This window comes from Chelonia mydas, chromosome 10, assembly GCF_015237465.2.
Source record: "Chelonia mydas isolate rCheMyd1 chromosome 10, rCheMyd1.pri.v2, whole genome shotgun sequence".
NCBI lineage: Eukaryota > Metazoa > Chordata > Testudines > Cheloniidae > Chelonia > Chelonia mydas.
Genome location: NC_051250.2, coordinates 72,077,065 through 72,149,153, shown reverse-complemented (window position 1 = coordinate 72,149,153; position 72,089 = coordinate 72,077,065).

Here is a 72,089-nt window from a genome sequence, read left to right as displayed (position 1 = left end):
GATCAGCCATGGGTGTTAAATTGCAGTGTAGACAGACCCAACATTAACCCTTTTGTAAGCACAGAATGCGGTAAAGCATGGGGGGAAATTGGATGGCTCAAGGAACTGGTGATTCAGCCAGAATCCCTGCCCAAATCTAAGCCCTTCGGTGCCAGTCTAGCCTGGCTCAGCTGCAGTCCAACGTTACCCCTTTCATAAGCACAGAAATCCAGTTGTTTGTTTTAAAAATTACATTTAAATACATCTTGTTTCATGCCTGACTGTCAGCCACTTTGCTCCATCTAGAGATTAAAGAGGACAATAAAAAACGATTAGAAGGAGAAGAACTGAAGAGGGGAAGCAGGGAAATTTTCCATCCTTAAGTTCGGTGCAGGCTTACATGGATGAAGAAGCCTCCAGCTCACATTGCCAGCTCTTTCTCCGGGATTTCGGAAAGGTTTTTTTTTTTTTTCCTGTTTATAGCATCCCAGTTCTGTAACGCAATGAACAACCCTTCCCCTTTAGAACAGATTTGTCTGTAGATGTAAAGGCCTCTCTTAAAGCGACCCTTACCATGTCCATTTGTATTTGAAATTTTGTTGTTGGCCAAATGACTAGGCTACCTGCATGTTTCAACACTGCACCCTCTGGACCACTACAGTGACTCCTTGAGTTTAAACAAAAGCTAATGGAAATCCATATGCCCAAAGGAGTATAGTAAAACCATATATTTTGAAATTGATGAAGCTAAATGAGATATGGGGAACCCCGAGAGGAGAACACAATAATAATAAGGAAATAATCGATTTTCACAGAAAGTGAGCGTTTTGGGTGAACTGAGGAGAAAAAGAAAACCCTCAAGGGCCTTTATTACTTTCAAAAGCCTACAGGATTTTGTTGAAAAATAAGAGGCCGTTTCAGATGCCATTCAGCAGAGCCAACCATAGCTGCATTTTCATGCAAAATGCATGATGTAAAAAGTAGGAGTCTTATGATTAAGAGCGGTATATATCTGCTTACTAATTAAGCCAAATTACTTATCTGCCTCACACAGAAAGCGAAATAATTGTTGACTAACACAACAGTTCATAGCACTCAAAAGAAAATGCTGTGTGTTCAACATGACATTAATTTCTGGTGTTATTTCTTGTAGGGATGAGACTCTTCCAAACTAGCAGATTTCCGCTCAAGAGGACTCACATCTATTACTCAGCCCTCAGCATTTAAGCACCTGACCCCTCCTCTGTCCAACTTGGATTCAAATCTGGATCTGAACTTTACAGAAATATGGGGTGTTTGGGTCCAGAGCGTAAGTTTGGGCCCATCTCTTATTTCCATGAGAAACCAATTTTAACCCCATGACTACATTTAGTTTGTGTTTCTTTGGATGAGCTCATATGCAGATCAAGTATCACATGTGGTGGACAATGTTGGACAAAATCTAAATTGGAACTGGCCCAATGAATGCCCAAAGAAATCACCTATCTGTCATTCAAAAGAAATTAAAAGGAGGAACCACAATGGACCCAATTGATAGGCAGCATATGCACAATGCAAGATACCAGTTCATTGCTCATCCTTGGATGTGCTGCTCAGCTTTCCATTTTTAGACTCTATGTGAAGTGACAGACTGGAGCTTACAGCCAAACAGGCTAGGCACCATCAGGAAGCCCTGCCATAGTCTGAGCTAATAAAACAGGAAAAGGAAACTGAATAATGGAGAGGGGACCAGAAGCCATGCTGGCTGCTACACAATCAGGCCTCCGGGTGATAAGCCTGATCTGTTCCCTAGAGACTTTGTTCTTCTGACTGTAAGGTGGGTTGTTCTGGCTCAAGGCTCTGAGTTAAGGACCTTCTGAGCTGTCTTAAGTGTCTCTTCCCCTCACCTGGGAGAAAGCCAGCTTCCCTCCTAGAACTTTAAAGAAATTTAAAGAAACTAGGATTCTTCAGGCCAGGGTCGGTTGTGAGGCCTTCTAAAAGGGGACACTTGTTTGTTAGTTTGGTGTTGGCCTCTCTCTTCTCAGATCCTGTACACCCCAAATTAGGAAAACATCCCCATTCAGGAGAGCAATTTAGCATGTGCTTAGCTTTTAGCAAGTGCTTAAGTCACATTGATGTCAATTGGATTTAAGCAGATTGTTATTGCTTCCCTGAATAAAAGGGAGTTTAAGATTGTGCTTAAGTGCTCTCCTGAACTGGAATTTGCATTTTACACCTATTCATAATCTCTCTAGTAGGAGAGTTTTGCTTGGAAACAGCATCAGTGTGAGATGGAGTCCTAGGACCCATAGACATGTGGCCTAATTTTCAAAGGTGCTAAGCACCTCTCGTTCCCACTGGAAACTAGGCCAACTGGTCTTTGATGCCCCTTGAGCCTTTACCCATTTATAACCATGTGTGTTGGTTTGTGTTTCTATTATACCATTAAAAACATAAAGCAGAAGCTAGACTGGACATGGAAGAAGAGGCAAGGAGAGGGCACCAGTGTTCTAGTGGACCGGGCAAAAAGCTATGACTCAGGACTCACTTCATCTCTCTGTGCTTCTATGTTCCCATCTATAAATCAGGGATGATAATTACCCAATCATTGGGAAGTGCTAAGGGATGCAAAGTTCCCTATGATTATTTCTCATGGCTAGAGCAGGGATTTTGGAATCAGACTTCCTAACTTCTATTCTCAGTGCCTAGTGACCATGGGAAAGCCACTTCACATCTCTTAGGTTCCATTTACCGATCTAAGATGACCATGGATCTTTGAGGAAGATCCAGTAACTTACTGACCAGTGAAATCCAACATCCATGGTCGACAAGATCTAAACGAAACTAATAAGATGAGATCATGAAACATCTGAGGGAAATATGAGACGATAAAAAATAGGGTTCTTCCAGGATACAAATCTGGTGGCATTTTTCAATGAGAAAACAAAAGAAAACAGACAGGGCATGAAAGGGTGGGTACAGTCTGCTTTTATTTCAAAAGACCTATGTGACATGGTGCCACACACCAATAGAGAGGAGTAGCAAGCACAGCTTAACGGATATGGAAAGTCACCATCCTTGAGAGGATAAAGGCACTGATTGACTTATACCACATTGCAATAGTAAGGGGCCGGGGAGGAGAATGACAGAAATGATTAACATGGGGTTCTGTATTAAGGCTTTTTTGCTGCATATGAATGACTTGCAGGACTTACATGGTATCCAAGTTTGTGCAGGACATTTTCCCGAGTGGAATAGCGAACAATGCAGCTGGAGGTGATCAAATGCAGAAACCTAGTTAGAACAGAAGCATAGACAGCTGCATGGCCCACAAGACAGCAAACAGTTATGAGAAAATCTGAGAGAATGTAATTTACAACAAGGGAGACAGTCTGCAGTATAAATGGTGAGTGGCCAGTAAAGGTATAACAGTAGAGAGGAATATGAAACCATCAGCAGTTGCATATAGCTGCAGTCCAGGACTCTATTTTTTAAATTATCTATCATACCAATTATCCTTCTGATGAATCTGCCTGTAGGCCCTGTAAATTTAGAAGATACCAATTCCACTGTCAGCAGTTAAATTACAGGTCCAATCCCTTCACCCAGGAGACCGTAAATAAAACATTTGCAGCTCAGTGGATGAGCTCCCCTTTTTATATTTTAAAGGGACTATGCCCTGGAGCAATCCCTAAGGGGTTTCTAGAAAGGTAGGAAAACTGAAACAGACTCAAGCGACAACCCATTGTGATTTAAGCATGGGTGGAGAAAGCAGTTTGAATGACGTGAGAGAACTCACACCATCCCCTCAAGTTAGCCCAGAGGCACCCAAACTGGTTGTGTGCATCAGTGGTAGCCCGGCAGAGAGCTTGCTGTTGGTGGACCAAGTTGTCCGCTCACATGGTTTTGGCTCTTCTCTTTGTTCCCAGCTGATGGGAGGAGTGAAGAAATGAAGAGCAAAAGCAGCCCGTGTGATTAGACTTTCCTTTCCAAAAGGACAAAATATTTATTGCTTCTCAGAGCTGGAACAGACCCAAATTCTCCATGTGCATGTCATTTCTGAAAGGGCACTGTATCCAAGGCTGGCCACAAAATTAGTATTGTGAGTGAGTACATTAATGAATTTCACTGCATCTTCTCTTATTTTCTCATTAGTGTCTTTGCCGCAAGTCAGTCTCAGGACAATTTTATGACAGCAGAAGTGATGCTGTATTTACTGTCTAATATGGCTAATTTGAACTCAAGCATGCGTGCAATCTGGTTATAGCTTAAATAAATCTTGGACCAATCAGACACTGCATATTTTGCAACTCAGTATAGCAGAGTTACTTCCCCTGTAGATTGTCCACTGAGATGGCTATAGGGTGGCTCCAGTGAGACTGTACTGAACAATAACCACTGGGGTCAGTAGTAGTCAGTGTTTGCAGGATTGGGGGGTCTATATTTTCATTGTACCATAGGTGTGCCGGGCACTTTATAACAAAGAAGAATGAGGACCTTACAGTCTAAGTTAAGCCTAATAAAGCAAGTGATGAATTTAAAAAGGGGGTGGAGACATGAGAGTTTTGGAGGACATGGGTGAAAACAGCAAAAGATCAGGATATTCCAGTACGGTTACTGTTAGGTAGCTTCCTTCTTAGAGCTAGGATTTTGGGGTGGGTATTTGGTTTGTTTTGGTTAATCTTCTTCCTCCCCCACCAGCTAGGCTTTTATACACACCCATCACAGTGGTATATGAATGCCTTTTAATATGACTCAATTAACTTTTGGGGCAGCGTATAGGCTGGAGGCTCAGATGCAGACCAAGGCTGAAGCAGTCCTGGCTAGGGACAGGCTAAGTGGGGTGGCTAACATCACACACACACCCTGCCAGCCCAACCTTTCTTGAAAACTGAAACCAAACACTGAAACTTTTTCCACTAACTTTTTCTCCTAATTTTCCCTTTTCAGCTGGGGTTGGGAGTGACAGTGCTGTGGGAGAGGCTGCTAGCATGATCTTCCTATCTCTTCTGGGGTAGTTTGAATGAACACACCCCAGAACTTTTTTAATGTCACCCAATCACTGTCCAGTATTGAATGCACCACTGTAATATTCCATGTCCGCTTCCAATTCCTAGCGTGCCTGAAGGTGTCGCTCTCCTCAAGCTTCTTTCACTGCTCTCCTTGGGAGAATATTACACGCCAGCGTTCAAACATTGTCACCCCAGCAAAGAGGGCCTACTGACAACAGCCCCACTCGTAAAGCTGCAAAGCACTTATTCTCTCATGCACACCGCAAAGCCCTGGCTGTTTACTGGAGAAGCTGTGTAGGGAACATGGCCTGGCTGTGAGGACCACTGCGGTATGCAACATACAATCCCTAATCCAAATGAATGTCGTGAGGAACAGACCGACTAAAAACATTTCCATACTTGTTTGTGGGACACACGACAGCTGTGACTTGGATACTTCTTCTCCCTCCCCCAATTATTCTATCAGCAATATCCAATTGCACTCCCTGATGCCTCTGAATTCAATACTCTCAAAAAGATTCAGAGCACATTTCCCTGAGACACTTTCGTAATACAAACCTCCTGAGGCAGCCCAATCTGGCTGCATCATCCATGGTTGAGCATAAGCCAAATAATCCCTGGCAGAGAATTCCTGATGCATTTGTATTTAGTTTTGGCCTAAGCAGTGAAGTTATTTTTGAAAGCTGGCTGAGAAAGCACAACTAAACAGCAAGTCCTGTGATCCAGTGCCCTTGGTGTCTCCCCAGCCCTTAAACTAACACAAAAGCTTTTTAACCCAGAGGGAGGGGTTCAAACAGAATCCACATCCACTATAGTTACACCCCCATCAATACTAGTACACACAATGAGAAACTAGGGAGAAATTTTGCCCTCAGATACATGGTACATGCTTCACTTTAATAGGTGTGCGTGCTGGTAGCTGAGGCAGAGTGTATTAGAAAGAGAAGAGACCAGAGATGCAAAATTCTAATCCAAATACAAACTTCTCTATACTTTGGGAGTGTTTATAAGAAGAGAGAAATGCCTAATGTCTCAAAGGTATTATTAGGCATTTCAGTGTAACAGCATCTTGGTGGTTATCTCATTAATAATACTTAACAGTTCCTAGGATAATAAACACTTCAGCTTTGGGTTATTTTCCTTATTAGGTCTAATTTTTATAATACCAAGCACCACACCAGCTGGGTGCTTTAAATACAGAGATTAAAACAGAAATAAGAGCACAATAGATAGTGAGCAAAAATTAAACAAAATCAAATTGACTGGCCCCTTGCCCTGAAGTTCATTCCACTTTAACATTGCTAATCTCAGGAATTATACTGATTGACTGTCATACACCATAAACAGGAGGGTTAGGATGGGCATCTGTGGGACTCAACAACACACAAATCTCTACAAAACCAGGTCCACAAAGCCAAGAGGTGTGGTGTGAATCTACATTTCCATCAGAGAATCAGGACTGGAAGGGACTTTGAGAGGCCATCTAGTCCAGTCCTCTGCACTCAAGGCAGGACTAAGTATTATCTAGACCATCCCATACAGGGGTTTGTCTAACCTGCTCTTAAAAATCTCCAGAAATGTACATTCCACAGCCTCCCTAGGCAATTTATTCCAGTGCTTAACTAGCCTGACAGGAAGTTTTTCCTAATCTCCAACCTAAACTGCCCTTACTGCAATTTAAGCCCATTGCTCCTTGTCCGATCCTCAGAGGTTAAGGAAAACAATTTTTCTCCCTCCTCCTCGTAACAACCTTTAAAAGCTATTAGTCAAATTCACCGTCTCTGAAGTCAGCAGAGTTGTGTACGCATACTCTGGTGGTAAATTTCACTTCATTTTTATAGGCCATAAAGAGTGCACATTTAAATTTATGGCATAACCAAAGTCCTAAAATTGTTTAAAAAAAGAAAAATACTCTTCCATGTCCCAAGGTTGGCTGAGCTGCAGAGCACTGTCTCTTGCCCATCCCCTTGATAAGTATTGTATGTGGAGTTCACCACACTGTAAGTCAGATCCATTAAGAAAATAAGGGCAAGAACTTAATGTTTCCAGCCTTCAAGAGGAGATAAAGCACTGATTGGTGTCAGGAAACATAAACAGTGCGGAAGCTACAAAGAAGAGGAACAAACCAACTTCTAAAAATGATTTTCTGGTCCTGCCTCATCAGAGCTGAAAATCTTAAGGGGAGGATTTTGGTCTAGTGGGAGAAATCTTCAAGGAACAAGAGGCAGATGCCTTGGAACTCGCCTCAGGCTCATCCAGGGCCTTTGAAGCAGACAGCGCCAATCCTGGGATTCTCCACTGACATGTCTCAAGATGTCAACAGAGCTTCTCGGTGGAATTCTGCCCTTATGTGATGTACTGCACCAGCTTTTATCTTGGTTGTCTATGGCAGCCTCTCTGATATCAGTGATTTTGCTCAAAGAAGGATTGTCACATCAGCTTCAGAGTTAACACGCCCTTGAACACACTCTTTCAGGCTATGCATATTCAACAAGACAACCAAACATTTGTCTATAGTCCCTTGAGTGATGGCCCTGAATCGGCAAGATGAGATCCAAACTTTCCTAGACTTTTTTCGGGAGAGGGCAAGAGAGAGACAGGGAGAAAGGAGCTAGTACAGATCTTGTTCTGTACTTGGAGCTAATTCTGGAGAAAAGCCCTCTCTTCCTGTGATATGGCAACTGAGATTGGCCAAAGGGCTCAGAGGGGGCTGTAGGTAACACATCTTCACTCCAGGGTCTGCTTCAGCTCTGGAATCTGCTTCCCATGTTGGCCCATCAGAGCTTGACTGTATTGATTTTCAAAATGGGTTGCAAAACCTATCAGTTCTGCCAGACTTTCCCTATATGTTTAATCTCTCTATCTAGTCCACACTCAGTCACGTGGCTGAATGAGTAGAAAGGAATTCAGGGGTACAGAGAACATTAGTTTGATTGTATTGGGGAAGAATTAATTATGGACAATGGGTATTTGCATGTAAATTTCCAGACCCAAGAGGTTCTGATTTTCATGTAAATGAATAGATGTTTATCTAAAATAAATCTTTTAGGATTCAGTCATCACTAGCTGCCAACTGCGGAGCCAACTCCTGGAGCAAAATGGACCACCAATGCTGCTCTATGATGCAATCAAAGGAGAACACCACCTAAAATAGCAATATGTAAAGATAGATCAGAGTCTTTGATTCATATTTCTTTTAGGCCAGATGGGACCATTATGATAATCTAGTCTGACCTTCTGCACAACACAGACCATAAAATTTAATCCAATAATTCCAACACAAAGCCCAATAAACCTTGGTTAAACCACATGTCTTTTAGGAAAATATCCAGTCTTCACAGAAGAGTGAGTGATGGGAGAATCTACCACTTCCCTTATCAGGAATATAGCATTTAAACACCTGGGCTCCCGCATTCACGGATGAGGTATGTTCAGAGGAACTAGAACAGATTACCCAATCATGTAAAGCCATGCTGGGAATCTGGGATGAGCATTTTTGCAGCTTGAGGCTGTATTTAAACTCAAACTCCCTAACCTAATATTCTATTAATCTAATAACCAAGCACCCATTATTTGAAAGAGCACCAGAGACAATAGTTTGTTGGCATTACACGTTTTTCTCTTCAGCTGAAGTATCCTTTTAACGAAAAAGAAAAGAAACAAAGCGTTGCATTGATTTTGCATGTAGAATTATCAGGGAGAAACAGCAGTTCCTGGACAATGCAGGGCTTTTAAGCTGTTTTTCCATGAATATTTCTGTCCTCCCTCTCTTCTCACTAGCTCATCCTCTAGGATGTTCAGTTTTTCTTTGCCCAAACTTGTTGACTCCTTTTATCTGGGCTGGCCTGGTGTGGGTTTCCACTGTATTTTGATTAGATTTTGCACAGCCTCGTGGATCATCGGTTGGGAGAGGGAATCTTTCTAAAACATATTAAAATAATATTTTGAAAGTGAATTTGGTGAACGACACTGGTTGACAGCCCTTTGTCTGGATTCATTTAAATTGTGCCTGCTGAAGTATACAGACATCATGTATTGACATTTACATGCAAATACCCATTGTCCATAATTAATTCTTCCCCAATACAATCCAACTAATGTTCTCTGTACCCCGAATTCCTTTCTACTCATTCAACCACTGTGACTGAGTGTGGACTAGATAGAGAGATTAGACATATAGGAAAAGTCTGGCAGAACTGATAGGTTTTGCAACCCATTCTGAAGATCAATACATTCAAGTTCTGATGGGCCAACATGGGAAGCAGATTCCAGAGCTGAAGCAGACCCTGGAGTGAAGATGTGTTACCTACAGCCCCCTCTGAGACCATTGGCCAATCTCAGTTGCCATATCACAGGAAGAGAGAGCTTTCTCCATATGAGAGGCAGCGCACAGACAACAACAGAACAAGCTTCCACTACACTATTCTGGTAACGTGCCCTGATCCAGATCAGAAGGAAGGTACCTGCCTATAGAGTGAAGCAAATGCAAAAACTCTCATGGTCTCCAATGTGATCCAGAAACAATAAAACCCTAAACTTAACCATCCTAGTGGCCTCTTATGAGCAGACTGCATTGCTCTGTTTCTCACTGGCCTCTCTCATGTGAGTGACTTACCCCACAGCTCAGAGTCGTGATGTTGTATCAGCTTCAGTTACTTGGATTAATGAGTCAAACATTCCTTGAAGGCCATAGCCCAGCAAGAACAAGGGCAGGTTTCCCAGATACACATAATACCTGCTGCAAAGCAAAGCCTGCTTTTTAATCACCAGATCATTACTGCAGCAGAGGACATGCTGGTGAGGAATAGAAATCCCTTTCAAACACATTTGTTAGCTTTGCTAGGGGTGTTTTGGGTTTTTTTTTTTCTCCCTGCTAAATATATAAACTTGAAACTGGAAAATCTGTTCATGTAGCATGTTTGTTTGATGAACTGTATTGTGCCTTTTAGTTTTGTAAATTCTGTTTGCTAATCCTTGGGAAGAGACTGTCCTTTCCCCACAGTTGCGTTATATGATGGGGACAGAGCTATACAGTATTTGGTCATTCACTGCTCAATATGGGAGTGAGTGGATTGAATTTCAAAGCTCATACTGTACTGGGAGATCTGCATATCTTCGTATCATAATCTTCAATCCTTTAGAACAAGGACTGTTGCTAGAACCATTAAAACACATGGGCACTACAGGGAGAAAGTAAAAATCAGTTCTAAGCATCAATACAGAGTCAGTTAATGATGTCCCCGGAAGCAGAATTGAAAGACCTATCATTGTCATGCACTAAGTAAAGCTTATGGGGCTAATGACAAGATGGGGTGGCTTTCCTTTTATTTTTTCTATTTTTCATATACCAAGTGGTGGGTAATAACATGAGAGGACTCATGTTACTCAAACTAAACTGGCTCTGTTTTAAAAGAACTATTTCGAAAGATGTTACAACTGCAGCTAGCATTTAAGCCATGTGCACACAGACTGACTTCCTGGAGCCTCCTTCAAACTCTTCCTTCCTGCAACTTGCACTCCTTCCTTCAAGTTCCATGCAGGTTGCCACACTAATGTTGGTTGGCACCAATGTGTGTGGGGGGGTTCCTCCCTGAAGGAGGATACTTTCAGGACCAGATCCTTAGCTGATGTCAATCAGCATGGCTCCACTGCAGCTCATAGAGCTACTCTAATTTACACCAGCTAGGAAACTCTGGTCTGTGGTGTTTAAAATATATAAAGGCCCGTGTGACAGCCACTATTTTACCTGACAGACTGGATATTGAAGCAGGGACCTTCAGAGCTGCTACAACTTGAGCCACAGAGCCAACGATCTTTAACCTGGCTCAAATCCTTTGTGGATCAGACACAGAGGAGGACGCATGACACATGCTTTGCAATGAGTAGCACCAGCGCTCAGGAGGAGCCAGTGTGTACCCAAGATGAAGATGACAAATGTCTGATAAGGAAAGGAAACAGATTTCCATTTCAAACAGCAATGAGAAACAAATCTTTTCAGGTTACCAGATTAAAATCCTGGACTGTATTGTTTTAAAGCTAAAATTTCAGTCAGCTTCAAGCAAGCCTCTATTTGTTTGCTCACACAAATCCTACATTTGCAAGCATAAGTGAGGCATTGAGTTGCCTGGTCTAATCAGTTGAATGTACTAAAACTGGATGCATCAAAAATGAACATTAAGGTTAAAAAGTTGACCCTTAAAATCTCCAGCCAAATTCAGAGGACTAGCAGGATTTTACAATGAGAAGCAATGCCTTTCAGATGAGATGAATTCCCACAATCCATAACAGCATCTCCTTATCCAGAGGCCTAACAAGAAGATATGAGAGATACTACTTATTACTACTGAAATTAAATGGAGGGTCTCTGTTAGATGAAATGGTAAATTCCAATAAGCAGGAGGTGACTGGACTGAGATGCACCAATCATTTCACATAGTCCAAACAAACCCAAACAGATGATAATGACTTTCAGTAAATACTAACCCAGGTCAGATTTGAGCCAGAATATGAAAGACTCCATAACCCATTACAAATCCCAATCCCTGAGCCATCCAGTCTAGCCAGTAACTTCTAAAAAGAGAGAGAAGAGGACATCAGAGGAAGCTGCCTGCTTTTTTTCCCCCTCAGTACTTACCCTGGCATTTATACCATGCTTATTGCTGCAGTAGCCATGTGCCTCTACTGTTCTACTTTATAGATTAAAATGTAAGAGCTACAGGTGGTTCTGAACCAAACTGTTGCAGAAGTTCAGACTGTGTTCTGTTCAGGCTCTTACACAGCCCCTTTCAGCATAATGTCTGAGATCGACATCTGAACCTTGTGGCTCAAACCCAGCTCTTCTGAGTGTCTATGAAACGTACACGATCGCGGCTGTGCTTCACAAGTTTTAGCCAGATGGCCATTCCAATTGGTTTCAATCAGAACTGTGCAGCAGAAATCCCACACAAGGCTTCTAGCAAACAAAAGTTCTCCAGAGAATCAGTGTGTCCCACAGACAGGAAAAGGGTCACGGCCATGAGAAATGGGTTCTTAGTGCTTTCCCTTCACACACACACCCTTACTCTCTCTCTCTCTCTCTCTCTCGATGAACAGCTGTGAACCAGCTGAAACACAAGAATCCAGCAATCGCTCTCCTCCAAACTACACAGTCCATTCAGGGTTCAAGTTGATTACACAGTTATTTTTTGTAAGAAAAGTTGAGTGGGAGAGACAAATGGGTTTATTTCTCACCCGGCTACGAAACGGATTATTAAGAGCACTAACTCATCTGTCTTTGCATCATTTTACCTTCATTACAGAAGCCATTTTTCACAAGTCTGATCTTTAACTGGTTAGAAATGAAACTGTTCAGAGTTGGGGTACGCTGCAGACTTGGACTTCCATTCTCCAGAGTACCCTGGCTTCAATTGTTCCTTGTTTAACAGTCACCAGTGCAGCTCCTTCTCCAACCCCAACCCCACTGAATTCCATAGCTACTGTCCCAGACCCTCTTTCGAGACCGAAGGAGCAAAACCCAGGACAAAGACAGAAATGATCAAAACCAAAAGACAGTCACAGAAGATGCAATGGGATGGCAAAAAGAACCAGCTGTACACGGGAGAGATAGGTTCCAAAAGCTTTCCAAAAGGATTAAGCAGCCAGAGTCTCCTCTGCAACAGGGTGGGCTGGGTCTTTCTTTCTTCTGTACCCTCGCCCTACCCAATTCCTCCTCCTCTGTTTTATGCCTCGTGTAGCTCCTTTCCAGTTTTTCCATATCATTTTTTTTTAAATGTGGACTCCACAACTGGACACAGGATTCCAGCAATGGTCTCTCCAATGTCTAGGGAGACAATAATATCTCCCTACTCCTACTTGATATTCCCCTGCTTATATAGCCCAAAGTCACGGTAGCCCTCTTAGCCACAGCGTCAAACCTTTCCCTTTTCTTTTGAATCCCAACTGGCTCTCAGGGAGTGGCCTCCGTGAACACTGCTCCCCTGCTTATCTGAGTCCCAAGGAAGAGCTAGGGCTGCTGCCATTTGTTTGTTCATGTCCTTGTAAGACAAAAGCCTTGAATTAATTGCTTTGAAACAACCCCCTCCCCACCCACCCCACCAAAGTAATTACATGGGTTTTAGAAACAGCTTCATGAAAAGTAAAGGTCAGCTCTTTGACCCTGACAGTTTTGACAGCTTCTCTTGCCAAAATGAAGAGGATTTATAAGATATCCATGGCTGGATTTCTGTGCCCCTGCATGCTTTGTGTTCTTTAATTAGCAGAACCGTGTAGCTTTACTTTCTGGTGTTGTCAGCCCAAGAACACAGTGACTGACATTTGATCCACAGAGAGAGAGTAGGGTTTGTTATGTAGATAATAATGCTTTGCAATTATATACTGGAGCAACTTTCATCCAAGTATCACATCAGAGCACTTTCTAAGCATTAGTTAATTAAGCCTCACAACATGCTAGTAAGACATGAATGCAGATTCAATGCATCCGATGAAGTGAGCTCACGAAAGCTTATGCTCAAATAAATTTGTTAGTCTCTAAGGTGCCACAAGTCCTCCTTTTCTTTTTGCGAGTACAGACTGACACGGCTGCTACTCTGAAACCTGTAATTATAATTGTTATGACTGCCATGTAAAAACTGAGGTACAGAGGCACTAACGACATCCCTTCCTCTTCCTGCCCCCAAGACCATACAGCATGATAGAAGAACAAATGGGGGGAAACCCAGCAGTCCTGATGGCCAAAATAACCATATAAAAATACGAACGTGGTTACATCTCACTGTGAAGAGAGAGAAGCTGCCTGGGAATGGGGAAACCTCCTTTCTCATTCGAAGCTCTAATCATAGCAAGCACTGAGCAAGGGAACAGATTTTTATAGACATATTCTCTGCTTTTATGTTTGCCCGAGTACGGTGACTCTCCTTGACTGGGTTATTGGTTAAATGAACCAAATATACCATATATCAGATTAAAAGAGGGAATTCTTAACCCAGGTCTGGGCTGTGACGTTCAGATATAATCCAGATAGAAACCTGCCCATGTCAATGCTGCTCAGGTCTGGGGTGCTGCCTGAAGTGGAAAGGGAGGCTTTTTACTTAGTTTATTAACTGCATTTTGTTTGGGTCCCCCATTTTTGATTTGTAACATGTGTATGATCAGCAGGAGAGTCTAGGCCTGTCCCCAGCCTCCACCCAGGGTACAAAGAATTTTCAGAGCATATTCCTGGCTCTCCTACCCCACTTATAAAATGATTCTCATCATACAGCAAATGGACATCAATTCCTGCAGGAAGGAAGAGAATTCTACAGGCATTGGACAGGTGCTGAATGCTGCTACTTTGTGTGACACAAGCTAATAAAAGGCAAGGAAATTTGGAGTGCAGGTTGACAACCTGAGAGTAATTCATCTCCTGTTGTGCCTGAAGTTACGGTCCATGCATTAAGAATCAAATAGACATTGACGTGATATAACCCATCATATTTCTGAGAGGGCGTTGATTCGGAACAGTGATCTTTCAATAAAAGCATTGGGAAATGTTCCATTTCATCCATGCCCCCATGCTTTGGAGGAACCATCCCGGATGTGAGAGGGTTTCTCCCATGTTACCATCAAGATTCTCATTCTAAAGAAATGGCTCTTTTTTGGAAGTTAGAAAAAGGTCAAATAACTTTCCCCTTCCACCTATATTTATCATCTGCATTTCCGCTTCTGTCATACAAACCACATGGAACCATGACGTGCTATCCCTGACTTAGGATGTGGACTCCCATGAGCATTACATGCCCAGAAATAACTTTGTCTAAATTGGGCAGGTAGGAGGAGACAAGTGGGGCAGAAAAACAGTATTGTGATTAAGGGACTAGCCCATGACTCAGGATACTGGGGTCCAATTCCCACCTCTGTCACAGTCTCCCTGTGAAAATGTGTCACATAATCTCACTGTTCCTCCATTCCCTATTTCTAAATGGGAATTAATACTTTTCCCTGGTATGCTTCACAGGAGCTTTGTGAGGATAAATACTTGGAAACTACTGATGACTGTGTAAGTTCCTATACAGACAGGTAGATACACTAGTTAAGGTCCTGATCATGGTTCCACTGAATTAAATGGTGAAGCTCTCAAACATCACCGGGAACAGAATTGGGCCTCAAATGTATCTGTGACTATGTTGGGTGTTGACCAAGAGGCAGGATGAAAGGGAGTTTTTCTCTTGACTTCAATGGGACCAAGATTTCAGCCTTAATGTTAATGATAATGAATGGAGATCACGTGATATGAGCCCGTCTTTTAGACACCTATTTTGTATATGACGTTCAAGCAAAACAGTATGGTGGGTGCCAATCGAGGAATGTGAAATAGAACAGCTCTGAAATCCACAGATCCCACTTTTGTCCCATTTCTCATGGGGAGAAGACTGATTCTGCGTAAATAATTACACACTGAAAAACACCTGCATACATTTGTCTCATACTATTTATTTATTCATAGATTCATAGATACTAAGGTCAGAAGGGACCATTATGATCATCTAGTCCGACCTCCTGCACAACGCAGGCCACAGAATCTCACCCACCCACTCCTGCGATAAACCTCTCACCTATATCTGAGCTATTGAAGTTCTCAAATCGTGGTTTAAAGACTGCAAGGAGCAGAGAATCCTCCAGCAAGTGACCCGTGCCCCATGCTACAGAGGAAGGTGAAAAACCCCCAGGGCCTCTTCCAATCTGCCCTGGAGGAAAATTACTTCCCGACCCCAAATATGGCGATCAGCTAAACCCTGAGCATATGGGCAAGATTCACCAGCCAGATACCCAGGAAAGAATTCTCTGTAGTAACTCAGATCCCACCCCATCTAACAGCCAGCTCTAGTGGTTATAAAACATGGCCTCATCAGGGTTTGTTTGTTTTTCATAAAGACAAGTGGCTGGCACCTTAGAAAGTGCCACATTCTATCTCCACACATGCCCTTTCCTGGAAGAAAGATGCAAACCGCTCAAAGTATGATTTCCAGATAGGACTCAGCTGGTACCAGCTTGGGCAGAGGGAGGCTCCTTTGGGGCTCAGCCTAGAAGTGCTGGTGTCAGTGAATAAGGAGCATTTGAGTCATGGCTGTGGCAAGGTGCACGCACAGGGCCATATCCTCAGTGTACAGCAGAATAACTCCATTAAAATCAATAGAGCTACAACAATTTACACCAGCTGAGGATGTGGCCCACAGTAAGTGCAGCTGACCTCTGAGATCTTTGTTGGCTAGAAACTACAGCCATGTGCACATGGCAGAAACTCAGTTTCTAACCTTCCTAAAGGAACTCAAAATCACGCAATTCCCATTGCATGGACAATTGCACACTCCTCGGTAACATGCACAAACCATCTGGAGCAGAGGGCTGGGAGTGGGTTTGCATTCACACACAACCTTCTAGGCTCCTGACTCACCATGTGTTTGCAGAAACACCAAATATCTATGCGCCCGTTGGAAGGCAGAGCTTCAGCTGGTGTAAATCGGCATAATTCCATGGAGGTCAAAGGAGCTACCACAATTTACACCAGCTGAGAATTTGACCTGTGGTATTTACCTATATAAATTAGAGTATACATACAACTGTGCATGTGAATTTTGAAGATCAGGACTGCTATCTACACCTCACTGTGTATAAAGCTGTTTGGAAAAGCTATTTCACTTCATGCAGACTGAGTGCATCTCTATTCTTTGCCTCTACTCTGGGTGAGAGGAAGGATACATGTATTTTTAAGAGGTGTGATGTGATTTTGATTGTATGACTATTCACCTGCTTTCTGTGGCCTTCCAGACATATTTCAGAAGGAATTTGACATGGAGACTAACTTGGGGGTGGGGAAGAAATCAGCTAACAAACAACACATGTGCACAGGCAGTTTACTTTGGCTCTCTGTCTCTTCTCCTTGTTAACACTGCACAGATTCGTATTTCTCCTCAGAGCTTTTGCATTTCAGCTCAGTCCTGCAGGGAAAGGCTGATCCTCAAGTTATGGCAACACAACTGGTTGACATGAGGGGGAAGGGGGGAACAGATTCAGCATTCTCACCTGCCCCCACTGCAGGTTCACGTGAGAAGAGGAGGGTCTGCAGCTACCAAGCTGGAGGGGGAAATGCTCATTTATAACCCTAGTGAAGTATGGGGGCGGGGACCAGGAGTGAAAGGCAGGAAAAATTAGAAATGCTTGAAAGAGTTAAAAGAGGGGGTTGCCGACAGTGTTTGGGGTCTGATACAGTAAGAATTTACTCTGCTGCTGTAGGGCACTTCACATTTATACATATCAGGTTTGCACCCCATCCCAAGCACTTTCAGTGTATTTACAGGTGTATTTACAGTAGGTTTATCAGTTATCCCACCACACAAAGTGTCCTCCTTAAAGTGTCCTCCAAGTGGTTTCCAAAGTAACATCCCAAACAAATGCACCTGTGGAAATAGCTGTCCAATGCTGGTTGAATACCGGAAAAGCAATGTATGTGAACTTTTCTTCATGTTCTCAACAGCTGTTTGGATCAACCATATTGACGCCCCATTTGTGTGCTATTTGTGAGCATTCATGTGCCTGGTTTTTGTCCAGGCAGATGCTTGGGGAATAGCTGCTCTTTGCATAAATACTCATTGTCACTTGCCAACGTATTTAAAAGTCTCACCATGATCTCAAAACATCTCAGTCAGGGAGCTGAAGAAACATCCCATGTCACAAATAGTAAATAAACCAAAATGAAGTTTGAACAACTCAGGGTCAGAAAATTGTGTGTTTGCACCAAAATCAGCCCAATCCCCCAACAGAAATAAAAACTACATTTGACCAGTTAATTTATTCCCATCCAATAATCTGGCCAGCTCTTCCCCTGACTCTGAATCAGCTCTCAACATCATTTTGAGAAAATAGCAGGGGAGGGGAATAATTATCTTACTGCAGCAGCTACCTGGGATTCCTTCCTGCGCAGGCCCCATTAACTTGGAAAATATGATAGGGGCAGTATTGTTTGTGCTCAGTGCAGCAGTAGCAGGAGTTCGGCCTGGCAGGGGAAACCGATGCATCACCAAAGGGCAAATTACACACTGCTAGGGTGCCGGCTTCATTTTACTATCTCCCTGTGAGTCTGTCAAGGTTTGTGCATGGGCATCTTGATTCTTTATCCTAATGGATTCGGAGAGGCTGAAGTAATCAGGGGATCTTTTAATGACCGGGCCTACTACACACTAAGTTGAACATGGAGTGAAGTCCTCCTGGGTGTGTCCTTAATAATGCACATTCCTGTTGAAAGGTGGGATAATAGAGGTTCTGGACTCCGATTTGCATTGAGTCAATGGACTGCCTTCATGTGAAGTGCTAAATAATCACCGTATGAAACAAACACCCAGCATGGCTCCCACTAACAGAAAAAAGCATCCCTCCATATAAAGTGCGATTAGCTCAGAGATAGCAACTTTCACTCACATTCCCCTCCGCCACCACCACCCACCTCCAGTTGTCAGCATGTGTCTGAAGCGAAACAAAATGCTCTGGGAAACAAAGACCTGAGTAAGGGAGGCTGGAGACACAAGCAGCCCCAGCCTGTACACTTGTGCAGTCCAGCTGGAGGATAAGATTTCAGGAAAAGCTGAAACCCACCACAGTGCTACAGATATTCAATCCCCTGAAATCACTTGTGACCTACAGTTGAAATTCTACACCTGCAGCCCTTCTCATGGGGAGTAAGAGCCTCGTTCTGGTATGATTTATACAGTCACCGTTACTCTTTTGTGGGGGAAGGGTCTCATGGGTTTGGACGAAGGGGCTGCATTTCTGACAGCCTTTTGCCTTTGCTACTTGCGCTGCTATATAAAACACAGGTGAGCAACAATCTCTCTCCTATGCAAAGGCGTAGGCTGAACATGAACCATTATTATCTACATCATTGTACTGCTTAGAGGCTCCAACCAACATTGGGGCCCCCACTGTTCTAGATGTTAAACACACACATAACAAAATAATCTAAATACACAAGAGAAAGGAAGTGATATTGTCCCCATTGTACAGCTGAAGAACTGAGGCACAGATTAAATGAGGTCACACAAGAAGTTAATGGCGGGTTTCAGAGTAGCAGCCATGTTAGTCTGTATCCTTAAAAAGAAAAGGAGGACTTGTGGCACCTTAGAAACTAACCAATTTATTAGAGCATAAGCTTTCGTGAGCTACAGCTCACTTCATCGGATGCATGCAGTGGAAAATACAGTGGGGAGATTTATATACACAGAGAACATGAAGCAATGGGTGTTACCATACAGACTGTAACAAGAGTGATCAGGAAAGGTGAGCTATTACCAGCAGGAGAGCCGGGGGGGAGGGAGGAGGGCGGGGAACCTTTTGTAGTGATAATCAAGGTGGGCCATTTCCAGCAGTTTACAAGGACAGTAGGAGGGGAAATAAACAAGGAGTCAATGGCATCTTTAAGGAGTGAACTCAGGTCTACTGAGTCCCCATCCAGTGCCTTAACCATAAGACCATCTTTTGTTTCTATAACTCAGGGATCGGCAACCTTTGGCACGCAGCCCATCAGGAAAAGCTGCCAGCACATCCCTTGGCCCGCGCCGCTTCCCGCAGCCCCCATAGGCCTGGGACGGCGAATCGCGGCCAGTGGGAGCTGCGATCGGCCGAACCTGCGGATGCTGCAGGTAAACAAACCGTCCTGGCCCGCCAGCAGATTTCCCTGACGGGCCGCGTGCCAAAGGTTGCTGATCCCTGCTATAACTGTAGCTCACAAATTAATGCTGAAGTTTCATGTAGATCTAGGTAAATGCCTCAAGATATTCTCTGCGATTCCCAAGTGTACAAGCTCAAGTTAGCTTTGGCTGCTCACTTTCCACCAATGTTCTACCGAATGAGTTTACTGGCAGGGATGTTAATGGAAACAGTGTATGTTTAGCAAAGAACAGAAAAGTTACACAGAGAGCAAATGCTGAATTCACCAAGGTGACCGTTCACTTTAGAAACCTGATAGAAGTGTTCCAAATCAGAGAATAAAACCAATACCCTATGGCTGAGGTGCCCCATCGAAACTAACCTACCTAATTTGAAATCTGAATTTCAGGAAGCAAATCCTTGCAATGAACTGCTTGCTGTGCCCATAATGTACAGAACTGTGCAATTACTAAGGGGAGCAGGCAATAAATGCATGCAACTTCTTCGCTACCTGCAGCATGACTTCATTCATGTCCTATTTCTAATTTGCCCTGTCTAGCGAAAACACATTTAAATTTTGGGCCTTCTGAGAGTAGGGAAAAGAAGGGGTATATTGGGAGGAAGATGCAAGAGACTTTAAAAGATGAAGGGTGCCAGTGACCATGGCTGTTGGGATTTTGCATTATTGACCGAGGGTTTTGCCAAGCCCAAACTTGCTGTCCCTTTCTAGCTGGGTTTTATGTGAGAAGATGGAAGGTGGGCCTGATGCTGCCAATCTGGTAGAGTCACCCTATTTACTCAAGTCACAGCTGGTAATAAGATAAGGCTTGCTGATGGCGAAGGGAAGGGAAAGTGACTTCACCTTTCTAATCCCTTCCCCCAGCCCATCTTTTGGGGATCACTTGGCGAGACCATTGCCATGAAAGCCCACACTGTTGGTTAAGGGTGGAGCTGACAAGCTCAAGGTCCTTTCAAGGGAGCACCCCAATAAGCTCACAGTGAAATAAGGGTCAGAGCCACCTGGCACAGAACTACTGAGTGCAAGTGGAAAACGAGGAAACGTGGGCATAAGGGAAGGACGCTGAAAGGGTTAACAAGAAAAAAGTACAGTGAGTAGAGAGATTCACGGAGGCTTGGGAATTAGAGGTGGGCAGAGGATTGTATGTTGGCCATTTAGTTCATTTCCCCGCCAGTGGCTGGACTGAACCCTCTGGGACATTTGCTAATGCTTCATCCAGTCTAGTTTTAACTATCCAAGAGAAGGGGTTTCCCGTGCCGTCCCTGGAAGTCTGTTCTGCAGCCAAATCCTTCTCACTCCCGGAAGGTTTTTTTCTGTTGTTCAGCCAAAAACTGCTGCTTAAATCTTGGTTATATCCTCTTGTACCACCCCTCCATCCTCAGTGTTTAAAGCCTTCAGTTACCTCTTGCTTGGATTATTACATCCTACCCTTAATGATGGTTCCCATTCACATGGTCAGGGGAGAAGGGGGATGAGACAGGAAAGTAATGCTTATGATTAGCATCTATGCATTTCTAAAGAGCTGGGCTAGAGTGTGCCACTCTCCTCATGCTGAGAAGCACCTTCCATGTGAATGGTGGTAATATCATCATCCCTGGGTGTCACGTAGCACTTTTCCATACACCTCAAAGCACTTTAGAAAAGGAGGTCAGTAACATCATCCCCATGTTATAGATGGGGAAAACTGAGGCACTGGGCAAGGAAATGACTTGCCCTAGAACACCCAGCAGGTCAGTGGCAGAGCCAGGAATAAAACCCAAGTCTCCTGAGTCCCAGAGATGTACCCTATCCACTAGTCCTGTTAAATTCAGGGGGACTACTGCGGGGGGGAGGCCATATTCAAAGTAAGGGTGACAGAATTTGTTTTTCCACAGAAAATAAGACACAGACAACAGGAGAAGTAATCAACCCATATTGTACATGACCCAGCTGATATGCTTGGAGCAGCTCGGGTCCTTTTGGTGTGACACACTGAACTTAGAGTAGCCATTCAGTACATATTGCACCCTAAATATACTGTTCAAAGCCTGAACTGGACACTGACAGAGTGATAAACCTGAGTTTTGAAAGATTCATTCAATATTATTCTGGATTCCCTTATGCTTTTTTATTAACATTTATTACTGTTCAACCACTGGTCCCTGCAAAATGAAACAGGGAGACTGACACTGAAAAAAATCAAGCCCCAGAAGCTATGATAAATGCATAGAGGAGCTTATCAGCAATAGCTCTGGATTAATCCCCTACCTCAAACGTTTGCCCACTGTATTACCATTGCCCACTGTATTATGGATGTCCAAACTGCATGGACTGTGTCTCAGCTGAACTGCAAGCTCCTTGGAGCAGGAAGCAGCATCTTCTCCTGGGTTTGTACAGAAGCCAGTACCCAATAAGATGACTCCTTTGGACAGAAAGCTGATTGTCACTTTCTTTATACATTGCTTATATTGTGAATGGTACTTTCTTTGGGATAGGCGCTAAGGTCCACTCCTTAAGCAAAGCTTCAATAGACTGTTCACCCAAGTAAGCACAAGGTAAGGAATCACAGGGTTTGGCCCCTTATGCCAGACTCTTCAGAAGTTTGTTTTCTGTTGGACAATTTGGCTAAAATAATTCATTGTTGGGCTAGTGAAAAAAATGGATTAGACCAATTGTCAGTTTCCCAGGGATTCTATTTGATTATCCTAGGAAAACATCTCATCTGCTTAATATTTTCTGGCAATTGAAAAACTGTAATAATTTTCCTCTGGCTACGCTTCTTTCTTAATTAAGATAAGTTGCAGTAAAAGCTGGAAAGCAGCACTAGCGAGAGCAAAACTGGCACTAAAGTGATAACACAGAGGATTTGGAATGGCCATTTAATCTGCACGGGCGATCTCTTAGGTTCCCAGGTGAGAACAGAGAACTGTATGTCATACACAGTGTATGTCAAGTGAGCAAAACATTTATCACTTTAATGCCTCTAAAAACTAGAGATGGGACCAAAACAAACTCCCAGCTCTAAACAATCCCTGGGTCACCATGTATTCACACAGAGTAGGAGGAGAGAAATTTGGGAGCGGGGCCCTGCATTCTGAGTCTGGGAAACAGATGCATGAACGCAGCTCCTCAAATGGGCAATTCCAATGTCTCTGTAGACACACAAGCAATTGCTTTTGCTCTTTGGCTACAGAATTGCAGCCGTTATTTTGTGCTCCCCCCTCCTGTCTATTGCAATAGGATGATGAGAAAAATGCAAACAGACATTTCTAGCATGTTATGAGAACCAGACCAAAAACTAAGAGTTGCCAAGCCAGGTCAGGTCATCCAGCCCCAATAGCCTTTTTCTAGCAAATCCTGCTACACCAAAGGGGATGAGTAGCACCACTCCTCCAAACCAGCTTTGCAGTTCTGCATATGGGGGAAGAAGACTCTGGTGGGGTCATCAGTTTTCATCCTACTGCAAAAAGTGCCTTTCCCCCCCACCCTCTTGTTCCTTTTGGTTCTAGCTCATGTGCCTAATAATGCAATGCTATGCAGATATACTGCTCCCTACTAGCCCTGACTAACAGAAGTACCAACCCAAGGATTACCTCATTGGAGGCAATTTCTGCCCTTAGCGAAAGAGCCTGGGCTTTTCAGAGGGATGTGGAAGTACAGCCCAGCCTTCCCAGTTCAACCCACACCTCCCTCTTTTGGCTACAGATTGTCTCTCTCTCTCCCTGTCTACTGACTAGTCTAGGGAATTCTCTTCTCTTCCCACAGTTCAGCCTTCCAGATCCACCTTTGGTCTCCACAGCAAGAAGTCCTCCTGCTTTATAATCGCAGCTTTGTGTCCGAGCCCTCTCTTCTGCCATTCCTCCATGACAAATACAATGATCAAACGTTGGCTATTACAGACACCTCCCCTGTAAACACTGCATTTTGCTCCACATAGTAGACTCTTTTAACACAAAACAAATAAAGACCCTAATACCTTTCCTTGGTGGTTTACATACTCCTAAGGCTCAACACTCGTGAATTACACTGCAGTTTCAACCCTCCACACAAACATCCCCCTACCCAGGGTTTTCTGCCTCTCTGTGCTTTACCTAAAGCTCAGCTGGCAAACTCCTCCCTTCCCAAGACCCAATCAGGTTTTCACATCATTGAGGCTAATTAACATCAAGTTGGACACATTTCCCAATTATGGCTGGAGCCTGAAACCAATCAGAAGACAAACACCCGGCACCCAATAAGCCTTCATTGATCAAACGGTCCTTCCAAAAGGGCTTTCAGAGTGAAACCCTGCAAAGAGCAAATAAGGACAAGGAGTGAGAGATCATTCATTCCCCCCTTACGCACACCTACCCTGCTTATTCACTGTCTGAAAGCCTGTATTGACATGCAACAAATCCACAAATGCCTTTATCAAATGATCTTCATATCCCCATAACAGCTTTATGGAGAGAGCAAGTCTTTCTGCCATATCTGGAGTGTTGCTTACAACGATATAATGACCCTCTCTCTTTTCAATTTTACACCTGCTGAATGGTTGGTTCATGCCAGGAATCTAATGTTTGATTTGAGCATTATTCAGTCAAGAGCACACAACTTTCTTTGGCTCTTTTTGAACCAATGCACAGTTCTCGTACATTATGTGATTTAATTAAGACCACCTGAAGCCCAAACGGTGTCTGAGCACACCACAGTGAACTCTTTTAATGCCACGCTAACAAAAAATACCCCAAGTGTTTCTCACTTCCAAGTAAACTTGGCCACGATGTGGAGGAAATTAAAGCAAATAGGTCCATTTTGTGAAATGGAACACTCCTGCTGCCCTGCCGCCATTTCTGGGGCTAGGTGTTACATTATGTGGACTTGAAATGTCAAATATAATTTGGCACAAGAGGTGTGTAGCTGCCCTCAGAGAAAATTTGACAGCTTTGCTTACTGTTCTCCATTGCTATGCGGTGCTCAGTGGTGTACAGGCTGGCTCGCAGCTCCCTCGTTTGTGGGGCTGAATTTACCTGCCTTTTCACGAAAAAGAAGCAAGAAAAGAAAAGGCGGTTTTTGTAAATGATGTGAATTTAATGGTGTTTGTTAAAGGTACAATACACAGCACTCTGTAGAATTAGCTAGAGCATGAACAGGTCCTGAACCAGGTACACCAGCACGCCTTCTGCCAGTGCACTGCAACTCGAGCCAGGAGTACCCATGCTCATCCAGTACTGGAATCCTCCATACCGCTGCAATATCACCTCAGTCCTCACCTGTCCATCCTCTGCTATTTTGGCCTCAGTATTGCTCTGCCAGGTCTGAGCTGCAGTACCCCCTGCTACTCCAGAGCTGTGATCCATCAGTGCACCCCCACAGTTCTGCCTGTGTACCTGAGCAAACTCTGCTATTCAAGCATGGAGATCTCCACGTTGCTCTGCCATTCATTTCAGTCCTGGACCTTGCTAGACCAGTCCTTGGTCTCCCTAGAGCCAAACCATGGAGGGTGCACTGAAAATATCACCAGGGCCTAGCAATCCTAATTCCACTGATGAAAATGAGACCTCCAGGGTTGTTTGTATTAATCAGGATTTGAGCCAAGGTTGCTGGGGTAGAAAGGCTATTGTAGTACCACACAGAGCCACTTAGCACTAGAAAATGACGGTGTTAAACCCAGAAAAGACATCCCTGGAATCTATTCTTTTGGAACAGTGTTATGGGTTGTTTTAAGGAAAGCTGCATATAAACAGGCCGAGGGGAGAACATAAGGGCCAAGAGTTCCTCACTGAAGTGGGAGAAGAGGAACCAATGTTTTTGACATTCTTATCCTAGTAACTGTGCTTAAGGGTAGAACATACAGACCGAAGAATAGAAAATGAGCAGTTTGATGTCAAGGTTGCAGCCGTCACAGAGCACTAGTTTAGGATGACATTTTGATCTTCAGATACCATGGTGCGAGGGGATATATAAGAACCCAGAAGAGATAGATAGATCCTAAAGGTATAAACAACACTAATGGCGAGTTCACACACTGGCCAGCAGGAGGCAGCCATCAGCAGACAGGCAGCATGAATAAGGCACTGAACTGGGAGTCAGGAGCTCTTAATCCCTGTTCTGTGACTTTGGGCAAGTTACTTCCATTCTATGCCTCAGTTTCCCCTCTCATGACTTTTCTAGTTCGACTAATAATTCTACAGTTATGCTTCTCAGGGTGCCCAAGACTGTGAGTCATCTTGTGTCCCCCCGTCTCCAGCAAGAGACACTTGCTAGAGCTTAGCTGAGTGTTAGCTCCCTGCCACCTCCAGTCTGTCAGCCACCCGGACAATCTCCTCTGGGCTATGCCAGCCCTTACTTTGCCTTGCAGGCTAACAGCAGGCGCACCCTAGGCCCGTTGAAGCACTCCCCTGCAGTGTTCAGCTCCTTATTCACTTACTCACAGTAATACTAAAGGAACAGAAAACAGCCAGCATGCATGACTCAGCTCAGGATCAGCTCCTATATAACCTCACAGCACGGAGATATATTTGTAATGAAAACAATTATACGTTTATTATCAAAGATCCAGACTTGGGAGATAGTGAGTAGGGAAATGGAAAAAGAAGGATTTACTTCTAAAACAAACTCATAACTTGATGCTTACAGATTCTTAACTTTAACAGGCTAAGAAGAAGAAGCTTATCTCACCCTAAATGTCCTTTGTGACGTTTCCTACCAACAGTGCTTGGGATTCCATTTTCATGAATGTAAATGCACTGTCCATTTACTTCCTCGGTACAGAATAAAAGGGTGTCTTTTTGCCTTGCCCTTATGTAACCCACACTCCTCCTGGGTGTGCTGTTCTGTCCCCTCTAGTGGCCCTGAGACCACCTAGAGATTAATGAGCCTGCTACAGCCTTAGCTAAAGGTCATGTGGCTTTTAACTCATGCAGTAGAGGCTCATGCATTTAGCTCCAGAGGTCCCAGGTTCGATCCTGCCCGCCGGTGACTGGGGTCTGTCAGCATTACACTTGTATTCCCCAAAGTTCACTGTCTGCCCCCAGAAACAGGGGAACCCTCTGTGGTTCGGTGTGCAGTGTCTTGTCACCCTGTTGCCTCTCCATTCCCCATTGACTTTGCATGTCAATGGGGCTTCCATTCTGTGGGCTTACCATGCTTTTTTTTTTTTTACATTTCAACAGACATTCACCTCTTACCTCCTGTCTGGAAGAAACCTGCTTTTATCTTTGGTTGGTGACACTTTAAAACATATTTTCAGTATATATACACTGCTCCTTAAATGTCATCTGTGCATATATCTTGTGGTGATTAGGAGGATCAGTGTGACATAAGTGTTTATTAGAGACCTCACGTGACATCATTTATGGATAAATACCATGAAAGCCATATGTTTGGTGTACTGAGTTTGTCGAGCCTGTTAGGAATTGCTGTTACACAGCAGTGAACCCTTTGCCAGTTGGCACTGAAGGGTTCTCAGGGTCATAGTAGTTACCTCTTACTATGGGTTTCTACAGCACTCGATCTTGGTTACACGGCCTCTATGTACTACTGTCATATGAATAAGTATCACTGAATTTTTCTAGGCTAGCTAAGATGCCACTGTTGTTGGCTGGAATATGGATGTGAATTTAGCTAAAGCAAAAGAAACAATTTCTCTTCTGTGAACCCTTGTGGCCACCACTGTATTCCATGCTTGGTCAGTTTTCAAAAACATAGTAATGCACTATGAATGTGCACACCGCTGCTGGATGGGAAACATCAGCCTTGCTCCAACCTTCACCAGATTGCAGTTGTGTTGCCATCCAACCCTGAAATGAAGCTGAAATGACAAGCCTTACTGACAGCCAATGGAAATTCTCATTGAGATCAAGTGACTGCTAGACCACGTCTTCATATGTTTCTGTGCAGTGCCCAGCACAATGGCCCCTGGTCCTGACTGGGTACTGTGTATATGGGAGTTTCATATGTGCCTACAAAATAAAATAGAAATCAAAAGTAGTTATGGAGTATTAGAGTTTAAGGCCAGAAGGGACCACCAGTCCATATAGTCTGACCACCTGTATAGCACAGGCCATCAACATCATCCAGCATCCCCTCACCAACCCCAACAACCAATATTAGACCAAAGTGTTACAGCCCACAGGAGACTAGACTATTATGTGCCACAGGCAGAGAACAGGAGGGACCGAGATGCCCCAGTGCCCAAGGCCCCTGCAATGGCAGGGGAATGATTAAATGAGATGTACCTAGATAATCCTGGCAAGTGACCCACACCCACACACTGCAGAGGAAGTTGAAAGCCCACCAAGGTCCTGGCCAATCTGACCTGGGGAAAATTCCTTCTTCAGCTCACCCATGGCAATCAGTTACACCTTGAGCAAGAACCAGCCAGCCAAACACCTATGGCACTATTAGCTTTTCCTGTGCAAAGCATGTGACTGTCTACCTCTTCTGATGCATCCATGGGTACTATAGCCCCTGGGTATTTTGATGATACCTGAAGACAGGTGAATCTGGCATTTCTATATTTATTGAATCAGATTCTCTACCTTGGTTCCAGCCACTTTGTGCCCCTGAGCAGCACAAAGGGACCAGAATCTGTCTTCAGCTGACTTTAGTCTCACAGCAGGAGGGAACTCTCACCTGATCTAAAGCCAGCAGAACCAGCACCTGCGACAACGTCTCACTTACCCCAGCATAGGGACACGCCAGGGGAGGAAGGAGTGTGTCATTGGTGGGGAGGAGTACAAAGCTGATTTATGGTCTCTTGAGAACCATGGCCAGCTAAAGATGCTAGAGAAGCCACGAGGTTACTCTATCATACATTGGCTTGGTGCAGCCTGCAATTTAGGGAGCTGTAACCAGCTCCTTGACACTCCACCCCAGCTCCTGCACCAAGCAGGTCTTGACATAAGAGAGAATCTGGTCCATTATCTATACTCATGTATTTCTACTTTTCTTTCTCCTGAGATTAAAGCTTGCATTCCCCCCACCACCATCATGAAAGTGGAGAAGAAAGGAGATCAGGGATAAACATTTCAGCTTGCAGAGAATCAAAAGCTTTGTAGAACACATTACTTTCTGTGATGAGAGCAAGCAGAAATTGTCCACCAGCCACAGTGTGTCAGAGGCTCATGGAAACAGATTGCCTGTTGTAAAAGCTAGAAAACAATATTGAGCTGCTGGCATGTGTCCAAGATATAACACGGAGCTGGTTTTATTACACTGGCATAATTTATGTCTTTAACAACGATGACAACTTTTCTTTCCGGCAAACCTGCTAGATACGGAAGCTAATGAGACAGATCTTCAACTGGCACAAACTGACCTAGCACCTTTGTAGTCAATAGAGCTATGCTGACCTACCTCAGGTGAGGATGTAGCCCAGCGTTTTGCTGAGCTGCAACATAGTATCCCCACTCAAGCATTTACGCTACTGATGGGTGAACCTCAAAAAATTCAGAGATCCAGTTCAGCTATGCACCCAACTAAGGGCGCCATCCAGTAGCTACTCCCTGCATGGAATTCCCACTTGCTTCAATGGGATTTCTGCACATACAGGGCAGCCCGAAGTCTGCAAAATTGTTTTGGAAACTCTGCAAGCTTTAGACAGTGCCAGAAATACTATGCAAAGAAGACTTTTTGCCCAGGGCATTTTAACTCTTCCACTTCAGGACCCAAATGGATCCCAGAAAACAGATGTGTACAAAAGAAAAATATTAACCACATTTTTTTAAACTTAAAAAAAGAAATTGGCTCTGGTTTGGGCAAATGCTCAAGGGACATGATATTTGTGGGGTGGAGCAGATGAGTGGTTCCTACTTTATTCCCTCAATTCAGTCCCAGGCTGAATACTGCTTGAAAAGTTGCTCAATTTGCAAGAAGGGTCTCAGAACTTTAAAATCTCACCTCTCCTGGCAGAAGGGGGTGCCTTTTACAGGTGCCTTGTTATTCAACAGAATTCACACTGAATCCCATACAAGTCTGGTGGCAGCTAAAGGCTTAAGTATGAGGTTACCGCAAGATATAAGGGAAAGAAAGGTTTCAGAGTAGCAGCCTGTTCTTCTGCTTTAGAATTGCGGTAGATAAGTCGTCTGCTTTAGAATTGGATCCTGAGGCCATGGCGGGCCAGGGGCGGCTCCTCGGAGCGGGGCTGGCGGCGGCAGATCTCGGGGTCTCCCCAGCAGGCTCGACTCGGGCTCGCAGCGGCTCCGGGTGCTTAACTGATCACGCTCGTTATAGTGTGTCTGGTAATACCCATTGTTTCATGTTCTCTGTGTATATAAAATCGTCCTTCTGTATTTTCCACTGCATGCATCTGATGAAGTGGGCTGTAGCCCATGAAAGCTTATGCTCAAATAAATTTGTTAGTCTCTAAGGTGCCACAAGGACTCCTGTTCTTTCTAAGGGAAAGAAAATGGCTCCAAATCCTGCTCTCAGTTGCACCACATTAATTGCATAGTGACTCCATTGAAATTAGTTACTTCAGATTTAGGTAGAGAGGAAACTGCTGTCAGAATCTGGCCTGTGAAATGGAAATATGAGAGCAGAATTATTCCAGAGTAATTGGGGGCTCTTCAAAATGAGCCCATGACAAGGTGAAGTAATAGAAGTGAGCTGGAAGGAGATGCAGAGAGCTCTTTAGGACAGCGAGAGAGATGAATCCAACCCTCAGGTCCTGGGCCACTCTTCAAATGGGAAACAGAACTGATTTGGCTACAGAGTCAGCTGCTTCCTTGTCCTCCAATACAAAGGAACAGGCACTAACAATGTCCCATTAATTCATAAACTGCATAAATGCCAGAAGCCCAAAGCTGTTATACAGAGAAGATCTCTTTGAAAGAGGCAGGCAGTGAAAATAGGAAATGATAGCACCTTACTGGTATAAGAATCATTCTACATCCTGCAAGCCCCAATGCATCATTTCTATTATTTGTCTGAATTTTGTTCATGGGGGCAAAATGTACCCATATCTTCTTGGAGCTGACAAGATCAAATCACTGGGAATTCAGAGACTCCCTGAAATCCACTAGGGACTTTGCAATTGCTATTGATTTTACATGGAAGGAGCTTAGACACTAAAATGATGGGTGGCAGCATAAAACCCTAAAGTAGCGAGATAGATAAATCTCTTCACTTTCCCTCTAGCACTCTCTGATTAGCAAATATAAATAAACCCATGCTATTTTTTTGTCCTTCTATTCCAAGAGCATGGAGCCAGTTGGAGTAATTTCCACCAGATAATGGAACCTCAGATTAAAGCTTTCTCTGATTTACTGTAATCATGGTTTCAGAGTAGCAGCCGTGTTAGTCTGTATCCGCAAAAAGAAAAGGGGGACTTGTGGCACCTTAGAGACTAACAAATTTATTTGAGCTTTTTGCCACAAGTCCTCCTTTTCATTTTATAAACATGGTGAAGTAAGACTCTCTCAATTCAGCACAGGAATACTTGACACTATATTCACACCTTCATCTAAGCATCTCAAAGTGCTTTGCACACGTTCAACACTATGCTTTTGTGATCTTTCCCCCCCCCCCATTTTACAGATGGGGAAACTGAAACAGAAAAGTTAAGTGACTTATCTAAGGTCATACACCAAGTCAGTGGCAGAGCTGAGAAAGGAACCCAGGAGTGTTGACTCCTAGTCACCCTACTCTAACCATTAAACTACACTACCTCCCAAAGGTAGGATTAGAACACAAGAATCTTGACTGCAGTGTTGCTTCCAACCTAACCTTAGCCCTGTACCCCCAGACTACCCCAACCCCAAACCTAACTCTGTCCTAGCCTAGGGCCTCCAGCCAACCCCAAACCTAACTGTCATGGAGACCTCAATTAGCCCCAACCCTAAGCCTAGCCCAGCTCTATCAACTGTCCCAGTCCCTCAGCCAAGTTCACCAACCACTTTCAACCTTAACTCTAGCTTGGGGTCTGTTGTGATTATTGGACCTAAAAATTTACCCTAAGCTCAATAGTGAAAAGCATGTGAAAGTTCATAAGGTGTCACAATAACCAATAACCTTTTGCTTGCCTGAGAAATAAATGTTATGAAAAGGTGTAAGAAAACCAGACAGAAAAATGGACTTAGTTCAAGCAAAGATGGCCAACTAATATAAGTCAAGAACTATGGTGACATCATACTTGGTAAATAAGAAAATGTGGGGACAAAGTTACCTATGCCAAGTTTGGCCTTATGGAAATGGATTTAATTGGTGGACAAAATAATGAGGATAAAATATGCCACATACTTTTACTCCTTCTGCGGATTCTTGAAAAGAGACTTTAGGGGGGAAAAAAGAATCTTCTTCCTTCCAGCTCATCCCCTGACCTGCCAGCCTTGCAGCTCATCTCAACTCGTCTCATCACCCTTGACATCAAAATGAACAGACCGGGCAGCTGCCCTTGCTCTCGTTTAAGGAACTTTGGTTTCACCTGTTGAGGGCTGAAAGTCATCACATCATTATGACGTGCCGTCCTCAGCCCATCAGTGGGGCGATCTAATTGCCTGTACCAAAAAGGCACATAAGATCCTGGATTGTTTTCCTTGCTCTTGTTGGGTTGCTTTTTGCCCTCCCTCCTTCCTCCTATCCTCTCTCTCAAATCCTGAAATCAACTATACTGAATTCATCCAAGCTTGCCTTGTCTAAGGAAAAAGAATCCAACTCGATGATGTCCCCGATCAGCATGTGAACCAGATTCCAAGAAGCAGGTGTCATGGTTGACGTGCCAGCCAAAGCATTCACTTGTAACTAACCAGTGGTCAAGTGTCCCCAAAACATCAACAAAAGCTGTATTTCACCCAGCTTTTCTATCCTGCCTCTCCTCAGCCTTGTGTCTATCTGGCTGTTGAAAACAGGATAAGTGAATGCCCTTCATGCTTCAGACTGAATAAAATTAACCCATTCCTTTTCATCAAAGAAAGCTTATTAATGCAAATAAGAGAGTCTGATATTTTGACTCCAAAAGGAGAGAGACTTGGATAGGGTCTGACTAAGTCTGTTTTGCATAATCACTCAACCACAGTTTCAATATAAATGCTTGCTTTAAATCCTTGTTCTTTTGTGTGTGTGTGTGTGTGTGTGTGTGTGTGTGTGTGTGTGTGTTTAATCAATAAACTTTCAATTTGAATGATTGCTTTGGCATATTTGCCAAATAACCAAGTAAATTGGAGGTCTCTGTAAAAAAATAACCCTGAACCTATCACTGTTTAATGCTGGACAGTGAAAGGGTTTAACTCTCTGGGCCTTTGCGATCAATGTCAAAACAACATTTCCCAACACAACCCCAATTCTAAACCTAGCCTGAGGGCAGCAACCAACACCAACCCTAAACCTAGACCAGAGCCACAATCTAACCCAAGCTACCCTACCCTCCAGTGGCCTCAACCCTAAATTTAGCACAGGGCCTCCTAATGGCTCGAGGCCTAACCCTAGTCTGGGGCCCCTTACAAGCCCAAACCTTAACCTTAGCCTGGAGCTATGATCTGTCGTGATCCCTAATCCTAGTGTGGGGCCCCCAACTAGTCCCAACACTAATGTTACCCTGAGGTTACCAACCATCACCACCCCTAAACTTTGCTCTGAGCCAACAATCAGTCCCAATCCTCAGTCTAGTTGGAGGCCACCAATTGGCCTATATCTGACCAGTTCCTGGAGTCCTTTGTCTACATCAGGATCAAAGTCTTCATTCAAAATAAAAAAGTCAGGTTTTTTGCCCTTGTGCTTGGGAAGAAAAGCTGGAAATCCTGAACCCAAAGCTGCAGTGTCTGCCTGAATCTTGAGACAGCCTGGAAGGAGACAGTAGAAGGCAAGCGTAGAAGAGTACAGCAGGTCTGGCCCACCCACAGAAACAGGTAAATCCCAGTTGCTGCCATCAGAACTGGGGGGATTCCCACAGCACACCATGCCAACTTCACAGTGGACATGGGCCTCTGCTGCTCCTGAGGGAAAGAGGGAGAAGGTGGCCCCATGGCCACTACCCGTCTGAGGGATGGAGGGCCCTTTATCAATGCAGGTATGGAGTGGGGCAGAGCCACAGTACAGGAGCAGTGCCATGGGGGTGGAACCATGGGGGTCTCCTCTTGTGGTGTGCTAATGCCGTGGATTGCCTTAATCTGGCCCTGTCTTCTACTTCCTTGCCCTTTGCAGTGATGAGCCCCTGGATTCCAGGCTCTTGACCCAAGCAAGGTGCCCCTAATAGGGAGGCAATGCAATATTTGAAATGATCTACTGCCATCAGAAACTCAAAGCCAACGTTGGATACGATAACAGCCCAGCAAGCCTCCCTGTGTAAAGTCCCTGGTTGAGGGGACAGGGCCGCAAAGGCTTGTTTTCAGCAGCAGAATGATATGATTCCATAATTTTAGCATGTCTGTGCCAGAAAGGAAAACCCTTTCTTTAGAAAGAAACTGGCAATAAATCACTCTCAGCCAGGAGATGTGAGCCCAAACGGTGCTAATTGACCCACAGCTTCTGCTGCGAAGGATGCAGTGTGGTGGTATCCATCAGCTGGATGAAAGAGTTACATGTCCTCATCCCTGTAAATATTCATTCAGCTGCTTGTTCTGATGGTTTTTACTTTGGGCAGAGATGCATTCACTGCTGGCTTGGTACATTTTGAAAGGAGCTTTCAAGCTGGGAAGAATTTTCACGTGCTCTGTAACTGAGCCAATCACAAATCCGCTAGCCTTTCATATGGTTTCCATCATTGTTGCTTTGACGGTGAGCTCTTTGGGATAGGGACTGTCTATTCATTATATGTGAGTGCAGCACCTAACATAATGGGGCCCCAGTCACTGATTTGGCCCTCCAGGTGCTATTGCAGCATAGACACTAAATAATAGTAATACATAAGGCCCAATGGCCTGTGATGGGATGTTAGATGGGGTGGGATCTGAGTTACTGCAGAGAATTCTTTCCTGGGTATCTGGCTGGTGAATCTTGCCCATATGCTCAGGGTTCAGCTGATCGCCATATCTGGGGTCGGGAAGGAATTTTCCTCCAGGGCAGATTGGAAGAGGCCCTGGAGGTTTTTCACCTTCCTCTGTAGCATGGGGCACAGGTCACTTGCTGGAGGATTCTCTGCTTCTTGAAGTCTTTAAACCACTATTTGAGGACTTCAATAGCTCAGACATAGGTGAGAGGTTTATCGCAGGAGTGGGTGGGTGAGATTCTGTGGCCTGCATTGTGCAGGAGGTCAGACTAGATGATCATGATGGTCCCTACTGACCTTGGTATCTATGAATCTTTCTTACCGTCAGTGCTAACTAATTACTTAACAACAAGATTTGTAGGGGCTTTGTTTGTTTCCTCATGAATGCCTTGCTGGCACAAGCTGCCAGATGGATGGTTCTGGGTGGCAACAAAACATGTTTCTTTGCACTGCCCCACCAATGTATCTCAACCCATTCCCGGAGGAACCACATCTAGAGGTAAGGGGGGAGTTCAGTCCTTGGCCTCTCTGCTGCCACAGGCAATAAGTGGGACAGTTACATCGGAGGTCAGGGAGGAGGTTATGTGGAGGGTCTATTGGGAATTGAACTGAGACCCACCAATTCCTTCCGCAAAGGTCATCAGACCGTCAAAAGACAGCAATCAACTATCAGTCACTGCCGACGTGGAAATGATTCATACTGGGCGCCTGAAGGTGAAGTCCATTAACAATTCTCTGAGCCATTCATCCACCCAATATTTTTGTTTGAATGGGGACTCTGATCCCTCAAAGCCAATGTTCTCCCTGCCATTGATCCTGCACACAAGTCATGATGCTGCACCTTTGAGCTCCCTTCCATTTCCATGGTTAAAGAGCATGATGTCATGCACGCAGAAGAATCGCATTTCCTTGCAGGACTGAGGCTATGGCTACACTACAGAGCTTGCAGCTGCACTGCTGCAGCACTGCTCTAGCAGATGCTCTCAGCCAGTGGTTCCCAAACTTGTTCCGCCGCTTGTGCAGGGAAAGCCCCTGGCGGGGGCCGGGCCAGTTTGTTTACCTGCCGCGTCCACAGTTCGGCCGATCGCGGCTCCCAGTGGCCGCGGTTCCCTGCTCCAGGCCAATGGGGGCTGCTGGAAGCAGCGCGGGCTGAGGAATGTACTGGCCGCCACTTCCAGCAGCTCCCATTGGCCTGGAGCAGCGAACCGCGGCCACTGGGAGCCGCGATCGGCCAAACCTGCGGACGCGGCAGGTAAACAAACCGGCCCGGCCCGCCAGGGGCTTTCCCTGCACAAACGGTGGAACAAGTTTGGAAACCACTGCACTAGAGAACACAAATCACCCTTTCCCCTGCTATCACTTTGAACACACATCCATATTATTGCCACAGTGAACGACTGAAAGCCAGTCTAGCACTGGCCAATTGACTGGGAGCCAGAATTTCAAGTGTATTTAGGTGCCTAGAGATACAGAGAGGTTCCTAGTGGGGCTTTTCAAAAGCACTCAGGCACCTAAGTCCCACTGATTTCAAACTCCCACAAGGCATCCTATTTGCATTTTTAGGCACTTAAGTACCTTTGAAAATCTGGCCCTCCATGCCTCAGTTCCCCACCTGAGAAATGGAGATACCTCACAGGGGTGCTGGGAGGATAAATCCAGTACTGTTTGCAAGGCATCCATACACTACAGTGATGCAGGCCATAAGAATACCGAGGTAGATAGAGAGATAGATAGACAGCTAGTCAGTCATACCCCATGGTAACATGTGTTAATGATGAAGAAGCAACATAGTCTGGCAGTGTTTTGGCATTCATAAGGCAATGCTTTGAAATTGGCACAAAATGAGAAACCCTCAAGATTTAGTAGTGAAAACTGAAAGAGTGCTGAATGTGAGTTCTCGGAGACAAAGAGGCGTCTGAGAGGAGGAGAACCATTAAATTGAATTATAAAGGAACTTGTGTCTTGGAGCAGGGATATGTGTGGTAATGAAAGAGGAGGGGAGGCTCCTTTCCTGGTTCTCCTCTCTCTCTCTCTCTCTCACTCTCTCACTCTCTTATCAGTCTTACGCCAGCTTAACTGCACTGGCTTCTGATTTACACTGTTGTCAGTGACAGGAGGGTGGGGCCCATTATGTTGATCCAGGGCGTTAATCTGAACTCATCAATAGAAAGGGAGGTTTCAGAGTAGCAGCCGTGTTAGTCTGTATTTGCAAAAAGAAAAGGAGTACTTGTGGCACCTTAGAGACTAACAAATTTGAGCATAAGCTTTCGTGAGCTACAGTTCACTTCATCGGAGCGGATTATGTAGTTTGCAGGGTGAGGCAAAGATGCTACAGTATAAACTATTTGTAGGGTATCACATTTATTTAGGCTCAATCCTGTGATGCCCAGAGATCCCCCAACTCCCAGTAAAGTCAGTGCTGGTCAGATGTCCAGCTGGTACAAATTGACATCATGCCACTGACGTCTGTGGAGCTACACCAGTTTCCACCAGCTGAGGATCTGGCCACTGGGAACTGAGGGCACTCATCATCTTACACGGGCAGCCCTCTATGAGCTAGGACAATGCAGAACCTCAGAATTGGAATTCTCTCCCAGCACCTGTGGCCAGCGAAGGCTTTAACTGGAAAACGCTAATCCTTTCTAATAAGCTGACCTTCTGGGGTTGTACTTTACTGGTTTTAATGAGCCCGCCTGCAAGGGTTGATTGATTTACTTATATGGTGCTCTCAGGCTCAAATTTATTATAATTAAATTGTTAGTTAAAGGAGCTTGCCACAGGGTCACCATCTTTTGGTCTTGAGCTCATTAATATTAGCCTCTCACATTAATTTCTCATTCATCCCACATACAGAAACTAATTAAAAGATTCCCAACGTCATTTTTCTTTCCTTTTTTTTTTCTATCCCCACCCCCTTCGCTGAAGTGGTTAGTTTGGCAGGAAATGGGCATGAGCAAATGGAACTAGAGAGTGTGGGCTTCTCTGTGTGAGCAAAGGAAAAGTGCGTGACTCACAAAACCACACACACTGGCACGAACACACCAGAGGCACTCTTCCAAGTGCGTTCCCTGCCTTCTTCCAAGATGCTAAAGGTCAAAAGGCTTGAGTAGATGACGACCATTGTACAGTATCTTGGGGGTCTGGGACACACTTTCATGGAGGCTCAATTTCTGACTTACTGGAGATTCTTTTCCCCTCATATCATGATAATAATGATGCATGATATTTCTAATGAAATCAAGGGGGCTTCATTCACATTACATAATGCTATCAGACTGCCAAGGATGAAGATTCATTGCAAGAAGAGCCAACAACAATTGCTGAGGTGATGTCTCAGTCTGCCCAATCTTTTCACCAGGTCTATGTCTTACAGAGAGATCTCTTGTGTGTTTCAGGTTCCACTGGAAACGAAGGCTGGGTGAAGAATTCAACCTTGAGCACGTTTCAGTGTAATCAATGGGACATTCAGCAATCCACAGACCCTGTAGCCATAGGGAGAATCTTGGGCTCTTCTAAACTCAAATCCATCTTGAAGCAGCAGGTGGGTTATCTTCTAGGAAGCCATCACACCTCCTGCGTTCCTTTTCTGACACATGGTTCCTTCAGCAGAGCCACTGGCTTCCTTAGCTGATTATTGCTCTGGTGAACCTGGAAATGTCTGGAGATTCAAAGGAGGTTCAAAGGTTTGGAGCACCTAGCTACCAAGAATGTGTGAGACATAAATCGTAAACCCCTTTACGGATATGCTGTCTTTTTGTTCTGTGTTTGTACAGTGCTTAGCACAATGGGATCCTCTTCTCTGCATGGGATCCGTAAGCACTACTGCAATAAAATCATCATCATCATCATCATTCCCCTCAGTAAGCAGTTATTGACCAGCAGATCTTATTACCACAACTGGGCATGTTATTGTTACCACAATCAGTGATGATACTGAAAGAAGCCAATGAAAGCAAGTCATGCTGCATTAGAAACACAGAAGTGTTGATGTCGGTGGGTGAAGTGGGGAAGGGAATCAATAATTACCAAAGAGAAAACCAAAACTGGTAAGGAAAGAAATTTTATTTTCAAAGTACAGTCTGAAAAGTGGCCACATAGGTTGGGTTTCCCTATTTACTACTTTGCGGAGGGTTACAGATCAACTGTGTTTATTTTACAAGATTATTTTTTCTTACAGCCCAATCTACAAATATCAATTTTGGATGTGAAGATCCAGTTCTTTTCTTTCAGCTTCTCCCTTCATCAATAGAGATGGGCCCAAACTGGAACACCTGATCCAAATACTTCCCTTGAACTTGGATTAGAATCTAGACTGCCATTTCACGTCTTGGCCCCTGCTATAGTAACCAGCAATAAAGATTCTACAGTAGCAACCTGACAAATTTATTAAAGATGCATGGGCCGGCATGGTATGCAATTCACTCTTCAATATTTCCATCAGCTCTACAGTTACGGAAACAAATATGGCTAAATTACACGGAGGCATCCAATATGTGCAGCAATGTAGTGCTGGGCTTGATTCTCCGTGATCTTTCACCTTGCACAGTCATTTATACTTGTGCAAAGTGAGTGCATAATGCTTAGAGCCGGTCAGAACATTTTCGCTGAAATTTCATTTCAGTGAAATATGTTGTTTCATCGAAGCCAAAATGTTTCACAGAGGTATATCAGTTTCCACAAAGCTTTCAATGGGAAGGTTAATGGATGGTGGGGGTGGAAATCAAGAGAGGATCTGTATAGCTGATGGTCAGGGTACTGTTCTGGGATCTGAAAAACCGACATTCAAGTCCCTTCTTTGCTGGATTCAGAGTGATCTGGCATGAAGAACTTTGCTTTGAATCAAGCTGGGTCTCCCACATTGCAGGCCAGCACCCTGACCGCCTCACGATGAATACACAGTCATTTTTCTGACCATAACCGTGCAAATATTTTTAATTGGACCTCAGCCCTGCAGTCAATGGTGGGTGAAAAAGAGAGGATTCAGACGTCCATCCAACCTCTTGATTTGCATATAGCCAGATGACTAAATTGTATCCCTTGTACCTGCAATTCATTGCAAATACCGCAACGACAGGCTGCTAAATTGGAGGGTATCTCTCAAAATAAGACACTCAGGTTTCTAAGAGGGCATTTTCAATAGGTTGTTTTTAAAAATGTTTGAAAATCTAAAAAATTAGCAGGGCTGTTCTTTTAAGCATCGCATCAGAACTAGGACTGAAGCCCTGCTGTTTAATTCATGAATTGGACTTGTCATTATGTACTCCTGCTAGGCAAGCTGTAATCAGGTGAGGAAATATAGAGAGCCATCAGACTGTGTTACCGATTAATGCAGAAGGACCAAGTTTGTAGTCAAATGTAACCACTGCATGTATTAATGGCTGCAAAAGCTATAATCATGATCTTGTTTCTCTGCTTAAGAGATGTATTGACATGCTAATGATCATACCAAGCACAGGAATAATCCTAGAACTGGAGATGCTGCTGCACATAGGTAGTGAGGTGTGACCAGACTGACAATGTACTAAGGACAACAAATTGATCAATAGGTGGCCAGGGGATGTTTTATGGTCAATTCTGAAATGAATGGTCAAAGATTTCAGTTGTTTTATCAATAGCTGTTCAGAGTTCCAAATGAGGAACAACAGCCAGATGTTTTGGTAGCTTTCTAGTAAATAAAACATGGAATTAAAGTCCTGTCTTAAATTAGTGACGGGGTGATTGCAAAAGGTTTGGAGTCAGCACAGAGAAATGGCCAGAAGTGCTGGGATCAGAGAAATTCCTGTTTTGTGGTCACCCAATTCTACCCATCCTGAATTAAAACATACCAGGACTAGTAGACCTGTCTTAGGGCATGATCCCTCTCCCACTGAAGTCAGTGGGAGTTTTGCAAGTCAGTAGGACTCCCATTGACTTCAGTGGACTATGGATCAGGCCCTAGGAGCAGGAGCAGGTTCTTAGTGAGGATACTTTAGTGGCACTCCCTATGTGGTGAATGTAACTATGGAACACCGCGATCCTGCAATTTTTGCAACCATGGTGGTGTTTATCCTGATGTCCTGGCCAAATTGTAACTTAGGTAGTGCCATGGGACCAGATCCTCAAAAGTATTTAAGTTCCTAACTCCCACTGATTTGAATGGGAGTTAAGTGCCCAAATAACTTTGAGGGTCTGGACCATTCTGCCCAGCTAAATGCCCCAGCGTTTCAATTAAATACTGTCTTTTCTTCCATTTCCTATCCTAAACAGTTTTGTACTGTTGATGTATTTAATTCTGTGTAATGAAGTGGCAGCAAAGGGAGATGGGTAAAATGATCATCCTATATATTCTTCACGGCAGTGTTGTGGGGGTTAATTATTAAGCAGAATATTCTGCCCTGTGTTGTCCATAAACAATTCCTTTTGAAGACAAGGATGTTGTTCATCTATATCTAAGGGCAGGATTTGGCCTGTCTATTTTTTTACAGCACTCTGCACTCCTGTAGCACCAGTTATTTGAAGATCTCAGAGGATGTTATCATCTTTGTTCCTGTATCACTCAACGTTCCCCGTTCTCCTGCTATTTCAAACCATTGTCAATGCATCATTGCTAGCTTTGGTCCAATCCTGCTTCCACTGAAATCAAAAGCAAAGCTCTCATTGACTTCAGTGGAAGCAGAGTCAGACCTGCTTACTCTGCAGCAGTGGTTCTGTTGTAAACCTGAGCCATCCTTTCTTATAATATTTTCCCAAGCAGGCTCAAAGTCCCTTTCCTCTTAAATTGTTCAAAACTAAGGTTAGTGCTACAAACTCAGGGACCACCCCACAGAGAGAGGGCACGTGTGAGCTTTCACCAGCACTTGTAACTGAATTACACTTTGCAGAAAGATGCCTTGCTGATTCCTCCATTGATAAAAGAAATCACAGTTAAAGAGTTACTTTTCTTCATTTAAGTGACGCTACACAATGATGAGGTTGGCGTGAAAACAAGCGTGCTCTTCTCAGGACTCCAACAAAGGGAATCCATTGACTACTCCCACAGTGGAGAAAAACGGTTACTAATGTGAAACTGCCACATTAATCATGTCAGACAGAGTAAACAGTGAGCTGACTACTGTGGTAACTTAAAGCCTTTTATAGTATTATGGATAGACAAACCGGTTTGGCTAAAATAAGAAGTGCCCTGGCACTTTTGTCCATAACTTGTGCCAAACAAGAATTTCTGGGCTGTGTGCTTTCAGGTAGAACCACTAGAGGGGAATTCTATGGGAAGGGCTATTTTGGTGATATTTCCAACCCAGCTGGAAGTCGGAGTTACAGGGTATATCTCATAATATTAATATCGAGTTCTGACCTAACTCAGTACATCTCAAAGTGTTTTATAGAAGAGGTCCATGTCATTATCCACATTTTACAGATGGGAAAAATAAGACACAGAGACATGAAGTGACTTGCTCAGGGTCACCCAGGCAGGCCAGTGGCAGAGCTGGGACTAGAATTTAGGTCTCCTGAGTCCCAGTGCACTGCTCTATCCACTAACCCTGTTCCCGAGAGATCCCCAGCCCCAATATCCAGAAGTCTTTGGATTCGAAAAATATGAATGTTTATGTCATGGCTGCCTTTTCCTAAGCAAAAACCTAACACTGACTAAGGTCCTTCTCTTGCTCCATTTAAGTAAAGGATCAAGCTCTCAGAGGTCGTCATTTTTGGAGAGGGTAAATTTAAAAAGGTTTCCACTATTCTCAAACGAGCAATGATTTTGTTTGACTCTAAAGCTCAGAGATACAGGTTACCTCCCTCATCCCTCTACAGTGACATGAGGTGTGTTCTGAGTGTGCCCCATCATTTTTTCCTCCTTACTTAAGGTGTGATCCAAAACCCACTGAAGTCAATAGGGGCTGTCCATTGGCTCTGATGGGCAAGCCCTTGACTATTATTCCTTGAAATTACCAAGAGCAGACACAATGGAAACAAAAGCAATAGTTTATGGTTATAAGTGTAAGGTAAAATTATAGGTCAAAAAATACAAAAAACCAAGGGATTAGCAACAACAACAAAAAAAAAGAGCTGAACGAAATGCACAATAAATCAACAAGATAAACACTTGGGCCCAGATCCACAAAAGTACTTAGACGCCTAAATCTCAAACTTAACCCCACCACCTCCTCCTCCTCCAGCCGTTATGTGTGGAGCGAGCCTGGCACCTAATTCATTCCCTCAAGAAATGCCTTGGCACATGCCAAAAGGCTGTTTCCCAGCCAACTCTCACCTGGGGAAAATTTACCCAGGAAACTGCCAATAGGTATTTCTTTCAACACTTTGGAATTATTTAAAACTAGGTTGGAAAACTCTCCAGAGATCTTTGCTTCTTGCTCTCCCTCCTCAACAAGTTAGGGGAACCATACCACCCATCTAGGTCCGTCTTCCAATTCACATTCCACCTGCCTGCATGGCTACTTGCTCTGGTTTCCAGCTGTTGAGTCCAAGCTACCACACACAACCTTCCTGTATGCCATGCAGCTTTCTTCTGACTTCAAGTACTTAGGGAGAAAGCCTCACTCCACTGAAGTCACTGGGAGTTTTGCCATTGGCTTGAATGGGGTCATGATTTCATCATTATACTACGCCTTTCATTATGGGTTATAGGAATTTAAATATGCTAGACAGAGAGACAAATTGGATAGAAACCAATGGATGCACGAAACCTTACCTCCCTGGATTGTCGTGGACATCTCCATGTTCAGATGCACTGGAAGACAACAATCTGAAATAACATCTTATCCAAACTCAGCTATTAAACCTGTTAAGTCTCAACTATCTCTAATCTCTCTACTACGTTAATCCATTTTCTCTTATATACCCTGAATCTGAAACCTGCCTCCACCATCAGATGTCACTTAGGAGCCTTGTTCATGTCCATGATCCCTGTCTATCATGTCATTTAGTAGAATAGGTACTTTGTTTTGTGTCTATAATGTAACTTTTTTATGACAATGGCTTGCTGGCCTATTGCTCAACTCCCACCTATTGCTCAACCCACCATCTGACCTGACCAGCTTGGGTGGCTACACCAGGAGTAATAATTTGTCATTTAAATGTACCCCAGGTTCAAATCTTATAACCCTGACCCTAAATGATTCCCGCTAAAGAAGTTACGCTTGTAAGTGCTTACTTGTATTAGAAAGGCACAGGCTAGCCCTAAATGTTTGTTCTCTGGTTTACTGAAGTGAAGACATGTGTGTAGGTGGCCAGGGTTCCCATAGCAAATGGTTGGTTAATGGACTCAGCTGGGGTTTCTGCTTCTGAAAATCATTTTTCAAAATGGATTGAAGGGGGAAATCCATCATATAAATTAACAGTCCTTTCAAAATACCCAAGACAGTTGTCTGGCCTTATCACTGAGATGGTCCAGCCCCAGCACCCCGAATCTCTCCATTGACTTTGCATTAAGTTGAGTTTATCAGGTGATTCCCCTCCTGCATCATGGATATCCAATTAAAGGTGCTTTGAAATGAGCTGGGAGATGGCCATCAAGCTTTTCTTCATCTTCCCCGCCATCAGCCCTGCTAGCATCACCCTGGAAAAGGAGCCTTGATACCAGAGACTGAGAGAAAGTCAATAGCTGACAGCAAGGAAATAATCTGTGCCATTGATCGTCATTTCAGGCTTCAGATTCAGCACAAACCAAAGGACAGATAAAAAAACAAAAAACAGAAGGAGAGTGAATACATTAACCCTTTTTACACTGGAAAGCAATAAAGAGAATGGGAACTGCTGTTAGGGTCATTGAACAAATTAAATACTTATACATAACAACAACCACCCAGAGAATTGTCCAATCAGATACTGACAAATTAAAAATATGGAACAAGAAACTACATAGCTTAAGAGATTGGAACTGAGCTTCAGAACCTTTCAACCCTAGATCACTGATTCAAGTCTTATTCCATGCAATTGTGACTCAAAGTCTTTGCCTCCTGATATCTGTTCATCAGTGGACCATGTGAAATTAGCCGATGGGTCTCTCAGTCCAGTTCTTAGTAGGCAGGTGTCCACAAAAAACCCTCCCCCAACTCTGTAACTGATTAGCCTTTTTGTTGGACTAACCAGAGAAGACAAATAGTAAATGGGCCATCAAGACATAATTCTCCACTGATCCCTCGGACGGTACCATATGCTCAAAGTTGGGTCATATCATCAGAGCAGCCTGGAAAAAGCTTGAACTGTTCCTCCCTGCAAAGCAGCTGCACCACACAGGAGAATTTGGCCCTTTACTTCTTTAGCTTCAATTTGTTTTCAAATGATACCCTTGTTTTATCATCAAGAAACTCTTTTAAATTCTATTTGCTCATTTCCTACTTCACCCACGCTAACTACAAGGCCTTCCTCCTCCAGAAAGACTATTTTTCTTTTATCAGATACTCCTAGAGGATTTCAATACTCCATCAGAAGTTGAATAAATCCAGTGAGACTATTGACTGAAATAAGTATTCCTCATAATTAATTCACAAGTGTGCCCTGAAATGAAGATTCTCAAAGACACATTATGGTCAGGGTTTATCCACTGAGAATGCATCTGAGTAACTCTTTTTATGGGCAATATTGATGAAAAATACATCATTTAGATGCAGTAAGATATTTAGTGTATAGTAATAATATAATGGGTGATTACTAAAATGTATATAATGAGTGGTAAAATCACATCTATAACCTTGACCCATGCCCATTGTGCAATTATTAAATTCTGTTTGGAGAGTCTACTAAGGTGTAATGTAAAATCAAGATTTTGTTGATTCTTAAAAAGTAATTACATATCAATTAATTGTAAAATGATATTTAAATTCTTAAGATCTCGTATTACATAAGTTACTCATCACGTGGTTACCTCTCATTTAACTTTTCTTTTTTTAAATACGTATATTAATATTTTAATTGTTTAATTTATTTACTACACCACACATGTGCTTCTGAATCTAATTAATTAAATGCTCATTTGGAACATTAACACAAAGTGTAACCAAAATTAATCAAGTAAAACCGAGTGATGGCCATATCTGCAGAGGCCTGGAGATACAGATAATCACCAATAGCTATGATGTTTATTTAGTTCCTGTCTGAAAAATTGGACAGGAATTCTTGTAAGATTTCCCAACCCTGCCTGCCTCCAGCTGGACCAGAAATTCTACAAGAATAAGCTTCAGTCCCTTCCTGAAAACCTTATTTACATGAGTATTCCAGTATGTCTCCAATGAAGTCAAAGGAGAATTGCAATTTTGGTAACTGTCTGGCTCTTGAAATGGAACTGCCGGTCAGTGTTCTAAGAATTGTACACTGAAATATCCTGCTTCTCAAACTCAAGTAATAGGAAATATTTAGGGGCCTTTCAGAAGCACCAGGGGTGCAGACATGCCCACTGAAACAAATGGACAAAGCTTGCTTTCACTATGGGAAGCATTCAGGTCAGCTGTAGGAGTTAAGCAAAATGAAAGTGGAATCAGAATCAGGCCCTTTACTGAACTATTAGGTCACCTAGAGCAGGTGATACCAGGGACTGGCTTGTTGCCTTCCTAAACTGTGTCAGGGAGATCTCAGGGACCAGCGCCAGTCCATGGACCAGTCACTGAGAAACACTGACCTATTTTCTTTGCTTAGTGCAGGATTGTTCCATCTAGTAGTCTCCAGTGCCTTGTCCAGTCCATTTCTAAATGATTTCAGAGATCGGCCTCCACCATTTCCCTTGGGGAGACTACTCCACCCTCTAGTAGAGCTCACTGCTAGAAAGGTTTTGTGAGAGAACTGGGGGGTTCTTGGGTTAGTTGTTTTTCCTATGTGCTTTTAATTATTTTTCCTTAAAGGCACACACTGGGTTCGATCCACTATGGTACTCAGGAGTCTAAGCCACAGACTTAATCACATAAACTCTGTGTTTGGGCTTTCATGCTTTAGCACAATGTCACAGCCACCAATAGTTCCCCATCCCCAAGAAAGAAAGAAAGAAAGAAAGAAAGAAAGAAAGAAAGAAAGAAAGAAAGAAAGAAAGAAAGAAAGAAAGAAAGAAAGAAAGAAAGAAAGAAAGAAAGAACTTGCTATTTTAATGTGCTAACCATGTATAATATTTTTTAAGAGAAAAATACTCTCCCAAGTCCTGGCAGGAGAAACAACTTCCATCCCCAAAATCTTGGCAGCCATTCAGTCTGTTTAACTCTGACTGAGCATGCTGGCTTCTGTGTGTGAGGCAGATGTTATTTAATGTGACCCTGACACCAATAATATTATCTGCATGTTGAACAATACAGAACAGTTTGAATACCCAAGCATTAGGGATTCACTTCTGTCATTTTCCAGCGAACCAGTCTCTGGTATCAGAAGCTCGTGCACAGGTCCCCATCAGTTAGTCTATACAAGTTCCAGTGTCATTTAACATCAATGGGGTATTAGTTACTGGATTCCTGAATTAAAGTCTTTATCAGCTTGCCAGCTCTGCTGACATTCTATCAGTCTTTTGCTGGATACAACAGATGATTCTGTAAACACTTATTGCTTAATATAACACTCCTCTCAAACCCAGGATGTTAGAATTAGATCAACACCGGTGTGTGTGGTAAATATGCGTCATAAAATTAAGAACTACTCAAAGTTCCATTTCTAAAATATTTCATTACAAAAATCAAAATCAGCCATTTATCTTTAAAAAAAAACCAACCTGCTACAATGCACAAAAATCCAAAGCAGAAACAGGCCTGTTTTCAAGGCCAAATGAGCCCATTTCTGAGTGGACTTGGCTTTTGCATGAAACTTTGTATTCCTCAGGCAAAAAAACAAAACAAACCTCAAAACAATGCAAAACAAAAAACAAAACAAAAAGACCAAGCCTTCACATATAATTAAATGTAAGGAGGGAGGATACAAAATTATGCAAAACAGTGAAAACATTCATGCTAAAGTTCTACAACACAAACATAGTGGGCTAAATCTTCAGCTGGTGCAAATGAGGGTAACTCTGTGGATTTCAGTGTGATTTCTGCCAGCTGAGGAACTGTCCCAGTGGTTTCTGCAAAGCTTGAGTGCTTATTCGGGGAGATAGGTGTACAATATTTTCTCTAGTTTCTTCATCTCCCCCATTGGCAGCTCCCTGGTTGCCTGGAATAATTATAAATTAAGCACATCCCACCATACCACCTTTTCTTCCCCTATACAAATACCCATTTACAGAAATAAAACAGCTAGAGTCATAATTGGGGACATATGAAGCGAAAGATTTGCCTTCCCCTTTGCAGTACTATTTTAATTATACAAGTCAATGTATTCCAAGGATTAAGATATCCAAATCAGTACTCCAAGTCACACATTCTCTTCTAAGTGCTTCTGCATTGTTTAGTACTATGTAATATTGATTCTGGACACTGTTACCGGCAGAGAAATTGAAAGCTTGGCTTGTACTTTTCCAGCATGTCAAACACGCGGGGCTGTCTCCATGTGGGGCACCCTGAAGAACAGTGCCTTTAAAAGCAACGTGCGGCAATCTGAGGCTTGTTTCCTCACTTTTAGAGCTTCAATCAATGAAGGGGCCAGTCAACATTTGCATCATTTTAACAAGAGTACACACAGAGTGCTTTAAAGGAAGGAGAGGACAACAGGGACGGGGGCAGGAGTTTGGGAGAGATGTGAGCACACTATACATTGTGTCCGCATAAAATATTTAACCTTATCTGATTATGATTTTTGGTTTAATTTGAACCCTGGTGGAAAGGAGAGTGTTCAGAAAAAAAGAGCCCTCATCCAAAGTGAAGGATGGGCCAGTGGTTGGGGTGTTATCTTGAGTTTTATGAGACCCAGGTTTGATTCTTTGCTACGCTACAGACTTCCTATGACCTTGGACAAGTCATTTGGCCTCTCGGTGCCTCACTTCCCCATCTGGGTAATGGCAATAACAACACTTCCCTGCCTCTCAGGGGTGTTGTAAGACAAATCTATTAGAAACATTGACACTCTCAGATAGCATGGTCATGGGGGCCAGATAGATAGGAATATTGACTTGAAGGGGCTTTGGATCAGGTCCTTAGAGTCCATACTAAAATGATAGCTGTGGGCCCTAAATCTTTCAGCATTGATTGTTGGTGAGTGTTACCCAAGTAAAATTAACTTTCTAGGGAAAGGTTTATTATTTCTCACAATATTTTAAAGATCTTCCATTGTTCTTCACAGAGTTGTTGTAGCCGGGTGTTGTGGTAGCTGTTCCAGGACATGAGAAAGACAAGGTGGGTGAGGTGATATTTTTGATTGGACCAGCTGCTGTTGGTGGAAGAGACAAGCTTTCAAGCTTCACAGAGATAGAATTGGTCCAATCAAAGATATTACCTCACCTACCTAGTCTATCTCTAATATTTTAAAGAGACATTCTCCCGGTAAGTGTTTAACCTCCAAATTTAGGCATTGTAACATTAGGGTAAAGACTTTCCCAAAGCCAACATAAGCTGTTTGCATGCTTTTGGATGTCAGTGAAAAATTGTGGGGGTTTGTGCCTTGTAGGGGAAGGTAAGGAAACATCCCCTGCAGGACTGTGAAGCTGAACACCGACACTGAGCTAGAGAGTTCATGAAAACCAGAAAGTAAACTGAGTGGTAATGAAGTGAAGCTAACCAGTCTGTTTTTAGTGGCCAAGCTGAGCAATGTGCCTAAAGCAAACAAAGAGCAAATGTTGTGTAAAGTAAACCCAAATAGGTAAAATCTGTTCATTATTAATAATCTCAGATTTAATTTGTTACGATCTCCATATTAGTAATCTCAGGTTTGATTAGTTATGCTCTCAATTTGGAAATGTATTTAAGCAGCTGAGTAAGCCCATTAACTTCAATGGCACGACACAGATGCTTAAAATTAGGCATGTGCTTAAGTACCTTGAGGAACTGATACCCTAAACTGATAAGGAAAACCTTTATATTATCTATCTATCTTCTTAGGCATTAATTTTGTAAACTCTTAGGCACCTGCCTAACTTTACTCACTCAAGTACTTCCACTGATGCCTTGGCCAAGTAGAAACGTTACACTGATGCCTGACGGTTTGCAAGGTTGGAAAGAAAGAAAGAAAGAAAGAAAGAAAGAAAGAAAGAAAGAAAGAAAGAAAGAAAGAAAGAAAGAAAGCTATAGCAAAAACGTTGAATGAAAAATGTGTAGTTGGCATCATCTGAGTTACCCTGGGGACATCTTCAAAAGCAAGGCAGAGCTATGCTCTTTACATACCTCTCCTAGGGGCAAGACTCAAAATAATTTTTAGTTGAAAACCTCAGCTCCCACCTACTGTATATGAACGGCAAATTTGTCATATGGCTGAAGCTGTTAGGATGACATATGCTTTAAAAGGTCATCTCCAGCGCTATTGTAATACTTGGCCATGGCTTTCATTTTCCTCATTTGCTGACACAGAGCAATGTCCGGCTGTGCTGTATGTGCTCGAATACTAAGCAATCTCAGAGTTACAAATTTTCTCTGAATGTCTGGGTTGACCTTTGAGGCTTTCAATAAAAAATATAATTTGAAGAAGGGGGAACATTGTTAACATGGAAATGGAATTACAGGAACATGACCAAATTCATTCCCTTGACTTGGAATCTGCTGATGTTTGATGTCAGCTATATAATTATACATCATGTCTTGAGTGAAAAAATAAGACTGCTCTCCATTGCTACAAGCAGCCCACATACAGATGGCTTATTAACTGAAAAGGAATGGACTGTGTCCGAGTGTTTCAGAATAAATGCCTAGCAGCACTAATTATCTGAATGATCTCTCTTTGCCTGACCCACCCACCGGGCCTGATTCTTATTTACACGAAGGCTGCTTTACATCACTCTGGCACTGTAAAGGGACAATACAGTGGGTGCAAATGACATTTGCATCCACTATAAAGCCCCTTTACGTTGTGCAAATGAGAATTTGATCCACACTATTTAGCCAGAGAGTAGAAATGTCTCATGTAGAGTTATAGGAATTGCCCTAATGGATCAAACCAGTGGTCCTTCTAGCTCAGCAGCTTTACTCCAACAGTGACCAGTCCCAGCTGCTTCAAAGCATTCTGAGTTCTGTACATGAAAAGTACTAGAATGAGCTAGGTATTTCTATTATTATAAACTCCAAGAAATCCTGTGGTGGACAATTCTGGACCTGAGGAAGTTTCTTCCCAGTCCGTGTCGGTGAGTGGTTGTTTCTGGCCTGAAGCATGAGGTTTTATAGTCCTCGGAATGTATTGCAATCTAGAGAATACATTCTCAACTGTGCAGGTGAGAAGGTACCAGTCGGCTGGCCCTCACCACTGTGGTGACAAAGGAAAGGCCCAGTTTGGCAGTCAGATGAAGAGGCAGGAGAAGAGGTATGATGGGATTTTGCAGAGAGGGAGCCAGGGATGTTATTTCAGTGGGAAGGAGCTGAGGTAATAATGAGTTTCACGCAGTGGGAGAATGTTTTTACACTGGAGGAAGCTGGGGTGAGTTAGATTTTTGGGAAGACTCAGCCTGGATAAACTGGGCTTCACAGATAGAACTCCGATGGGGTGTCAATGGGAGAGAGCCAGGAACGTGTGGAGTTCCTTGGGGAAGGGAGAAGGTGGGACTGTTTGCAGGGCCACACTGATTTGGAGGCACGTCATGTCTGAGGTCCTGGGGAAGGAGGTGGGAAGAGGGAAGGGTTCTTATCCAAACTAAAATAACCCTTAAATATTAAGCTTAGTTTAGAGAGAGGGATGAAGTTCTGGCCAGTGCTTATTTCATAAGAACCAGTCCACCCATTCCTAGAATTTGCAGGCTATTAGTTTTGCATGAGCAGAAGGTAGGAAGCCATGCTTAAGTAGCTGTTTAATAGAAATGCTTGCTTCTCTATCCCATGTATTAGCCTTTATGCCCCAGCCTGCCATGGTTTAAAACAACCTTATTTCCCTTCTCCTTAGACCCTGACAGAGGTGCAGGCATCCCTCCCTTTACAGGGCTAGAAACACAGGGAACATACTCCACCAATAGGTTACAAACGTTCCTCCAAAACAATTACTTTCTGGAGCAAAACATGCGGCAAGAATTGCTGGCCTGCACAAACTGGCTGGCTGCATGAAAGCAATGGGCCAGATGCTCAGCTGGTGCATAATCAGCATCGCTCCATTGAAATCAGTGGAGCTGGGCCAATTTACTTCAGCAGCCGATCTGGCCCACAAAGCTCTCAGAGGTCTGAACTGGCCTCCAAGTGACACCCTGGTGAAACCCTGGGTTTGAATGCTAACTAGGTGGCTTTTGCAGCATCAGGTATCATAGGACGTACTGATTTTTATGGCCCTGTGGTAGTTAATTTATAAAGGTCAAGTTTTACATGTTTGTTTTGACTGGTACCCTGCCCAATACAAAGACACAGATATATTAATAGTGCACAAATTAAATGCAGAGCTCGTTCTAGGAAACTGTACAGGGCTTCTTTCTATTTCATCCAGAAAGTGACATTTCATTACAAGAAAAGGCCAAAGCGAACGTCCCAGTACAGAACATCTGGTTGGCTAACACAATGGAACATAGCACCTGTGAACATGCTGAGTGTTTGTTTTGTAACTAGTTGTCCATTATCCACATAAAAATATGTTTTCAGGCCGTTACAGCATACGCCTTGCCAAGGGAGTCTGGTGTGATAACGCAGCCTGTTTGTCTTGGAACGGTCCCATCCTGAGACGTGCACGTCTGAGCCAGGACATCAGTTTTACATATTGTTTTGGGGTGGGGTTTTTTATTTTGCTTTTTGTCTTTTCCACTCATACTTTCTATTGCATGTCTAACGGGACTGGACTCTGAGCCCATCAGCATGGTTAAGAAGGAGAAGGGGTGGATGGCAGCAAGTTCTATGGTCTGAAATTTACCATTCAAGGGAGACAGGACTGTAAACAAATTAATAAAAGCAGAAAATTATGAAATCTTGGCACTGGCTCCAGAGCAAAGTTGCTCATTTTGAGGCTCTTGTAACCGTTCAAACTGGCACCAAATTAGCTCAGTGGTTGATCCTACTTGTCCCAGACCCTTCCTTTAGAAGGGAAGGAAACACCCATTAACAGAAGATCTCCTGGATCCCAGCCATCCAAAGGTCTTGCAGGGGAAAAGGGAGTGCAAAGGAAATAAGGCTGAGGAATGCAAAGTCCTTGTAAAAAAGCATTACTGATAGGTGTGTGCAGCATTACAGCTCTCAGTTTCTGGTATATAGGCGGGCCCTTTTCTCTTTTGCGTCCTGATTATCCAGCAGCATAAAGGGGCTGTAAAGCTGACCAATTTGACCATTAGGCAATCCACCTGTGGAAGAGGTTTCCCGCAAGTGGTACAGACTTGGCAAAATAGCCCTTCCTCTTCATCCTTTTATAGGATGGCATATGGTGAGGGGAGGAGAGGGTCATGGCCAGACTGCTGCTGCTTCATTCCTATTATTCTCAGCTGCTGGAACAGCCCCAGGAGGGCCTCAGCAGCCAAGTTACGATCAGCCTTGCTTGATTTTTCCTGCATTCTGAGGTGCTTTTTCTCGAGTGGCAAGATGGCCTTTTTTAAAGAAGAAAAAAGAACCCCTCCATTCTTTAGAAAATGACATGATTTTTGTAATGAGACCAGAGAAAACAATGAGGCACAATGCAAGCCGGGTTTCTTTAAAGTTTTGTTGCCAGGCTGATAGGCCAAGGATGTGCACTAAAGCCTTTAAAAAAGAAAAAGAAATGGTAGCAGTTATTGGTATTTTCCAGCACTGGTCACTGCAGTCTGCACAGTAACTTTTTGTTATAAAGAATATTTTAATGTGAGGGGGTAAACGCCTCTGGGTTTACTTCCTGGCTCAACCACTCACTTGCTGTGTGGCCATGGGCAAAGTCTGTTGACCTCTTTGTATCTTAATAAGTCAACCCAGCTGGAAAATTGGGTGAGAAGCAGGAACCTCACTGGAAACCAGATGCTGCATCTGAGCTGAGTTTTTTCTTGGTAAATAAATTACATGCACACACACAAAAATGAGACGGTCCTCTTAAGATACACAGTGAGCAACCTCCAGCTGAGATAAGCTTAACACAGCTCTCGGCTCAGGCTCATATCCCATAGAGCTACTGTCTGTTGACAACAAGAATTCAGGTTAAAGATTCAGCTGTGATAATATGCAGGACCCTCCACACACACACACACACACACACACACACACACACACACACACACACACACACACACACACACACACACACACACACCCCAAGTCTGACCACTGAATCTCTCCGCTGGAAGTCTCTCTTGCAGATTTCACAGCGATGAGTTCATTCAATCTGATAAGTCACTTCAGGGAAAGAGGTCTGAAGCAGAATGGTTGAACACTGGACCTGTGCAGAAGACCCTGATTTGAGCAGAAAGCTTGATTTACTTATCCACAGGATATCCTGGCATAGGAGATATCAAGCAATTCCTTTCGCAATCAGACAGCATATTGCAAAGACTCTGCCCAGAAGCAAATCAGAAGGACTAGATGCAATCATTTATGGGATGTGAAGAGCATTTGATTCTGCAGCTCTCTAGTTTACCAGCAACCTGCTCCCCCACCCCAAAAATAAATACCTAAATTCAAAGCCTGTTGCTCATGGTTGAAGGATCTCTAACTAACACAGAGTCTGTGCCCATTCAACCTGGGCCAGATTCTTCTCTGAGTTACACCAGGGTGAAAATGGAATAACTCCATTGACTTCAGTAGAGTCACTGTGTTCACTCTAGTGAAACTCAGTTGAAAATCTGGCCTCTTTGATTCTCTCATGTCTTTTTTTCTGCTGCCATCCTGCACGTTAACTAGAGCTGCATGGTTTATTCATATCAATGCTTTAGGTGACTATTTCAAACTCATGGTTGTGCACAAACTCTTCATTTTCACTATGTCCATCTCATTATTTATAATTTTTAGTGTGTGATTGGTCACCTCCATCACATGGCATTGTTTCTGACCCCTGTTTGGATGACAGACTTGTATTAACTTGAGAAGGACTATGCAAGAGATTACCAAATTGGCAAGTGAATGGTGACATTCCAATGTCAACTTTCACATGAATTTAGATTTAAACTAGGATTTGCAAAACCTCTGCTTTCCACAATGGTTCTCGCAAACCAGTATCACTCATATGAATGTTCCCAGAAAAGGAATAAGAACAAAGAATATTCCTGGTTTTTATTCCAATTAATATTTGCCAATATCTTTTTGCATTCTATCTGTATTAACCTGTAGGACCAGCATCATCCTCAGACATATGAGGTTAACAATAGCAGGTGATTCTTCTCTCTCTCTCTCTCTCTCTCTGTCTATATACACACAAAACCCAGTAATATTTTAATGCACATAGTGTTCCAAGCAGCATGTCCCATCAGGTTATGATATTCAGGCCATAGTTGTAGTCCTACATGGTAATAATCCCTTCAAGGTGAAGAAACTCTGTGAGGTCCTCCTCATAGAGTTCCCTCTGCATTCTTCCACTGAGTGATCAATGTTTGCCTATCTCCCACTCTGTGGAAGATATCAATGGTACAGGCTCAAACTCCATGAATCTCTGAGATCTGCCAGAGACACAGGGCTATCAGTATGGAAGCCCCATGCCTATCCAGAGTCTGTCTCCGGAATCAACATCTCCCCTTCCCCCACCACCCAGACACACTCCCTGGCAGCATGAGTGGTAGTGCAGACTATGCCTTTAAGGGCTGAACTTCCCAGACAGAGCATCTGGGCAGGTGCTGTGACGTTCTGGTTGTTAAGCACAGCCAAACGAAACCGAACACAAGAAAAATCTGTTGCAAGCACCTTAGCACTGAGTGATCACTGCAGTGCCCAAGCAGTCTTTAAGGCTTTCCTCACAGGGGGGTCCCAACCTTAGAGGGGATTTGGTGAAAAAGAGAAGGTCCAGTGAGCTGTGTCCTTTGAACATGCTGCAGTGGGGGGCAGGAAATATGCAGCTCTCCCAGCCTGCCCCTCCCTGCACTAGTTCACCCATTGCCCACCCTGCATGATTCCTTCAGTGCATGAATCAGAGGAGCAGGACTGGGCCCTCAGTTTGTTATTCTCCTTATTTTCATGCAATGGGCCGAGTTCTCTGCTGGCATAACTCAACTGATTTCGGTGAAGTTCCTTCAGCAGAGAACTGGGCCAAGAGTCACTAAATAATATGCTTGAGGGTCTGGGCAGATAAAATCTCACATACTGGATCTCCAGATCATTAACTGTCTTCTCTCTTATGCCAAGCAGGAAACAGAATGCTGAACATCCTGCAATTCTGCTGAGCTGCCAATTGAGTGAAATTCACCAATGATCAAAAGCACCTACACTTCTCTTGGTTGCCTGTGGTGTACTGAAAACTGTGTTAAATTACTTTCAATGTAAAGGGTTTCCTGGTCCTGCTTGCAGGCTAGGAGGCTCTGCAGAGAAGTGTGTGATCAGGGTCAGTTTGCAGCCAGCCAGCCTAGAGTAAGGTGGAATGAGTGGAGCCTCTCTGCTTTGGGGAGCAGCCTGCTTTGTATGTCTCTGTTTTGTGGTTCTTGTGTGTTATCATTTAGAATCCTAAGACATAAAGTCATTTTATGTTGCAACCTTCCAGGAAGAGTATTTATGTTTTTATCTAATTTCCCTGTGTGAATGCCATGAAACATCACATTGTCGTGCCTTAAAGACTATTTGTTTGTATAATATTATATATAAAATATATATATACAATCATTACTAAACTCCACTCTTCAGCCTTTAACTGGTCTAAGTGGAAAACTGCACCCATGAAATCATTAGGACGATATGTCGGGTTTGCATGGCTCTGACAGGGTGCATGGTAATTTCCTTCTTTATGCTCTCCTCTTTCGTTTCTTCACGGATTTCCTAACGCCATAGCCAATAGATCTTCCAAACTTGCCCAATTACTCTAGCCTTCAGCTTTGACAGGAGATAAGCCCCCGTGCTGCAGGATACTAATATCAGGATATTGATCCAGGAGAATGTTGCAGAGGACAAGAGTTGACTTTTAGGCATGTGTGGCTACTTCTCATTTCCTGGGATGGCACTAGAAATGTTGGCATTCCTGTGGCTATTCAAAATCTAACCTAACCACCCCGCTGAGGAATATCCTAATGACAAACAAGATGATCAAAGTGAGTAATAAACTGATTCTTGGAGTGAAACCGGTGCTCAGTTGTTTGAAATGTACATAGCACCGGTGAAGGGTGTTGCAGTGAGAACCCTAGAGGCTTTATCTACAGAGGAGGTTTAGAGTGGGCAATAGCAGCACAGACTTCCCGCATATTGCCCGGTGTGGCCAAGATGGACCACACCTTTCGAAAGACATGGAACACTCTGTCCTTGGACGCTCTCCTGAGACTGCCAGGGTGGGTGCCAATTCATGCCGGTAGGGATGGTGGTTTTTTGTGGGCTAGAAAGAGGACTGAGAAAAACAGCTTAGAGGAAACAAGGAAGTGGGGATCTCAGGAAAAGGTCAAAATATGCTGGCTGGGTAGCACAAGAAATGCGTAACCCCAACCAGCAAGAGGAAAAGAAGAAAAAAGGACCAGCTCTGTAACAGGAGAAATCAATTTGATAGCTAATAGATCTGGCTCTTGTTCGTATTTCTTTCCTGAAATGTGCTAGAATCTTAAATTTGCATTGGACTGGGCTTTCTACTGTCGTGTTTAATTGGGACTGAGCCCTTGCCCGCTACCGCCGGCATGGATCTTGTTCCCAACCTCTGATGGAAATCCAAGTTAAGAATGCCTGTTACTTAATATTCTTATTTATTATTTGTATTGCAGTAGCGCTATGATCACCCCATTGTGATAGGTGCTGTACAAACACAGAACAGAACGACCGTCTCTGCTCCAAAACGTTTACAATCTGAGTGGAGAATTTGTGCATAGGAGGAGGAATTATCATCAGAACATCCCGCAGAAGATATAGCCTAGTTCTGAGACAAAGCACATAAGCTTGACTGTGCTCACACCAAATGCACTGATGCCATTTCTGTGAATTTATTTAAATGGCTGAATTGTGCAATAAAGGGTGCCACAGAGGGGCGGGGAAGAGATGCCAGGAAAATTGCTAACTAAATAGACAGTTGAAAATACCCCTATGTACTTAGGTGATTGTTGCACCAATGTTGTAACTCAGTAAAAAAGTATGTTTTAGAGAAGTTTGTGTGCAGATGTGTATGCAGAAATGTGTGTGTGCTCTCGCTATGTCACTGCTATCTGTGGATACATAGACAGGCACACGCTGTAGGAATTTCACTTGCTGTAGCCAGGCGGGGAGTTGGCTGGCAAAGAATCATCCTGTACCGATGTTCTGTGAATTTAGAAATTTACCTTGAACTGTATTAGTTCTGCTTGTGATTTTATTTTTCAGCTTCCAGTTGGGGTGAAACCAGCCAAAAGCTTAAATGTAAACTTGCAGAGATGCCTCATGTCTGTTATTTTCCAGTGAAGTGTGGAAAATAATAAACTCATGTTTCTGGTGGAGCTGGACAGAGAGAGAGAGGGCTTTCATATCCCAGGGCTCAAGCAAACCCACCAGACCAAGCTGGAATTATTAACAAAATCCGAAGGCCAGGAGACGAGGCGGGGTAGGCGAGCAGTGCCCCAGACGCTCACTTCAATTCACTCAGACTATGGTCAGAATGTTTATTTCCCCTGCCTTTTTTGACTCACCACCGCTAGCACATACTTTCTCTTTGCTGGGACAAACAGCGTTTTGAGGTCTCTGCAGCTGCTGGAGTCACTCACTTAAAAGGATTTGACTTCCAGAGCAAGTGTAATTACTTTAATGGGTCTTATGCTTAGAGCAGATAGGAATCCATAATTAACAGGCCTGGGGTTATGGGATTTCTGTCACAGAGAGTCGTTCAGGAGAGGGTTTCGGTGGGACACATGCATGTCAGTGTGTGTGAGGGCTGAAGAGAGGATAAGATGTAAAAGCAGAAAACCACTAACCATGAACACAGACCTTCCGATTCACTGACTAGTTAGTTCTGTTCATTATTTAGACCTAAATTTTCAGAAGAGACTATTGGTTTTGTGTGTCTCCATTTTTAGTTGCCCAACCTGAGACATCCTAAAGGAGCCTAGTTTTCAGAAGCACTGGTCACCTGCGATGCCAACTAAAGTCAATCTTTTTTAGGCCAGAGCGTGAATGATACATGTCCCCCAGCCTAGGCATCCCTCCCTCCTGCCCTCCAGTCTCTGCCTCTGTCCTTCATGTGGGCCTGTGGAGACCCTTCTGTGGTGCCTACAGGTGGGGGACATAACCCTTTCATCTCTTCTCAAGGGAAGAGATAAATCCATTCTTAAAGAGGGTTCAGAGATCTCCACACACAGATCTGGAGATGAGCGCGGGTCAAACCGAACCTTGCATCATGGTGGAAGTGACAGGCCAATTCATCAGGGCAGGGATCTTGCCTGCACTTGTTTCCACAACGGGCCTAGCATGCTTTGGGTGCTCAGTAATAATAATAATAGTAATAATAATAATAATAATAATGGATTGCGCAGGATACAGGGGTCTTCGAAAGACAGGAGAGGCTGAGAAAATATCAGGAACTCTGAGGACCCTTTCTGCAATATACGAAGGTAGAAGCAGCTTTCTGAAACACCCCAAAGGAGTTTTTGAAATCTCTTCAAGCTGCATTAGCCCTCCATCCCCGTTTTAGTAGTTTGCAGATATCATAGGTGGGATGATGTCTGCAGAAAGCAATTTCATTCTGTAAAATACATCATTCTTAAAGGACACTCATTCGACTCTGTCAGCACAAACCAGGAATCAAGCTCAATGAACAGTAGATCCAAAATTTGCCTGCCTCCCAATTCCACTGCAAAAACTAGACCCAATGATGAAACATTGCCCACTATGACAGCTTTGCCAGCAGGGAATGCTGATATTTGCCATAATCCTTGCAGGTCTGAGCTTCCTAATCCTCCTCCATTATTTGCTCTTGGAAACATCTGGCTTGTGCTCTCCTGCAAAAGTACAGTTACCAATCTATTTATGCAAGACTGACATGGAGGGCAACTGAGTAATGGGCACATATGGACTAAGAAAAGAAGCAATGTTCTTAAGGCTGGAAAGCACAATATGTCCTAATGGACATGCTTTGAAGGCATCCATAGCATTGGCTGTATGTTCAGAGCTGTCGAGTGCTGATGGCTGGCTTCCTCTGAATTCAAGCCAAACATTGCAGACACCTGCTATTAGCGAGTGACTGGACAATCTGAACCAGGCTCTCTTATCAGACTGAACGTCGTCTACAGATTACTGTAATTGAAGTTTATGGGAATGTTATTGATGCCCAAGAGCCTCCTCAGTTAAAGGTGCCTCAAGAAGAAAGGAAATGTGATCTAGAGTTAAAGTAAAAGGCAGAGAGCTGGGTTCTAGTCCTAGCTCTTCCATCATCTCGCTGTGTGACCTTAGGCAAGGACCTGAAGTGCTGCGTGCCTCAGTTTCTCCATCTGTAAAATGGGGGTAGTAATAGCTGTCTTATCGGGGTGTTATGAAGCGTAGCTTATTGGCGCTTGAAAAACACTGCAAGATCCTTGGGTGGGAGGTGCAAAGTATTACAAAAGTATTTTCTGCGCCAGTCCTGAAGCATGCCCACCCACGATACAGTTAATTGCCCTGTTGGCACATGGGAATGACTAAATGAAGACCTCAGCAGTGGAGGAAAGGCTGGCGCAGGCTACATGGGCTCTTCTGGTTGCCAGCAAAACAAGTTCTATTTCAGCAGGCACCTGGGAAATCCACGGAGAGCTGCGTGGCCTGGAGCGTGACATGGAATTTCTACTGTTGTAGGCACCCACCTTGTCGCTCATGGAATTTCTCTTCATAATAAGGCAAACTGTCAGACCTTGCATATTCACTGGGGGGTTGCTGACATGAGTGTGATGTCATTGACAGTGAATCAGCGTGCTGTATATTTTTTCCAGACACCCAAAGCCATTTCACAGTAGAAATGATTATGCTTTGTGGTGAAATGACATGAGACACGATTATTTTTGCTGAGAACAATAGAACAATTCTTAGCAAAGTTAAAAAATGACCATGCTAGACCAGTAATGACTTTTTCTCTTTAAGGGCCTTATTTTCACAAAAGTTAGACAACATAACCCAATGCACAAAGCGTGCACATGACACATCTAATTTTCACATGGAGTTACTTAGAGTTGTGCATGGAAATTCTACACACAAATGAATAGTCGTATGTCTAACTAGCCCCCTGTACGCACACACCAGTGTACACCTAGGTTCAGGCTCCAAATGTACAACAGAGAAGCTAGAAAAGTGGTTATTATGTTTAAAACACTTTCCAAAGATGGAATGTGAAAACAAAATGTGTTAGACGTTAAGCATTAAGAAAAAATATTGTGATTCTCTATGTTATGCCACAATCCTGGCTGTTCTAAGAGGCATGTATAGTACATAAAACAGAAACATTAAAAAATCCCTTAGTGACCAAACGTGCAAAGATACAGGGGTTCTTTTCTATGTGCAGAAGAAGATGGAAATGTATTAGGACTATCCAAACTTCTCTTGCATCCACAAAACTGAGTTCACAAGAGGAGGCTCTCTGTCTCCAGATTTCGGGGATCTCCCACAGCCATTCAGGCTAGAGACACCATGAGAATAGTGATTTTCACTGGATTTTGGTGCTTCCACATCCAGTGCTGACCAGAATCTGGAAAGGCAGGGACTGCAATGGAAATGAAAAATAATAGTGGAAAAAAGTGACTGAAACTTTCATCAGCCTCAAGAACAAAGCAGGAAGTGAACCGAAGCCCTGGATTTGTACATCTCTGAATTTTGGGGAAATGTGAATTAAGACAGAACTGTGATCGATAGGGTAGAGCGGGATCTGGATAAAAATAAAATAAGATATATAATTTTCAAAAATGCCAGAGTCCCACATTCAAAAGTGACTAGGAACAACTGGGCTCAATGCAGGGGTAACTCTATGAAATTCTATGGACTGTGCTATGCAAGAGGTCAGAGAGATACAGGCTTCTAAATCCTGTAGGCTTTTTGAAAATTTTGCCCAAGAACTCATTTTTGAATGAGGCCAAACCAAATCCCAGAAGATGATCGACTCTGCATCTGAAATTTGCAACTTGAGCCCAACCTTATGAACAAAGGTTGAGCTGGCCATTGTTTTATTTCAACTGGTTCAGCCATATCACATTACAGGGAGGAGTTAGAGAGGGGCAAAGGAAGAGCAGCTGTCATTCATGTGTATTAGGTGTCCAGATTAAGTCCAAAACTAGTCTCTCTCCCCTTCCCATTGTACATTACTGACACATCCATGGTTAAGGGATGATTGACATTCTGACTCATTATCATTATTTACCACGGCAGAGTCACCAAAGGTTGTGGCACTAGTGGCTCACCTCCAGCCACAGACCACAAAAAAGCAACAGATAGACCTTCCTGTGGGCCACAGAGGAGGTTCTTCCCTTGCCCTCTCCGCGCCGTAACCGTGGCAAAAGACCAAAGGGTGCTTATCATTTGATGCATGCTTTCGATTTGGAACAAGTTATGGACGCAGCGCAAGCATCAGCAAAATGGAGCAAACCTGCAAACCCCTCCTTATTCTATTTTACCCTGGATGCCAAAAGCGGTAGGAGTCAGGGGAGGAGCTCTAGCTGCCCTCCTCAACCCTGCAAGGAAAAGTCCATGAGCGAACTCTCACTCCAACCAGCCCATTACTTTCTCATCGCAGCCTTTGTACAACGGTAACCGCGTGGCTAACCAAAACCAGCCGGGCAATTACATTTTAAACGTCTCTTGGAATCTGACTGCTTGGTAACCCTATAGCTCCCAGGTCTGACCTCCTAGAAAGGAAATTGAAGTATTCTTTGCTTCCATGAGGATCTGCATTATGCCCAGGAGGCAGCGGCTCAGCAGCTGACATTCCATTCCATTCTGCCTTTTTGTGCACGATGCATTCAGGTTTTTGTTTCTGGTGTTAATATTTTACCATGCAGTTCGCACATGCAGGTACTGGGGCTGTCTTTCTAGTATTAGATTTCTTCCCCTTACAGAAGCGTTGTTACGGAAAACACATTTAAACTGGGAGGAATTAGTATTTGGAGTCTCACCGCTCTAGCCCCTGGCTCAAAGTTTTAGTTAAAGTGCCTCGTGGAAAATGTCGAAGCCCATTCTAGTTAGAAGCAAATCTCTACCTGATTCCTACTGTGATTTTGCTTTTCTTCCTTGTTTTGTATCACAAGGGAAACTTGCCTGAATATGGGATTTTTAGCCTTAAAGAATTATCCTTCATTATTCCCCAGAACCTCTGCTTCTAAAGCAAAACCATCATCACAGATAATTAGACATGGGCCCCAAATCAGAAAACCTCAGATCCAAACGCCATGGATTCCACACGCAAATCTGGGTCTAAATTTCGAAGCCAGGGTGTGTAGATCTAATAGTGATGTCACAAAGAGAGTAAGATTTCAGCTGGACAATACGGGTGAGGAAGGTATACAGCCTAATATGAACAGAAATATTGTTATGATAATTTTATTTCAACAGAAACAGTGTACTTTTTAATTTGAACATTTCCCTGAAGATTTAGAAACCCAAATATAAGAGGATCATGCTACAGCAGGGCGTGCTCAAACTTTTTCCATAATATGGAACTGATCTTAATAGAAAGCTTGTCACCTAGAAACCACCTCTCCCTTTCATGATTGCACAGACCCACCTCTCTCCTGTCATTCGCCTTCCGTAATACCCATGTAGAACTAAAGGCATTGTAAAGTAATATTACAAAAGCATTCCAACATTGTCCAGAGTTCCTTTCCTTAAAGTGCTGAGGGCTACAACAGATGCGCTGAGATGAACACACGCACCCCAGTGTCCAGCGCCCTCTTATAGTTGCAAATGTATCTAGATCATTTTTAGTTTCTTTTAATGAAATTCAGTAGCTGGAAGCAAGTAGGAGGAGCCAGCATCATGCAACCAGCCAATGCTCTGCCTGCTACCAGAGATCCACAGATCACAGTTTGGCAATTTCTGGGTTACACTGAACAGGACCCAGAAAGTGAAACTTAATTTAAATATCAAGTGAAACTGAGCTATCTACTTTTGTTGTTCAATCAGACAGTTAAGTATGCAGTGAACACATATGGCATCAATGGTAAACAGTGAACACGGGTTATTTAAATGATTTCAGTTTTAGTATTATCAGCAATATTGAGATTATTATGTAGATATAGATCTGAAGATATAGATAGATTATATGTTATATTGGCAAGGAAGTGTATGAGACTGTGTGTGTGTGTTTTATAGGCCACACACTTACCCACCACTTTAATGAGCAGAGTAGAGGTTAGGCTTAGGGTCAAATCCCCATGATCTTCCTGACCTCTGGTTTGTGTCACATGCTCACTCCTGAGCTTTGAGTCTGTAACCAAACTTACAGGGATAAGAGCGTGGCCCAAGGATCCACAAAAAACATATAGTCAGTTCACAAGAATCCCCACCCACGGGTGCAGAGTGGTTCTCTCCCTCCAGCCAGCACCCACAGCATTGCTGGCTATACTGCTGTAGACTCTGTGGTGGACGCACTTTCACCAGCCCTCGGATGGGGTACCCAGAGGTGGGAGGCAGGTAGTCCCTGGTTGTTCAGCTATCGTTACATGTGCAGCCCTTGCTTTTCAACCTCTCCCCTTCCTGCCTGGCCACTCCTCCTTTGATTCTCCCATGTGGGTTTCGTTTGGAAGATTTGGGCCCTCCTGCTTGGTTCCTATCTTGACAGGGGCCCTTTAAGCCTGATGCTCAAGCTAAGGGCACTTCCTCCTCTGATATGGGCCAATAGCTTAGGCCCAGAACCAAAAGACATTTAGGCTCATAAATTCCACTGAAATCATCAAAGTAAATACCTCTGTGGATCTGGGCCCTAGTGTCTTAAAGTGTTTTGAAAAGACACTGCACATGTTTTACATAAGGATGGAGATGGGAAGATTTTAGATTTATTAAAAATCCCACCAGCCCTTTTGTTAAATCCATCTATAGAGTCTAGAGAAACTCAGCTGTCTTTAGGGAGAGGACATTGTGAGAAATTTGTCCTCCCCGAGAATATCTTTGATTGCAATACAGATTTGGGCAGGAAGCAAGGGAATAATCAAAATAATGTTTAAAGTCGGTCTTAATAGATCCAAATTGTCCATCCCCTTGGTACAAATCATCGCTCAGATGACAAAAGCGGCAATCAGTTTGATGTTGGTCTTATCTAGTCCCCGTTTGTCAGACACATCAGAAAAATATACAACCCAATCTGTCACACTGTTGGGATCAGCTCAAGAAAGACTCAGGACTGAAAAGGCAGGTGCTCCGGCAGATCAAGATTGAGAAGCATCAGCAGAGCGGTATGTGGGGACCCAGTTCCAGAAGAGCAGAGAGGGGGCTGAAGACCAAAACTGGGATGTACTGACAGAGCTGCAGTTCTGAAGCAGGGGAGTGTGCTGTAGCTCAGAATTGGGGTGTATCAGCAGAGACGTGTGGGGAATTTAGTACTATAGGGTCAGACCATATAATCCAAACAGGTGCTGTGCAGTTAGTCTCATTCAGTGTCCACTGAAATCAATGGACAGGCTCTGTTGGACATGAGCATTGGATCAGGCCCTTAGTCCCTTGCTATCAGCGGCACCAAATTCACTTAGAACATTTTCAACAGCTGAGGGAAGAGTTGGTTTTTTCGTTTCCTTTCTCCATCAATGCTCCTTCTGCTGGACTGGTTCCATTGTGAAAAATCCCAAACCGATGTGTCAAAAAAAAAAAGAAAAGAAAAGCAACACGGCAGCTGTGATTATATTTTTAACTGTTATTTTTTTCGCCAGGAAATCTCAGTCTGTCTTTGTTCCATAATCTACATTTAAAAGAATAAAACCACCTTCAACAGATACATCCCAGGCACTGTTCACTAGCCAGCCCTTTGGGATACAATCCTGCCCTCCGTCCGAGATCAAGGTTTTACCCTTACCCCTCCCATCAAATTCTGCTCCTGCCTCTTGCCAAAGACACAAGAGGTCACAAGGGCAGTGGAACATGTGCACAGAGGAGACTGTCTGCAAAGAACCTATATGAGTTCCATGAGACCCCCACCACCCACACTGACCTGTGCTCCAAGGGGTCCTTTACAGGAGTGCGTAGGAGACAGCTGTGGTTGTGATTGCTATGGGGAAGAGCACAGGCAGAATCAGTGGATCTACGCCTGAGTCAATCTACAAGCCAATTTTTTCTATGTAACAGGGGATAGGCTTCTGTAGACATGCCTTGGGCATGGGAAGAAGGACTCCTTCCCTTCAATCTGACTGCCACCGCACTCCCCGGAGCAACACTTGTTTATCTGGGCTTTGTACACGGAAGACGATTCATGTTTAAGTGTATAATCACCGCGTCTACTAATGCCACAAAGGGCCATACCATTTCCTCCTTGTTCAGATCAGTTATCAAAGCCCAGTATATTTTAACCCCCCCATCCCCCATGTCACTACAAAAAGTAATTTTCCCTCTGCTGATACTCACACCTTCTTGTCAACTGTTGGAAATGGGCCACCGATTGCATTGGCCTCGTTAGCACTACAAAAGTAATCTTCCCTCCCTTGGTATTCACCCCTTCTTGTCAACTGTTGAGAATAGGCCACTTCCACCTTAATTGAATTGACTCATTAGCACTGACCCCCCAACTTGGTAAGGCAACTCCCATCTTTTCATGTGCTAGAATATATTTTCTGCTTACTGTATTTTTCACTCAATGCATCTGATGAAGCAGGTTTTAGCCCACAAAAGCTTATGCCTAAATGCATGTGTTAGTCTCTAAGGTGCCACAAGGACTCCTCATTGTTTTTGCTGTTACAGACTAACACGGCTACCTCTCGGAAACCTGTCACCATGCATTTTAGTGGCTGATGTTTTCCATATTATGTAGTTCAGGTAAAGGAAGCAATTGTGGAGTACAGTGCTAAAGGAGGAAGGTGGGGTTTAAATAGGCTACATCGCCACCCATCCAATTTTCCATGGACAGTCCTGATTTTCATGGCGCCATTCTGAAGGACTCCAAGGATGGCCAGGAATCCCTTCTGAGCCTGGTGTAATATCACTAGGTAGCACGATGCTGTTTGCCTCAAACTCTGAGGCAAGACATCGTGAAAAGACGGAGAAAGTTTGCTCTGCAGGATGGTCCATTAAACAGCTGTGCGGTAATAGGGGCTGGGACCTGGCGCTCTTGGGGAAAAATTCAGCCTTGATGCAAACAACCATCATTCTACAGCAATTAATGGAGCTACATCAAGGCTACATCTGGCCACTGATTTCTATTCCCAAGTCTAGCGCGTAACCAGAGTGAGCTTGGATAAGTCACTTTTCCTCTTTCTGCCTCAGTTTACTTATGCAGAAAATGGGGTCAATTTACTTACCGATAGCTCAAGGATGTTGGGAGAGTTCATTGATACATGTTTGTTCAACCATTTCAGATCCTCATGTGAAAGGTGAGATACATATCCAAAACAATGGCATAGGAGATGGGTAACTGACCGCACAATACAAATAACAAGCAGCAAGCAGTCCAGAAAGAAGCATCCTCTGAAAGTTATTCATCCAAACAAATATGTAAGATGAAAATTGGTGAATGATTCCTCCACCGAAAATGGGTTTAATTTCATAGGACCAGATCCTTAGCTGGCTCTATTTACTCCAGCTAAGGATGTGGCCTATGGAGAATATCAGGCCTGATTTGCAGAGGCATCAAACACTCATTGGCTCCAGCTCCTCTGAAAATCAGGCAATTGGCTCATCATAATGAATATTCCAACCTGCTCTAATTATTATTGTAATAGTTCCCAGCTTCTTGGAGGAGTGAAGAAATGGACTCAGAGGAGGCATTCAGCCTCCAATGGCCTTGACAGCTTTGCCATAATTACAGATTTTGAAAAGCCAATACTGTCTTTGTTTCCCTCTGCGTTTTGTCTTTGTGGGCCCTGAGAAGCATGATCCGGAATTGATAGCTTCTCCAAATCCTCAGGGCATGATTTATCGGGCCGGGAGGCTGCAGTGGAGAAGTAATTGCATTAACACTGCCACTGATAAATAGTGCTTTATTCAGCCTTATGAGCCACTAGGGGCTAATTATTCCTGAGATTCCGTTTGGCTTTAATCACAGGGTGAATCATCTCCTTCCAAACATGGCAGATATTAATGGCACCATATTTGTCTCAATTTATCTTCCACGGGCAAACTTTTGCTCTTTAATTAAAGACATGAAAATGAGCAAAAAAAATCACAAAAGAGCAGGTGTTCGGAGACGGATGGGAGTTGAAGGACCTGGGAGGTGGCAGTGGGTGTTGCTTTCAGAGGGAGGTAACATTGTGGCTCAGATTCATCCTTGGCATAAGTCTTTTGCCCTCACTAGGCTTATGCATTGGCCCGAATTCATCCTGGACATTTTATCTAAGAAAGGGTGGTAGCAATGAAGGTGACGCGAGATCCATCTCTGGCTTTGTGCTTTGCTCACTGGACCCCAAGCTTCTTCACAGTGGCGCAACTTGGTTATGATGGTATCCAGTACCTGGTAAATTGACAGATTCCTTGATTGAAGGGACCACTGACTACCAATCAAATGAGATCTCTCACGCTGGATGCTGGACTTCAAAAGACCTGGTGGAACCAATAGAATATCAAATCCAACCGAAAAATAATGTACGGTATGTTTCATGGAGTGTATTCATAGACTCTTGAGGTATAATATCAGCTGCATCCTCTCTTCTGAGCATGATGCTAATCACAGGGGAGGACTCTGATGCCATTCATTCAGTTACCATCTAGACACGCTGAAGAAAGTGTCTTCCAATGGAGACAAGCCTAGCACAAGTCTCACCTGGGGTATGTAGGATACACACAGTGGGCCCAGGTTATCCCTGTGTTGTGGCCCTTTTATGCTCACCCTGCCACAAAGCCATCAGATGCTGGCCCTGGGGAAGTCCACTGAGATAGATGGCTTCTACAGCTGGCATGACTCTACACCCCCGCCCCTAAGAAGTCTAGGTGCAAGAGATGTGTTGGGGGCATGGCCAGGGGAAAAGGAGTAGGCGTGGAGATCTACTGTGGTAATAGTCCCTGGGACAAAAGGCAGCTGGTGCAAATTAGGACAGTCCTGAGGCTGCTCTAACCTGTGCCTGGAGCTAAAACAGCCCACCCAGAACAACATAGATGCAAAGGTGGCATTAAAGCCACCTTTCCTCCATCTGACCAGGTCCACCATGGAGCTCAGCCCTGGCACAGGGATGAATTGGGCCCCATGATTCCTTCCACCAGCTGGGGTTAAGTCTGTTCCAAGGTCCTGGATGCCAACCACAGACAAGAAGGGAACAATTGCTGTAGGAGCAAACATGGGAATGTCTAAACCAAACCATCCTGAGGAGACTACCCTCCCACGACCTGTTTGAGCGGCACTACCTCCGTGTGAATAAACTTGTTCTGGAATTCGTGAAGTTTCCTATTGCTATTGTTTAATGATAAACAGATGTGAAAATAAATAAACTCTTTTTCTACGTATGGGCCAGAGCAAGAAATTACTCTATGAAGCGAGACAATTGCGTTGCGTTGGGGCTCTGAGAGAGGCCCTTAGCTAACCCATTAGTTGTGTTACTTTTTATGAGAGCGGTTTACGCTGAAAGCAGAGGGCAACTGTTTGCTTTGAGGATTTTCCAACCCACAGCACTTGGCTGGTGTGCTTTTGGATGTGTGTCTCTGGACTGACCTGTTCAGCAGTACAGCAGGAATCAGGGACAGCCATGAGTGTCAAGGAATGTACCAGATGCCCATTAAAGAAGAACAGCCCAGCCTATTCACGGCCCTTGTACATGTCTAATGTGAAAATGAAAGCGTCAGTCCTCAGGTCCATGGCACAAATTCCTCCTTTGCCTGACATCTTCTTACTGACTTGGTGTCTCAGAGAGACACAGAGGTGCTTAAGGACTTTGTAGGGAAGAAAGGACAGCGGACAGGGGATCCCATCAGTCAGCGTCATAGTGTTATTTGAAATCACTTGTCGGGCAACAGCTGTGGCACTCAGGGGCCCCCAGGGTTGTGAGGCATCTCACCACTGCCTGTCCTTAGAGAGAAACAGTCTCATCTGTGTCTGCTGTGGATCAGCTCCCTGAAACCACCAGCCCCTGGCAGCACAAACACTGCCTGCCAGGCCCTGGCCGGCCTCGCTCTTTCTGTACAAGTGATGATAGGCACACACCAGCCCCCAAATACTCAGAGCATTCCCTGTAGCATCCAGCCCCTTATCCACTGAACTAGGGTTACCAGATGTCCTGATTTGATAGGGACGGTCCTGAATTTGGGGTTATATAGGCTCCTAATACCCCCCACCCCTATCCCAATTTTTCACACTTGCAGTCTGGTCAGCCTACACTGAACACTCACAAATTACCAGGCCTCCTGCTCCCAAAGGAACAGGACATACCAGCTTGTAAGATTCAACAAGATCCAGCACTTGGCTTGGCATCACAGCACTCAGACACATTAACAATGAAAACAAGAGTTATTTTATTGCTGAAGAATAGAGATTCAAGTGATAGGGAGTATGAACATAGGAAACAAATGGTTACATCTAAACCAAAGTCATAACACGCTTTCTAGATACTAAACTTAATTAACAAATTAGTCTCTTGGCTCTAGACGTTTATCTCCCCCAAAGTTCTCATCGGTGTTTTCAACCATGCCTCACTGAGATCCCTTTTCAGTGAAGCAAAACCACTGTCCTTTTATTTCTTCAGAGGAGGTACCAGGGCATCCCCTTTATCCTCCCCAAATATATTCAAGCAAACCTTTGAGCTGTACCACCAGATGAGGTTCTCTTCCCCCACTGCCATTTTACTTTTCCCATCAGCCTCTTTCTGAAGTCCCCACAATTCTTCATTTGCATTCAGTTCAGTGATTGGTGACCCATTGTGACTGAGACAATACACAGTTTACATGTCAACAGATAGATGAATAAACACCTCTTATCTGACAGAAAACCTGTTTTTCACCATTGCTGGTGACCACTACCTTGCTACAGAGCTTAAGAACATATTTTCAGTGCATATACATAACTCTTTGTACAACATCTGTACACACATTTCACCATGATATTAATTACCAATATGATGCCAGCTTTCATTTGAGACCTTGCGTGACATTCGTTGGTGAACTAGAATGTACAAATCAGACTCAGGAGATTCCTATAACCCCTCTGCACCCCCTTGCCAGTTAGAATTAAGAGCTTCTTGGGTTACAACAACTTACCACCCCTTGGTACTTTGATGTTAAATAGGCAGCTAGCCTCCAAGCTGGTATGGTTACAGAGACAGGAGTATTCTTGTGGTGCCTGCAGTTATGAAACTGGGATGCCTTAGACTTTCTAAGAACTAAGGTGGTGCACAGAGTTCAGACCCTACTTTGTTCTCAGAGTTGCCAGGGCCTGTAACAGAGGAGGTGCACCTACAGTGCTCTCTCATGGAGCCTTTACTCCTCTTCACTATTTTCCTTAGTCTGAAATGAGCCATTTTATAGTGAAAGCGCACACGCTGCTCCTTGAATATGCAAATGCAACAACTCTAGGCTTGCAGACCCATTGAAAAGAGGGTAAGTTGTGTGTGTGGCTTTATTCTGTGCTAGTGTATTAAAAATACCCTGGTTTTAGTCTAGCTTGATGGATAGAAGGTGTTCCCAGACACTGAAGAAACGTACCTACTGGTACATTAAGTGAGACTGCAGTCGATACATCTAAAGTGCCTGTTTGTGCTGCAGCAGCCGGAGAGGGCTGATAAACAACCTTGCCTCTAGTTTCTCTTAATTTAGAATTCATTACGTCTCTCTTTCCATGAAAGAGAAACCAATAGCTGTCCTTGACAGCTGTTTTCCTCGGGGTCATTCTCTCTATCCGCCCATCTACTCTTTCTTTAGGGGGTTTACTCACTGTAATGTTAGCTCTATCAATTTCATTCAGCTCTTCCAGCACAATCTACAGGGACCCGGGAGGACAGCAAAGCCAAATGCACTTAACCACTTGTGTGCCACTCAACAGTGGGAACAGTGATAATTAAAGGACTGGTGTGGGGGCAAAGGTGCAAGCTCTATTTGCAAGGGGGTTCCCTGAAAAGTGGGAGTACAGCAGGGGATTGTGCCAAGAAAAGCCTCCAGCTGAGACAAGTTTAGCAGGACTCTGCTGGCTTGACTTGGGTGAGGCTTCTTTTTTACTCATCCAGATGCTGCCTTTGGATGCTGCCAAGGTCCCAGTTTGAGTTTCAGGTGTGCTAATGGTGCAGGATTTATGCACAGAGTAAATTCAGCTTCTAGGCAAGACAGTGACTACTTTCTGGTGCTCTGACTAATTCCCAAAGGAGATGAGATGATTGGCTCCTGGGGAAATCACATCCAGATCTCCTCCACCAGAAGGAAGGTCCCACAGATCTGGAGCATTTGAGGAAAGGGAAAAATGAGAGATCCTGGGTCGAGATGGCCAAAAGTAGACAATGGCAATT